Consider the following 66,748-nt stretch of genomic DNA (forward strand, 5'->3'; position numbering starts at 1 on the left):
TATCCAAATTATACAAAAGACATCAATGTCTAATAACAACATTCATGATGTTTTATGCCTTAAATACTGATGTATTTTGACTTCATTGCTCTCTAAAATGTCCTATAAAATGAATTAAACAATATTCGTATTTCACCAATTTAAAACTCCACAATACTACAGAGTCTTTCTAGAGTCTTATTTCTATTTCTACTCATTTAAGCATAAGTAAGATAGTTGACAGACCACAAATAACCATGAATACTAGGGGAACATACAACCAATCTGGTTTTTAAAATATAGATACCTTTTTATTTAAAATACATGTTTCCTTTATCTGTGATCTTCCCTCCAGTAGGAAAAACTATGTTCTTAGTGATTTGATTTGATATTTAGGTCTGCTCATTCTATGCGTGTCAGGTGTAAATGTTATGTCAGGTAGAGAAGGCATAAGGAAAAGCCAGTCGGGTCTGGGTTATGATGGCTAATAGTTTTGCTGTGATCAAGGAGTTTCTTTCTTAATAGCCTCTACCAGCTGTTCCTCTCTCCTAAAGACTGCCTTCCTGCCACTATTCAGCCTCATCTATATCAGATACTGGGAAGGAGCATTCTTAGGTAAAAGGGACCTTATTATATTTAATGAGCAATGAGCTTCCCCATCACATGCAAAATGTGATGCTTAATCAACAGAAGGGGAGCTGCGAAAAGGACAAACTGGTACAAAGCTATGTGTACAGAGACTGATAGCATGCTCAGAACTGCAGTGATATGGAGAGGTTGGAATGCTGCTGGTTCCCAGCTAATTACCTGATTTGGGGCTAACTTTAGTATCTTGCCCAACTCTGTTGAAACCAACAGTGTGTGACTAATAGATAAAAGCTTTTTGGAACTTATTAACTTAGCAGACCACTAGCTTCCACCTACTGAAAAGCTAAGAATATTGTCAGATAGTGTGTGAGGCCTAAGAAAAAGCATCCCCCCATCTTGTGATACCTGCCTCTCTGATGTATCTGTCAACGTATTTTTAACTTGCCTTGATTTATGTTGATCCTTTGTTTTGTAAAACTGGAAAACTCCACAAAACTGCTTCCATGTTGGAAAAGTTTTGTGGCTGGATTGGTTTTATGCTTCTCTTTTGGTAGCCTGCAGAATACCTTCCTATATCAAAAACATTAGAATGTAGGGGCAGGGGTTCTGTGTAGGTACTAACTTGACCTGTTCATGATCAATAAATTGTGTGGATGTTGTCTTCAGCAGTGGGCCTTGCTGTCAGTTTGCAGAGAGCAACTTACTGTCTTGGCAATAGCATGGGTTGTTTGAGGATTTCCACGGGTCTCCTTTGTCCAACAACCCAATTGGATATAACCCAGCCCCAGTACTGGAAGCTTCAGTTGGTGACAAGAGATGGCCAGTTGGGAGTCCATTTCCCTCATTTTTTGAGGTGTTATTAGAAAATCCTTTATATATTTCAGAAAGTTTCCACTGTGTTAGGTTTCCATACCATCCCTCAAATGTTCCTCAATTCTAGCTGTCTTTCCTCAATTCTCTCCTTCAATCTCATATCTCCTCCCACTTACCACCTGATTCTCACATTCCTTTTGCCGTGTCCCTAGTTCACCCATAAAATATATTTTATTTGCTCCTTCCAGTGAGATCCATGTGCCCCACAGTCCCTTACTCTACACCTAACCTCTGTGGTTCTATGGATTGCAGCTTGGTTATCATTTATTTAACAGCTAACATCTACATATAAACAAATATATAACATATTATCTTTCTGAGTCTGGGTTATCTCACTATGATTTTTTTCTAGTTCCATCCATTTGCAACAAATTTCATGTCATTTAAAAAAAAATAGTGGAGTAATATTCCATTGTGTAAACATTCCACATTTTCTTTATGGATCCTTGTGTTGAGAAACATCTAGGTTATTTCGAGTTCCTGACTATTGTGAATAAAGTTGCTATCAACATAGTTGAGCAAGTGTTCTTTGGTAGGATGGACCATCCTTTGGGTATATGCCCAGGAGTGATATAGTTGGATCTTGAGGTAGATCAAGTTCCATCTTTCTGTGGAGCAGCCATACAGATTCCCATAGTGGCTGTACAAGTTTACGCCCCGACTAGCAATGGAGGAATGTTCTGCTTGCTCCACATCCTCACCAGCATGGATTGTTATTTGTGTTATTGATCCTAGATATTCTGACCAGTGTAAGATGAAATCTCAAAGTAGTTTTGACTTGTATTTTCCTGATGGCTAAGGATGTCAAAAAATTTTTAAAAAAAAATGTTTCTCAGTCATTTGAGTTTCTTCTATTGGACTTCTCTGTTTAGACCTGTACATCATTTTTAATTGGGTTATTTGCTTTCTTAATGTCCAGTTTTTGGAATTCTGTTTATATTTGGTATATTGGCCCTCTATTGAATATGTAGTTGGTGAAAAGCTTCCTCCATTCTGTAGGCTGCCACTTTGTCTGAATGACAGGCTCCTTTGCCCTACAGAAGCTTTTCAGTTTCATGAGACTGAAATGGAAACTTAAGGGTTCTTTGGAAAATCAGTTGTGTTGGCTGGTGTTTTGGTGGGGCAAACACATGAAGGAACATTTCACTGAAATGGACACAGGTGAAAGGGTAAGGCAGACTCATGAAGAAATGTTTCGCTGAAGCAGACAAAGGTGAAAGGACACATGATGAAGGATTCTTTGCTAATGACACACATGCATTGGTCTGCCTTACATTGTGTAGTTGAGCTGCATTTGTTGGAATTCCACAGAAAGAAATGCAGCAAAAAACTTCAGGTGGTGTGTTGAGGACTTTGGCTGATTGGCAGAGTTATATCAGCTGGGACAGACTTGTGCCGAGGCAATACACGTGCTCAAGCAAGACCTGTGGAGGATACATGTTTGGAGGGAGTCTAAAAAGAACTCGAACGACAGTGAAGGAGGCTGAGCTAGGCTTGCTTACATAGCTAAATGCTTCTTGGTCTTGCTTCTTTGCTTTGCTGAGAGAGCCACAGCCTGGAACTTTTCCTGGTGTTCCTATTGGCCCTGGTCCCTCCTGCTGACTTGTGCCAAATTGACAGGGGCCTGGCTGTCTCTGCTAGGTAGTGCCACCAATGCTGATTCATGTTTGCTATCCTGACTCCATGGAACTGGACTGCTGATGTATCTGTAAAGTGTTTGCAAGAAGATAGAGCTGCCGCTGCTGACCTATGATCTGGACTGCCGATTTCCAGACAACACAGATGAGAGTTGCTCCAAAGAACCTTTCTGAACAGGTCCACTTTCTCCGTATCCTTTCTTTTCCACTGCCTCTGGTGGACGGTGGGCTAAAAGGGCAGTTAAAGCGTTTAAGAACCATCATTAAAAATAGGCTTTGAAAAAATTAAAAGTGAGGTCCCATTTATTAATTGTTAACTTTAGTACTTGCATTATCAGTGTTCTATTCAGAAAGTCTTATCCGACTGTGCCGATGAGTTTAAAGTCATTTCCCACTTCCTTTGATATCAGGTTCAGCGTTGAGGTTTTTGATCCATTTTGACTTGAGTTTTGTGCAAGATGATCAGTATGGATCTATTCGCATTCTTTTACAAGCAGGGCCCCAGCTAATGTGGAGTGAATGAGCCCTACATTGTTCAAAGTTTTCACAGCAACTCTTGGTCCAACCTGTTAAGCACCTGTACTTTTTAGTAGCAAGGTCTGAACTACCTGAACCTCTGATGTACTGAGGTTGCTGGCATTGCTAGTCTCACCCCAGGAAGGATGTGGGAATTGACCCTCAGCTTACCAAATCTTCCAGCTTTAAAACTTGAAGTTACCAGAATGAGAGTGAGGATACTGATACCATATCTAACATCTCCTGGGTGTTCTCAAGTCTGGCAGGGAAGCAAGATTGGTGAGGTTTCATGGTCTGGGTAGGTGTCCCCCTCAATTCCCACTTAGGTGCTTCCTATTGCAACCTAGAAAACAGTCTGACTTCATCTGAGGCTTTGTCTCTCATTCTAGCCCCTCATATTTTCAGCACCCTTAGGAAGAACTGATATTCGTCTCAACTAGCCCAAACTATGGTTGATCTCTGACTGCTGGGAGTAGTAAAATACATTTTTGTTGTTCCCATAGTCCTGGGTATCTTCACTCTGGCTCCTTGGCAGGAACGTAGAAACCTCCGACTGCTGATTCGAGGCAGTTCCCTTTAACCTTGACTTTCCAATTCCCTCAAATGCTATGCGAGGAACTATGAAATGAGTCTTGATGTAGCCAGTTCTTGCTGAGAAGAATGCCCTCATCTTAATCAGTGTTCTCACGTTGACTGTTAGCAAGTACTAAATCTTTCTTTGAAAACTGGAGCTTTATCCAACTAGTACACAATTTTTTGGGGGCGGGGGAATACGACCTCTACTTCAGGAAATGAGACGCTAACTTTATTCTAATTGCTTTTTCCCATGGTTTCCCAGAGCCTACAGCCAAGGTGGCCTCCTCTGGAGTGCTTGTTTTTACAGCTTCCTCATATAGAACTTTTACCTTCACATGTAACATGGGACTCCTCTCCATGTTGAACTGGGTCAGGAAGTCCTTAAACTAAGGCCTGTGTTATTAAATCCCTGAAGGCAGAGGTCAAGGAAGACTATCTGCTCTGTCCTCTCTATGGGAGGGGTTAGTATGGTGTTCTCTATTCGGGGCTACATGGGCTGCATTTCCTAATGCAGGATCTCTAACTTTGTATCTGAAGAGTCCTGGAGCTCTGCCTTTGGCTGAACTGCCCTTGCCTAAATATCTGGGGCTCTCAATCCTGCCAGGGCTTAAGTCCTCTTCCCTCTCTGAAACCTGGAGTCCCCTTATAACAAGTTTTGGATTCCTTAACTCTTCCAGATAGAAATCAGGATCATAATTCCATTAGGGATTGAACTAGAAGGCACAGGTGGTGGATGGAAGAGGCTCAAAGGACAGGTCTTTGAGGACAAGCACTAGTGGGGTTCTGTGTGAATGATCTGTTCACAATCACTGTCCCTACTTGACTAGTCTGGATGTTTTCCCCAAGGCTGGACCAACCAAGCTGTCTCTGATTGCATGTGGGTGATGAGTTCACGTCACAAAGTCAGTGAGTTTCAGAGATCCACTTGGCTCCATAGTCTTGCCAAGTGCTGGAGTAAGTACGTGTATCCCAGTCCCTGGATTTTTGAGTAGGTCTGGGGAATCCTAACTTAGCCCCTGACACTTGCAATTGAAACTCTTTGCTAACTGAATCATCTCCACATCCCAGGATCCACATGATTTTGTGAATCTTTGGTTCTTTTCAGGTGGCATTACACATGTAGATGATACTCTGGTCATCAAACTTCAGCTCTTTTCTATTCCCTACTTGTGCCTCTCATTTATTTTCTTATTCTTATTGCTCTGGCTACAGATTACAAACTGGTAGTATATTGTATAACCTGCAATCTGGTTTTGCAAATTGGACAGCTGCCTCTTACACACACTAACTTTATCCACTCATTTGTATCTCATTAACCTCCTCAAGACACTCAGTAGCCTGTACCATGGTAGATGGGAATTTTATTTTGGCATGGGAAAACGTTCACTGGTAAGGAGTAGTTGCTTGTTGGTTCTACTGTAAATTATAGATAAATACTAGTATTTGCCTAAAATGTAGAACTAATGAACTTGGCCTCTCTCTGTTTCACTTTGGCTACTTGTGTGCTAGGCTAAGTTGTGAGAAACTGACTAGACAAGAGTTCCAGAGAGGAAATGTTATGCTGTTCGCTAGTAGTTTAGGCACTGTAATAGACGCTGTGGATCTGATGGGGGGGGGTGTTAAAAAGAAGAGAAGATTTGTATCCCAAGTAGCTGTATTAGCCTCATGCAGGGATCAGCAAACTAAGGGGTTCAGGTCCCATCTTGATTTTGCAAATGCTAGCTTATGAGTCATAGGCACATTCAGCACGTTCATTTATTTTGATTTTATCTAAGGCTGCTTTCATTCTACAGTGGTACAGTTGAGTAGTCACTACAAAGGTTGTATGTCCTCTAATGCCTAACGTATTGATTATCTGGCTCTTTAGAGAAAATGTCTTCCAATCTTTGATCTAGTGGGAGAGAGCAGCACTCGAACAAGTCAACATAATTCAAAGCAAGAAATGCAATGCTGGAGCTTACAGATATTATATATAAACCAAATGAACCTAACAAATATTTACAGACCATTTCACCCAAATACAACAAATAACTTCTCTGCATCTCATAGAACTTTCTCAAAAATTGACCATGTACTTGGGTTCAAAGCAAGTCTCAACAAATATGAGAATATTTAAATAACTCCCTATACCCTATCTGGCCACTACATATTAAAGCTGGGTATCAACAACAGAAACAACAGGAAGCTCACAAAATCATGGAAACTCAACAAGTCTATACTAAATTTAAAAAAAATAAGTCAAGACAGAAACGAAAGATTTTGTAGAATTGAATGGAAATAAATATACAATATATTCAAACTTATGGAATGCAATGAAGGTTGCTCTAAGAGGCAAGTTCACAGCACTAAGTGGCTACATAAAAAATTAGAGGGGGTTGTGGAGGGGTAACTTGGAAGGGGATGTCATTTAAAATGTAAATGAATAAAATGATTAATAATGAAAAATTAGAATGATCTCATACTAGCAATGCAATAGCACACCTGAAAGCTCTAGAACAAAAGGAATAAATCACACCCAAAAGACATGGAGAAATTATGAAACTCAAGCCTGAAATCAATAATATAGAAACAAACAAAGAAGCAAGCAAGCAATACAAAGAGCCAATGAAACAGTTGGTTCTTTGGGAAAATCAATAACACTGACAAACCCTTATCCAAATTAACTAAAGGGCAGATAAAGAATATCCAAATTAACAAAATTCAAAATGAAAATGGGGGCATAACAACAGACACTGAGGAAATTCAGAAAATCTTAAGAACATAGTTTAAAAACTTGTACTGTACCAAATTAGAAAATATAAAAAATGCATAATTTTCTCTAAAAGTACTACTTACCAAAATTAAATCAAAACCAGATAAACAATTTAAATAGACCTATAACCCCTAGCAAAATAAAAGCAGTCATTAAAATCTCCCCAAAACGCACAGAGCCATATTGTTTTCATGGAGGATTCTACCAGACTTTTAAAGAAGAGGTAATGCCAATACTCTTAAAATTACTTCACAAAATAGAAACAGAAGGAACACTGCCCAATTCATTTTATGAGTGCACAGTTATTCTTACACTCAAACCATATACTCAAAAAAGAAAGAAAATTACATGCCAACTTCCCTTCAGAACATAGTTGCAAAAATACTCAATAAAATACTTGCAAACTGAATCCAAGAACACATCAAAAAGATCATCCACCATGATCAAGTAGATTCATCCCAGAGATGCAGGGGTGGTTCAATATATGAAAACCAATAAATGAAATCCACCATAGTAACAAACTCAAAGACCAAAACTATATGAAAATCTCTTTAGATGTAGAAAGGGCCTTTGACAAAATCCAACACCCCATAATAATAAAAGTCTTGGAGAAATCAGGAATGCAAGGGACATACATAAACACAGCAAAGGCAATTTACAGCAAGCCTCTAGCCAACATCAAATTAAATGAAGAGAAACTCAAGACAATTCTACTAAAATCAGGAACAATACAAGGTTGTCCAGTCTCTCCACATCTATTCAATATAGCTACTTGCTGTTTTACCTAGAGCAGTAAAACAATTGAAGGAGATCAAGATATCTGAACTGAAGGGATACATCTTTATTTGTAGATGATATACATAAGTGACCCTAAAAATCCCTCCAAAGAACACCCACAACTGATAAACACTTCTAGAAAAGTAGCTGAGTACAAGATAAACTCAGAAAAATCAGTAGCCCTCCTTTTATACAAATAACAAATGGACTAAGCAAGAAATCAGGAAGACAGTACCCTTCACAGTAGCCTCAAATAATGTAAAATATCTTGATGTAAATATAACCAAGCAAGTGAAAGACCTGTGTGATAAAAACTTCAAGTCTTTGAAAAAAGAATTTGAAGAAGATATCAGAATATGGAAAGGTTGCTCATGCTCGTGGATCAGTAAGAATAAGACAATAAAAACGGCCATCTTGCCAAAAGCAATCTACAGATTCAATGCAATGCCCATCAAAATTCAAACATGATTTTGTACAATCCTTGAAAGGACAATATTCAACTTCCTATGGAAAAACAAAAGCCCAGTATAGGTAAAACAATTCTGAACAATAAAAGGACTTCCGGAGGTCTTACCATTTCTGATTTCAAGTTGTACTACAGAGCTACAATAAGAACAAACACATGGTGTTGGCATAAAAACAGACAGGTTGATAAATGGAATTGAATTAAAGAGCCAGATATAAATCCACACATGTATGGACACCTGATTAAAAAAAAAAAAAGAAACCAGCAATACAAGCTGAAAAGAAAGATACCATCTTCAGCAAATAGTACTAGTCAAGTTTGATCTCTCCATGTAGAAGAATGCAAATAGATTTATACTGATCACCTTGCACAAAACTCAAGTTCAAGTGCATCAAAGTCCTCAGCATAAAACCAGATACATTGAACCTAATAGAAGAGGAAGTAAGGAATATCCTTGAACTAATTGGCACAAGAAATAATTTCCTGAACAGAACACCAACAGCTCAGGTACTAAGGACAGTTAATAAAACTGTAAAGCTTCTGCACAGCAAAAGACATGGTCAAAAGGACAGAACAGCAGCCTACAGAATGGGAAAATATTTTCATTGACTCTACATCTGACAGAGGACTAGTATCCAAAATGTAAAAAGAAACTAGATATAAAAAATAATCCAATCAAAAATAGTGTACATCTCTAAATAGATACTTAAAGAAATGTTCAACATCCTTAGCCATTAGGGAAATGCAAATCAAAATGACTTTGAGATTCCATCTTATACCTGTAGAATGGTTAAGATAAAATACACATGTGACAGCTCATGATGGCCAGGATGTGGAACAAGGGGAGCATTCTTCCATTGCTGGTGGGAGTGCAAACTTGTACAGCCACTATGGAATCAATACAGGGGTTTCTCAGCAAGTTGGGAATTAGTTTACCTGAAGATCCAACTATATCACTTGTGATGGTTTGTATATGCTTGGGTCAGGGAGTGGCACTATTAGGAGGCGTGACCTTATTTGAGTAGGCATGTCACACTGGGTGTGGGCTATAATACCCTAGTCATAGCTGCCTGGAAGTGAGTCTTCAGCCAGCAGCATTCAGATGAAGACATAGAAAGCTCAGCTCCTCCTCCATCATGCCTGCCTGGATGCTGCCATGCTTTTTGCCTTGAGGATAATGGACTAAACCTCTGAATCTGTAAGCCAGCCCCAATTAAATGCTGTGCTTATAAGTGTTGCCTTGGTCATGGTGTTTGCTCACAGCAGTAAAACCTTAACTAAGACACCACTCTTGGGCATACCCAAAGGACACTCCATCCCACCACATAAACACGATATTCATAGCAATTTTATTCATAATATCCAGAAACTAGACATAGCCTAGACGTTTCTCAACAGAAGAATGGATAAAGAAAATGCAGTATACACACACACACATAATGGAGTACTATTCTACTATTTAAACAAAATGATGTCTTAAAATTTGTATGCAAATGGATGGAACTAGAAATAATCATACCGAGTTAGGTAACCTAGACCTGGATAGATATATATGCTATATATTTGCTTATAAGTAAATACTAGCCATTAAGTAAATGATAACCAAGCTACAATCCATAGGTTCAGAGAAGTCAGGTAAAAAGGAGGAGTCTAGAAGGAACACATGGACCTCCCTGGGAGAGAGAAATAGATCTTCGAGGGGACAGGAGCAACAGGGAGGGGATTAGGTAGTGAGGAGATGGGTGGAGGGAGAGCATGTGGGCAGAGATGGCTGGACTTAAGGGGTATTTAGAGGGTGGTGTGGAAACCAAGTACAGTGGACACTTCTTGGAATGTATGCAGGTGATCCAAATGAAGATTCCTAGTAATGTGGAATAGCGAATCTCAACAGGCCATATCTTGTCATGAAGTGAGGCTTCAAGTTTTATTCACCTGAGTTTCAAGAGGGCCACATGGAAGTTGTTGGCCAAGGGGGTCACATGGAAAATTTCAAACAACCCAGATTGTTGCTAAGAAAAAGGACTGCTCTCTGCAAATGAACAGTGGGGCCCCATTGGTGAGGATAGCATCCACAAAACTCACTGAGCTTGGAGAAGTCGAGCTGGTGCCTATTTGGAGCCCTTACCCCTATGTTCTAGTCTCTTTGGTGTAGATAGGTACTCTGCAGGCTATCAAAAGAGAAAAATGGACACAAAGCCAGCCATAAAATCTCTGACCTACAAAATGTCCTGCCTGCAATATATACTAGGGCAATGGTGGCACAGAACTTGTGGGAGTAGTCGATGAATGTCTTATTTGACTTAAGGCCAACTCCACAAGAGGTATCCCATGCCTGACACTGCTTGGATAGCCAAGAACCAAAGACTGGAATGCCCACAGACCTAGGGTAAACCCAACAACTACTGGTCTTAAAAATGATCAATAAAATGATTCTTGATGCTATTCTGCTGTACTCATAGTTCAGTACTTTATGCAGTAATCATCAGAGGGGAGATGGAGAGATCCACAGTGAGACATTATACAGAAAGAGTCAAAATGGGAGGCCTCCATTTAATCCCTCCCTTCAAACTCAAAGATTGCCACATAAGAGGAAGTAGAAAGAGTGTAAGAGCTGGAAGGGATGGATAACCCCAGGACAACAGGGCCCTCTGAATTAACTAAACAAGGTGCATATGTGCCCACAGAGACTGAAGCAGCAAGCACAAGGTCTACAGGAGTTGGCACCAGATCCTTTTTGTATATATAATAGCTATCAGGTTAGTATTTTTATAGGACTTCTGCCTATAAAAGTGAGTGGATCTCTGAATCTTGTGCCTTCTCTTGAGACCGTTCTCCTTTTGTTGGATTGCCATGTCCACCTTCAATATGAAAGGTTTTGCTCACCTTAATATATTTTATTTTGTTATGTTTAGATTTTATCTCTTAGAAGCCTGTTCTTTTCTAATGAGAGACAGAAAGGGAGTAGCAGATCCAGAGGAGATAGGAGATGAGGAGGAACTGGGAGGAGTAGAGAAAGGGGAAACTATAATCAGGATATACTTTATTGTAAAGGAATTTTAATCTTTACATGGCTGCTCTGGCAAGGGATCACATCCAAAGAACTTCTAGGTTTATGTGATCTGACTAGAATGACACACATTTAATTCCTCTGGCTGGAATAAAGACATGCCCTTAGTACATACCTTTAATCCCAAACAATGTAGGTAACATTAGTTTGTAGAAGGAAGAAATCATGTTTGAAGTGTAACTGAGGGAGATACAAAGTGACAATCAGAGAAAGATTTGACAGAATGAGTCAAAGATAGGATACACCCAACTCTCACAAGAACAGACAGGAAAGAGTCTACTTAAGAGCAGTACATGGCCTTTTGGCTGGGGCAGACACCTAGCTGGTCTGCTCTTGTGAAGACATGGTATCCTGAGCCATTCTAGAAGAACCACTACACTCAGAGCGGTGGGTAAGAACCCTCTCCCGATACCCTACATCCCAGAGCTATAACTGGGAGCCTGAGGCACTCAGGACCCATCAGCCACCCAAATCCCGTCCCTCCAGAATACCACTCCCTCAGTGATGAACTGTTATATGGAAGTGAAAGATAAAGCAATTTGAGGTAGAAGTTTATTTTAAGGATGCTGACAATGTGAGTAGGCAGATTTAAAAGTAGGAAGAAAAATGGTAATAACCTAGGCATGGCACAAGAACAGTCCACCAGAAGAACCTTCACTATCCAGTTTAGCCTAGACCTCTGCTCTGGAGGCCCAGCCTTTTACTTTCTGCATGATGAACAAATAGAAATACAGGGTCCTAGAGAAGCTGAGGCTATAGAGAACTCTTGGACCTTTGAACCAACATCTCATTGTTGAATGTAGACCTTGGGGAGCCCTTGGCTTTCTGTTTGACACCTTTCAGAAGGATATTTGTAGACCTTTGGACTGGTTGATGTGAGTGATCAAAGTGGAAGGAATCAGAAATTATGATAAACTCCAGAGGTTTGGGACTGAGGACATCTTGACAGCCTTTAGAAGGCAAAGCACAGAAAAAAAAGCAGTGAAGGATCTTAAGGGACAGTGATACTGATTTTGAACATAATGAGGTTGGGCATCAGTATGGGACTGAATTTTATTATTGGGTACCTGCAAAATTGAGAGAAACTTTCATGTTTTCTTAAAATATGTAACAAGGAAGATGTTTTAAGACACCATGACACCTAGAGATCATTAAGGGACTTGTTGCCTTTGTTCTCTTGACAGAATTCAGATAGGATCCAACTGGCTTAAGTTCTTGGCTTGTGAGATAGTTCCCTCTTTTATGTGTCAAAGCAGAATAGTATCTTCACACTTTAAGGACACAGCAAAGAGAGATTTAGTAGAGCTATTTCCTCTGAGCCTGGCAGTAACATTGGCTATTGTGGAACTAAAATTCCTATGCTTATCTACAGAATACCTTGGTCCAGCAGTAGCTAGCTATATGGTAATAGTAATGGTATTCTTAGTACTCCTGCATAGGAAAAAAGAAGACAATCACAAGGTCCTCTCCTGAGATTCCATTTACCAATTTACCACTTGTTTCTGTTTCCCAGAAACATACTGTCTTCAAGGGATACTAGAGAATATAGGAGGTGAAAAGTTGACTTGAGGGTGAGACTTCATTTAAGCAGATTTGAGAGGTTGTCACTCATGCTGGAACAAGACTTTTTAATGGTATAGCTGATCTTGAGTCACTCAAACTCCTGTAAGTAATCTCAATAAATTCATTGGTTCATGAGCATGAGCTTGGATGAAATTCTTATAAAGGAAAACATTTAATTGGGGCTGGCTTAGAGTTTCAGAAATCTAGCCCATTATCATTATGGTGGAAAGCACGGCAGCATGCAGGCAGACTTGGTGCTGGAGGAGTTGAGAGTTCTACATCTTGATCTGCGAGCAACAGAAGTGGACTGGGTAGCACACTGGTATACCCCAGACATGCATGATCTCAAAGTCCTACCTCCACAGTGACACACTTCCTCAATAAGGCCACACCTCCTAATAATGCCACTCCCTATGGGCCAAACATTCACATACATGAGTCTATGGCAGCTGTTCCTATTCAAACTACCATAATTGCTATTAGAGAAAACTGGATTTTGAGAGCAAAATGTGACTTGAGCTCAGTAGACAATAACCATTGTACACTGATCTTATTTACATACCACAGGAAAGAAAAGTATTGATAATAGGCACCAGATGCATAATGTTCAACATATATTTCTTCATGGTAAATGATGTTCTTGGCTAGTGACCATGAGTTTAATATACATAGAAACTTGTAACTTACATTATATTGGTATAAAGTCATGTGCTATTTGAAATCACCAAGAAGCTTGCACTTGAAGTGAGGTTGCCACCCTTCATTTCAAACCCATGTATGTTTGTTTCAAAGTGTCCTCCAAAGTCCCTTGCCAAGGGATGGACTGCTTCTTCCTAACACTGTGACAGGGAGAAGAGAACAATAATAGAGGCCCAACTGTGTCCTTGAGAAAAGCCAGAAGGTGAAGCATCTCCAACAGAGGCCACTATTATTTTATCCCATGATATAATAGTGCCTATCATGGAACTAAGAAAGTAGAAGCCCATCAATGGGAAGCTCATTCATAGAGACACTAATCTGTTGGAAGATCCATCTGACTCCCTCAGCTCCCTTTCTTGGTTTCTTCTGGGTTTTGCCAGTGACTGGTTCGATGATGTTATCTCTAAGTGGTCCTATTCTTTCACTTGGAAACCTCACTTGAGGGGGACATTTTGTTCTGCCTGAGACTCTATTGGGAACTCCAGCTGACTGTCTCAACGGGGCTTCTCCTGTATTTCTACTGGACATTTGCAATCCTTTATTTGGTGGTATTACTTTTTGTTTGCTCTCTTATTTGGTCTACTCCAGTTGTCTCTCCTGAATGTTTGTTGTTGGTTTGGTTTTTGTTTTTGAGACAGGGTCTCTCTATGTAACTTTGGCTGTCTTGGAACTCTCTGTAAACCAGGTAGCCTTGAAATCTTAAAGATTTTCCTGCCACTGCTTCTCAAGTGCTGGGATTAAAGGCATTCACCACCATGGCCCAGTTTCTACTGGATGTTTTACATATCCATTTGATGATGTTTTGCCAGCTATCTGTTGCTTGCTATTTATTCTTTTATTTTTGCATGTTATATACTACATAAACTCACTCATTCCAAACTTAAAATATAGCTATCCTAGATCATTTCCTGGAACCACAAAGAATGAAATTGATTAAAGGTTTATTAAAAGGCTAATTTGGATTCAGTAGCTCAGAGGTAGGGTGTGCATTTTAACTAGTTCCTAGGTGATGGTTCCTAAACCATACATCAGCTTCCACTGTCCAGAGTGAACACCCAAAAGTAGACTAACCCCAGTAAAGATAGAGAGCACTGGTTAGAACTATGGCAGCCCCCTTGAAAAGCCTAGAAAGTCTTGGAAAAGTTAAAGTTGGCCTGGCTTCAATTCTACTAAGGGGTTGTATTTTCAGAAATTCATTTTTTGTAATAGAAGTCACAATTCAGTCCATATGCAAAGGATAGGAGTTATACTTTTATGTTATTTCCTTTAGAAATCATCCCATCTTTCTTGTAGTAGAAACCATGGCTTATCACTGTTGAGCCTAATGAATAAGCTTGGTGTGTTACAATGTAGTCCTGTACAGATTTGCCTTTCTCCAGCAAAAAGGGACTGATGAAACTCTGCACACTTCATCTACAGCATCTCCAAGCCCATTAGTTTTCATTTTCCCAAACCCCAATGACTAAGTGAAGCATAAATTGTGACACTTTCCTTTATCTTCTTCATTTATAAAATTAGGGGCTATAGATGGCATTCTCTAAGGTGTGTTCCAATGCGAATACTCCATGCTCCTGAGAGAGTATTACCCTCTCTATATTACAATCTTTGGATTAGTAAAATTTTCTTTTCTGACATGGTAGTAGAATGCTTATAGAGTTCAGAGTTTCTTTTTTCTTTTCATTTGTAATGTATTCTTCTCTCATATATTATATCCCAACTATAGTTTCCCCTCCCTCCCATCCCCCAATCTCTCCCCTTCACCTCTGCTTCCCCCTACCCATTCACCCCTTTCATGTCCCTTCAGAAAAGAGCAGACCTTCCAGTGATCAGCAAAACCTGGCATAACAAACTGTAATAAGACCAGGCATGTATTCTCACTTCAAGGCTGGATGAGGCAACCCAGTAGGAGGAAAAGGGTCCTAAAGACAGGCAAAAGAGCCAGAGATTGCCCCTGTCCCCACTGTTAGGGATCCCACAAGAACACTGAGCTACACAACCATAGCTTATATATAGAAATCAGACCCATACAGGCTCCCTGATCTCTGTGAGCCCTCATGAGTTCCCTTCAGTGGATTCTGTGGGCCATGTTTTCATGGTGTCCCTGACCACTCTGGTTCTTGAAATCCTTCCTCCCCTCCTCTGCAGGACTCCCTGAGCTCCACCTAGTATTTAACTGTGGGATTCTGCATCTGCTCCCATCAGTTGCTGGATGAAGTCTCTCTGGTGGCTATTATGTTAAGCTCTGGTCCCAACACATCCTGCTGGCATGAAAAACTGTAGGTCAGAGATTTTGTGGATGGATTGGTGTCCCAATCCTTCCACTTGAGGCCTTGCCTGGATACAAAGGGTGGCCAGTTCAGGCTCCCTGTCCCCCATTACTAGGAATCTTCGCTAGTGTCAGCTCATCAAGTTTCCATTGCTTTGGATGAAGCTCTGAGTGGTTAAAGTGGAACAATCTTACTTTCAGTTAACATTGCATTGCCCAGATATCCCAAAAGATTTTAGCTGGGCTACCTTCTCATATAACCCATGGAACCAGAGACTCAAGCCCTCCTTTAGGTAGTTATGATATGGAAATATTGACACTTCCATAAAGCATTTACAATTTAATTGTGGACTGTACACACTACATATCAAGGTGGGGTGCATGGCATGGAATGTGGGAGATGAAGGAACCTCCCTTCAAATGAATTCAAAGGCCCATGTTCTGGAAGCTCCTTAGCATGGTGACCAGTGTGCCCATCAAGACATTTGCTTACTACCTCTGATAGGCAATCCCTAGAATGACCCCTTTTCGTGAAGGCACGGGGCTTGGGTGGGCCATATTTACACCCACTGTGACTGCCATTGTTCTGCAGTCAACTTCCTTGCATTAGCCATTTTCTGTTACCAAGAACACAGATTTATTCCATCTGTGGAGGGCCAAGATCAAGGAGCCAGGGCTGGTGATCATCTTTTTTTTTCTTGTTTGTTTGCTTATGCTTATTTTGTTTGTTTTGAGACATAATCACACTCTGTGGTCCTGACTGACCTGGAACTTGTTAAGTAGCCAAGACTGACCTCAAACTTTAAATTAGCTTCTTCTCTCTGACTTTCAAGTGCTGACATTACAGGCATTCATCTGCCACCAAGGCCAGATGGCTTTTTTTATGTCAGTGCCGGACATTACATGTGAAGAGACAGGTGCAGTGTATGCGTGTGTGTGTGTGTGTGTGTGTGTGTGTGTGTGTGTGTAGGGTATGTATGTATGTATGTGTGTGTGTTCTTTTTAGTTTCAGTTTTAAATTTTATTTTATTTTTAAATATTCCTATAGCTTTATATTATACACAAAGCATACTGCTTCCAATCATGCCCTCCATTTTCTCCCCCTCCCTCTTCTGTTTTGTTCCCCTTGTATCACTTCTATGTTCATTTACATATACAACACAGTTTTGTATATGACTTAAAACCCAGAAACTGCAAATGAGAGAAAAATATATGATATTTTGCTTTCTGATTTCTTTCCCTCTTTTTATAAAGCCATCGGGATTTAATCATGGGGGTCTTATTTAATCCTCATCATTGGAAGAGCCCCCCTCTAAATACCATAGTTGGATTAGACTTGATCCTCTTGTTACCTCACAGCAGGGACTGCAGCTCAAGAATGAAGCCCTGGGTGATAATCAAACCATATCCAGCTGTAGCTATTGTTGACTACTTTAAATATTTCAAAAGACTTTATCGCTGTGGAAGCCATTGTAGACACACATCTCACATAAGTGAGATAGTGACAAAGGATGAAAGAATTAGGTTTTTGATTATTGGCTCTCTAGAAATGAATGAACTATTTCATGAACTGAATGTTAGATAGCCTCATTATCTTTGGCAATACCACCTTATCTGTTCATTTTTCTTCACAACCAGCCATTGGCTAGATGGAAAAAAGAAGAGTGAAACCCAGGAGGGCAATGTGCTAACTATGTTGGATCTTTAGCTAGATTTCCTCACTTTGATTCATAAGGATCCCCTCGCCCGTACAAACACCTAAATCATAGTCTCTTGCATAATTTTATATATTCATTGTGCAAAATAATAGGAAATATCCTCATTCACACTCATCTTTTCTTTTTCATGTAGGTTTTAAAAAATTATTTAAGAATGTCACATAGCAAATTTTGACTACTTTTATTCTTCCTCTCTTAACTTTCCCAAGATCTGGCCCCCAAGACAAGTTTGTGTCCTTTTAAAAATAAAACCCATAAAGTCCAGTTTATGCTGGCCAAATATTTCTTAGACGTGTGGTCTTCCACTGGACCATAGTGGAATTACCAGGGGCTACACTCATAGAGAAAACTGGCTCTCCTTCCAGCAGCTAATGATTGCCAGTATCTCCTTGGCTAGGGGTGGGAATTCATGGCCACTTCCATTCTCCATGCTTTGGTCTGGTTTAAGCCATAAATTTTAAGAGTTCTTCCATTCCATATTATCTAGGATAATTCTGGAAAGCAAGGATCCTTAAAACTGAGCATCCAAGTCTTAAAGAGAATTTGGAATAATTGTCACAAATATAAAGGCACTCTTTGTTTCTGCAAACAAAAATAATTCTAGATTTTTTCATACATAAACACTTGTATATGCAGGAAGTTACAAATATGTTTGTTATTTATCATGTCATTGCTGATGATTGCAAAATATTGCTCAAGTGAGACCGGGTAAACAAATATGGCTGTGCTATGTAGGTGTAGTTAAAGGATGAGAAACCATTTTAAGCACTGGTGGAGAAAGAACTTCAAGCTATGTTGCGTCACATGTAAACAAGTGGGCATAGCAACCAATAGACTACCATTTCTGTAAACTGAGGACGAAATATTTAAAAATGTTTTATTTCTCTGTATATGTGTGTAAACACTGCAGAAAACATAAAGAAACTAGTAACAGCTCAACAATGATCACCAACTGCAGGGTTTGGGAGATAGATGTTGAGCATTGTGAGGAAAAAGTACTTTGATAGTTAATTAACTTTGCACTGGATACCATATTCCATGCCTTTAGAGTTCTGAACCATGAAACAGTTATTGAGGTGCATCAGAGCAAACCAATGTCCTCTGGACACGAGAGGACCACTGTACTCACAGCAGTGAGTGGTTGCCAGACAAGATCTATATAAGACCAAGAGAGTCAACATTCTAGCATGGAGGGGGAAGAAGTTCACAAACTCCCACCCTTAACTGAAGAGCTATGAACACTTGATGGTTTCTGGGGGAGGAAGAATTAATTTTCTTTAAGGCTGTAATTCCTGGTAGGTCAATCATGTTCTACCAGATGGTCAGGAGTATATGGACAGCACAATTAAAACTCAAGGAGTTATTTAAATGAAGAAAGAAGAGAAGAAAGAAGATGGAAGAGAAGGAGAAGGAGAAGAAGGAGGAGGAGGAGGAGGAGGAGGAGGAGGAGGAGGAGAAGGAGAAGGAGAAGGAGAAGGAGAAGGAGAAGGAGAAGGAGAAGAAGAAGAAGAGGAAAACTATATGGAGTTGTGGGTGCATAGGGAGGTCAGAGTGGGTCTGTGAAGAGTTACGGGATGGGTAAAGGAAGAATAAGGTCAAAATACATTTGTGAAATTCTCAAAGAATTAATAAAATATGTTTTAAAAATGCTAAGTATATAAGTAAAAATGATATAAAACTCTAATAATGAGGAATTACCTGGAATGTTTATTTTTCAATGCAGTGTTCAATCTCAATAAAATATTAGAAACTCTGTATTTTGGAACAAATCATCCTAATTGATTCTGATGTAAGTTGGAGGAGCCAGTGATCTACAGGATAGGGCTGGTGAGATGGTTCAGCAGGTAAAATGTGCGTGCTACTATGCCTTAGAACTGAATTTGATCACCAAGACCCACATGGCAGAAGAAGGAACTCACTCCCATGAATTGTTGTTTGGTCTCCTGGATGCATGCCCTGATGTACATGCTCCCCTAAATTAGTAATAATAATAATAACAACATGTATTAGTAATAATAAAAGGAACTCAGAGCCACAGAGTGCAGTCATGCAACAACTATTTTTATTGAACATTGGATACATGCATTTGTCCAGTTCATAAATTGTGCTTTTTATGTCACAAAATAAGAGTAACAATTTATCTTCTACCACTTTGAATGTTCAGTTTTTCTACAGTGGAGTCGAGCTACTATCACAGAGAGCACATATGATGGGCGAGTAGCACTGGAAAAGTTTCTTGAAAAAGCCAAATCAATCACAGAGCATACTTTCTACCTAGTGAGCTTCACCCGGCCACACAGTTACACACATGACAAAGTTAAAAGGATCTGAGTCTGTTGCGTTCTTCTTCTACATAATTCATTAATCCAAAGAGTCCAGACAAAACCAAACCATGACATTATTTACATTAAGTCCCATACCTGGAACTCATTCTGAGTTATTTAACCCAGAGTGTATTTTTGAAAGCAATAAATATTTATGCTAATATTAACAAGTACAATTATAATTTATATAACATGTGCCTAGTATTTAAAACAAAACATAAAATAACACTAAAGAAGTTTGTGCCATGTAGTTTCACAAGTCACTGGACTGTGTCATCTCAAACCCTGTATGTCATTGTCATGAGCATATCAATGTCAATAGCTAGGGCCAACGTAAAGAAAACTTTGAATTCTACAGTGTGTCTTCAATATTGAGGTCCTGAGTTAAACTGAGAAAAAATTCAAGCTTGTCTGGGAGTTAATGTAGTCTTGAATATATGAAGTTTTATCATCCATTAAAACAATTATCTTAAGAAACCATAAAGTTATGAAAGTCTCCCTATATTCTATATTATTCTAGGAGTTAATTTTGAATTTGTGGGAATATAAATCTTATCTCCTAGAAATGTGGGGCTCAGAGAGAGCAGAGAGACAGTGGAATCTGGGATTCCAGCAGGGGATCTAGAGCTAGGCATCTCTATTACTGATTCATATTTGGGTTCCTGGCCAAATCCCTTAGTCCACAAAGTATTTTTCTATTAGAGGCCATTCATATAGCCTATTTCCCCAGGCTCCTAGAAATCAACCATGGCCATATTGTATTCATTTAGTGAGGAAGATGGAGAGTGAGTGAGTGGCTCTGCCTCTTTCCTGATCCCCCTTCTCCAGTGAATCCTGACATCAAAGAAGGCTAGATACGTGGATCCTCTTCTCTGACTTTATCCGTTGTTGAATTATTTGTTGTTGAGTTAGGTTTTGTTGCTATTTTGAGACAAAGCCTCAAAATTCTGGCTGGCCCAGAACTTAGAGCAATTCTTGTGCCCCGACCTCTTTAGTGCTGGGATTATAACCATGGGATTTAGTTGGTGTTTGCAACTGAAGTATATCTTTGGGATGAGGCTGTAAGCTCAGGGACTTCCCTGCTCCACCAGTTTGAACTGCATCTCAGCTTTGGCCTTCAGTGAGTCCTTTACCTATATGTTTTGATCCTCTTCGAGTCTATCACTAGTTCAGGCCTTTGGACAATATCTAGAGTAGCAAGAGAGCTTTGTATTAAGTCCTGTGAGCTTCATTTCTCACACAGCCAGGATCTGGGAAGTAATACTGGGTGGAAGAAAAATTCTGACCTATATGTGTATTCTGTCATTTGACTCTTTCATGTACCCTTAGGATTGTTAAGCAATGCTCTTGAACCAGGACAGCAGTTCATATATGGATGCTTGGTGACATTACGTTCCTTGCCTTCTAGCACATTCAAAGCCACAGGACTTCATTCAGATTCTGGATAAATGTTACATGTTTCATAACCATCATTTTCCCCAAAGCATCTTGTCCTATGTCTCTGCCTTTCACTTCCTTATAACATGGGAAGTTATTCACACTTCTATTCACCGTACTACCTCCTTTGTACCAAGGTAAGTAGACTCTGTCCTGGAAACCATGGAAGCAGTGATTGTCATATTCACAGAATAAGCCATAAAGACTAAAGCATAGTTAATTCAGATTAGAGCAAACAGAAATCAGATTAAATTGCAGTGTGGATGAAACAGCTTTCTCATAGCTCAAATGTGGTCTGATTTTGACAGCTCATGTTTCAGTCCCATGGTTCCATGGGTATTTTAATTCAGTGCTAGATGGTCACAAGCAAGTGAATTTAATACTTCTAAATTCCCATAGTGAAGGATGTAAATGGGCTCTTTGGCCAGTGGGAAAACCTTCAGTTTAATGAGGTAATGAGTGTGAGAATATTTTATAGACCATGAACATGAGGTAAATGCAATATTCTTTTGAATTAATCACAGATCGTAATAGTATAACCCAAGGTTCCTAAATTGAACACATGTGCAACCTTGAAACTTTATGAAGATATTTGAACTCCATCCAGTGCATTTCTAACATAAGAGGAAACTTTGTTCTTTGTGTGCTGTTTGTTGACTGCTCTAGATAGATATTCTTCTGGAGCGTACACATGATCCTCCTTTATCTAATAAAGGATATCTTTGAAAGCCCAAATGATAATATTGCAAAACTTCTTTTTATTATCTTTGTATCTCTGTGTGTGTGCACACCCGTGGGGTGTGTGTATGTGCGTGTGTTTGTATCTCTGTGTGTGTGTTGGACAGGGTGGTTATGTGTGGGGCAGACATGTGCCATGGAACATGTGTGGAGGAGGTCAGAAGATAACTTGCAGGATAGTTCTCGACTTTTACCACATGGGTTCTTCAGGTGGAACCCAGCTTGTCTGACTTGGTGGAAAGTGCCTTTACCAGTTGAACTATCTTACGGATCTTGAAGGCCAAAGTTATAGCAAGAATGGAGCAGTGTTAAATACATTGTGTCTACTATATGCTGTGGTAGAGGGGTGGCTGGGAGAAATAGCAATCTAGACACAGAAGAAAGCAGAACCTAAGGTACTTAAGTTTTCTTGAATAGCATGTGTGTGCATGCACACCGAGTGGGAGAAAGAGAGAGAGAGAGAGAGAGAGAGAGAGAGAGAGAGAGAGAGAGAGAGAGAGAGAGGAGAGAGAGGAGAGAGTGAGAGAGATTGGTCCCATAAAAGTAAAGAATGTCTGCTTCCTTTCAGCTGTTAGTTCAAACCATGAAAATGGGGTCACAGGTAGATGAATTTTGTAAAATATTCTCTGTTCTTCCCAGGACACCAGGGCTAATTCTAATCCATTCTCTCACAACAGCTTCCTCTTAGTATGGATGGGAAGAGGGAAGATGGCAAGAAAGCATGTATCTCTCCCATTTTACCAAGATTCAAGGTACACTATTCATTCAGTTCTCATACAGTCAGGTCCTCAGGGCAACTGTTTCTATCTGGCTTCTGGGGAAAGTGACTTAGCCACCTTTTAGCCAATGGATTAGGGTGCCATTCAACATATCATTCTCCAAACAAAGATAATCTCTTTTCCTAGAAGCCATCTGACACATGATGGGGCTTGGAAACCAATAACTAACTGTTCCTTTTGGCAGAAATGAGAACTTTATAACCCAAGTTCTCCCGTGTCCTAGAGTCAAGCTCACTTATTTCTGTTCAGTGTACACTTTCATAACAAGATGAGGTTGCTTCATCTGTAGCAGCTTTTGAACAGTTTCCCTATGGGCTATCTATCCTCCAAGCTGAAGAACCAAATTATTAGTGGGGCAAAGAGGCCTTGCTAATGAGGCAGAAAGCTAGATTCAATGAGAAAGTGAGAGCAGCCAGAAGAACTGGGTTTAGCCATCCACATTTATGGGGAATCATAAAATCATCAGTAGGGAGGGGCTTTGTCTGCAGTACGCATCGAGGATCATCTTGCTGTAGAATATCACTCCCAATGGCAGCTGGACCTTCTCTGCCAGCAGCAGTCCTTCCTTGGTGGGGAGACTGTTTTGTTTATTGCTTAATCTATCACTGTTGAGCTGCCTGCCTCAGGGAGTCTCAATTTAAGATAGATTGAAAGGTAGTATCTGTCAATTGAATAAACACAGATGGTTTTCCACAGCAAAAATTGATTTTTTTCCTTCGCCAAAGACATAAGTGCTAAACGTGATTATCTTTGGAAGCCAGGCATGAAATGTCTTGGTTCCAGCCCCTGTGTGTTCTGCCCTGGCAAAGAAGGAACACCACATGGGTCTCAGGTTTCTCATCTGATTTTAGGTTCTTGATTTTAAAATAAAATAAAACTTCTGCTTCCTTAAAGAAGAGATGGGCCAGTTACGTTTTTCCTAATGAGAAGGTCTAGCTCAACACATTATTTAATCCACTATATGTTTTATCAGTTTTGGTCACTGGCTAGCAAAACTCCCTCCAACTCTTTCATTTACAACTCACGAGGAAGTTACAAGATTTGCCTTAGGGCACACAGCAATATCCAGACCTTGATCTTCTCACTGTTTGTCTAGTAGCTAGTAAAGAGACACACTGTCTGTGCCCTGATGTTGACTGAAGGCGACAGGAAGCTGTGTCCTGTCCCTAAATAGCCTCTAGATGCAGGTATAGCAGAGATGCTAAAACTACTCTAAGTTCCATATGCCAGAATTTTTGACATCCAGAACGCTGTCTATGTTGGCAGCTATCTAGGCAATAAGCCATTTGTGTTCAACGGTATTAAAGGTTTGAGGCAAAAGAGCAAAGGTGGGACACAGTTATTTCAAGAGAGCAGGCATGTGAAAGCTGAAGAAGAGTGAAGACCAAGAATTCCCTTTGACTACTGAGAAGACGAGGCCACGCATTTTCTTATGTATCCTTCAGCTCTAATTATAAACCACTGCAAGCTCATGGACCTTTTATTAATGTGAATGATGGCTAGGAGTCCCTAAGCAGCACAACAACCTAGCTTCTTTCATTCTGCTATGTGTACAGGAACATGGAAGAATGGTTGAGGGGGTTCTCCAAAAATTTACGGTTGTAAGAGAAGCAGAAGTGTGTTAACTGTTGAGGAGGTGGGCCACACACATACTCTCAAGACAGAACTGGAGGAAATGAGGAGACTCAGAGAATCTTAGCAAGAGAGGGACTTAGCTCTCTCTTCTCATTCATGGAAAAAGGAACCTAGACGGGGAAGCCAGATAGCCAAAGTCATATGGCTAAAAATGGGATATTAAAACATCTTGGTTTTTGACCTCCACTTTCTGTCTTTTCAAAAAGTGAAGTGTAGGTTGGGAATACCAGGAAAACTAGTGTTTATAATACATAAGAGCCCAGAGAAAGCAGGAGTGGAGAGGTTTTGCTCCAAGATCCTTTGTAACCACAGATCCTTACACTGCCTTGGTCCTAATGCCTAAAGCTCCACAGCCAGCCAGTACTCCTCCACATCAAGCAACAGAAGGCTTTCTTATACGTGCTATGTGCTTGCTGTTTATAGCCCATCCAGGCAGAGAAAGCTTGAACTAAAATTGTTTTAGGATTTAAGGGATACATACTAGGAGACACTCGTACAACTTGGATTTAGATTCAAGTGGGTCCTCATATTCACAGTGTCAGGATTGGCCCATATTTGAGTCCAGAAACAGTGAAAGCAAGATTTCTCGAATAAAACAGTCACAACTGTACTACAGAGCCATTTCTATGACTTTACAAAGTGATGGATCTATTAGTCCAGTCTTTTTTACTGCATGTGGGCTACTTCACACACATTTTTAAGTGGAAACAAATATCTACTGTCTTTTAGTCAGTTCAACAATTTAAGATTTCTGTGTCTTTTTTTTTTACACATGTTCAGACACAAGGTCACATTAGTAAAATTACATTAATTTTCTTTGCACACTTTAGGGGAACTATACACTCAATATAAACATGATTTTATTTCTGCATAGAAAAAATTATCTTTCTTGTATTGAATCTACTGCTTTACTACATCAAGGACAGTTAACTCTAAGCAAATACACTTGATTCAAAACATGTACATCAAGAATAAATGCCGTACTTTATACATCTGTAATAGTTACTACTTTGGCAAAGTGAGCATTTTTCCCACAAAAAGATCTATCTTCTATGGTAGGATGACACTATAATGAGCAAAACTGGGTTAACAAGAATCAGAATTTCTATGAAATGAGAAATCTGAGCATAAGCCATTGCTCCATAGCTGTGTGTGGATCTACGGTTGGTTGTATTTCGCCTTAACATTTTCTATTGAGTGTTTCTTCTGTGTCCTCAGCAACATCTTTGAAAAAGTCAATATTTAGCGGTTTGTTTTATATTACACTGGCTTCTAATGTTATAAATGGAGTCCATTCCTTACACATGGGACTCTTTTTTAGAGTTGGCTTTTCATTTTAGGAATGTAAATAAAAGTTGTCCCTTGGTTTACATATTATAGATATTTCTGGGGAAAAAAAGAGCTAAGCCATGTTTTGAAAGCAATCAGCTTCTGTTTAAAGAAAATAACTCACAGAGCAGATACCCAATGCATGGTTTCTCTGCTCTCTTTGTTCGTATAATTTCTAAGACTTAATTGACCATACTTGCCTAGCAGGGCTTGGTGCTTTGAATAATAATTTCCAATGTGTTCCTTGCTTTTTTTTTTTTTAAAGGAAGATTTGATCTCCATCAGAAGAAGCCTTCAAAACTGAGATGGAAAATGAAGCCTGCTGGCTTTCTTTGAGATATAATGGTGATTGATGCATTTGGACATCTCTCCCACCGGTCTGTATCATTCATCCTCCTGGAGAGTCGGACAACAATCATTCCAGGGCTCCTGGACATCCATAGAACAATACCAGGAGTTCCTTAAGAGGAAAGGTTGAAGGTTAGTCTAGACATACCCCTCATGACAGATATTTCCATTGATGAGGCTGAAGGTAGCTGAGGGGTTGGTGCTCTTGAAGGAGGTCATGCAGGTGGTACTTCTGCCTGTGCTGTGGGACCTGTTCATCAGGCCAGGCTGGCAGCAGAGGAGTTGAGTGTTAAACTGCTTTCTGAAGCTCTTGCTCAGGAGATAAAGGGCAAAGGGGTTCACACAGGAGTTGGTGAAGGCCAGGAGGCGCGCACAGATGCTAGTGATGAAGTGGAGCATGGAGGTGTCCACCTCAGAGTAGTGGTAGGAACGGTACAGGTAGATGACATGATTGGGGAGCCAGCAGAAGGCAAAGAGGCCCACAAACACCAGTACTGTCTTGGCAAGCCGCTTCCTGGATTCGATCTGAGTAGGAAGAGAAGCAGAAACGGGGCATTGTTAAAGGTATGAAGACAGAGACAGAAATGGGTGAGGGAGCAGTGCCACGGAAAGAGTGTAATTGGAGATGATGATAATGGGGGAGGAGAGACAAAGACAGAGAGATAGACACACAGACACACACACAGACACACACACACACACACACACACACACATACACACACACACATAGAGAAGGGGAAGGAAGCAAAAAAGAATCAGAAATACACAGATTGACAAGGTGGGAAGCAGAAACCTGTGAGGCAAAATAGTTACAACATGCTGCGGAGAACAGATCTTTAAACAAAGCTGATTACATGCTTGAATGGATGACACAATGAAATTCTAGTAAGTACCCTCTTTTTCCTCCAGAGAGCATTGGGGCAGTTTATCAGCCATTCTCCTTCATGCCTTTCTTTGCTCTACAGTTAATTATTTCTTATCCCCTCTGATGCTCAAAACAGCAGCCAGCTTTATTCTTCCTCATTGGCCAAGCTGAGATAAGTCTATATTATTATTTTTTAATCTCTAGCCATTTCTGGACGACACAGTGAGGAAGGTGATTGCACAAAGTGGAGTGAGTATCCCTTTTGCATTTCACTTTTTTGACTTCAGTGGGGAATTCTTTCTCATTAAACAATTTGGGGTACAGTGGATATTTGCTTACTAAAAGGCTTTTCAAATAGGCAGTCAACTGCCATTTCTACTTGGTAGGAAAAGAACTTTGAAAAAGGAGCCCTTTAAATGGGGTCAGCTATTCATTTCCATGGAGTTTGAGTTCTTCTTGTTCTACCATCAAATATATCAGAGATCTATATGTAGGCTAAAAGGGGAGGCAATAAGAACTGCCCGCAGTTGGAGAGATGGCTTTCAGAGGGCCTGAGTTCAGTTCCCATCACCCATGTGGGTGTAAGGCTAGTCTCATGAGATTTGGTGCCCTCTTCTGACTTCTGTGGGTACCAGTCATGTTGGTGGTATACATAAAATTAAAATACATAAATCTTTTAAAAATCAAAATACTGATAAGGAAGGAAAGCCAGAGCCCTTAGTTTCTATTCTTTGTCCCTCTAGGATAAAATTGCAAAGGTTTATGGAAGATAGAGGGAAGAGTAACATATTGGGGTATCCTGCATGCTGTGACATACTCTTATAATTTTTCAATAACATTACAAAATAGAAGCTATCACTGGTATAACAATGATAAGAAAATTAAGGCCTCAAGAGGAGAAATCAAATCTGGATTTGAGCTATCACCTGTAAACCTTTCTTTTTTTCCCATTGATACACATTCATCATACATAAAGATGGGTTTTGTGAAGATACTGTTCTTCAAGCATGCCATGTCTTTTGATCTTAGTTGCTCCTCTATACCTCCCTCCAGCATGAGCCTTTCCTAATTAGAGTCTTTCTTTTCTTTCACCTCGTCTCATTTTTCTACTCCTTCTGTTTATCTGTGTGCTAACTCTCTTCCTGGACAAACAATGTGTTTAGATTAAAAGAAGTATCTAGCCGGGCGGTGGTGGCGCACGCCTTTAATCCCAGCACTTGGGAGGCAGAGACAGGCGGATTTCTGAGTTCGAGGCCAGCCTGGTCTACAGAGTGAGTTCCAGGACAGCCAGGGCTACACAGAGAAACCCTGTCTCGAAAAAAAAAAAAAAAGAAAGAAAGAAAAAGAAAAGAAAGAAGGAAAATTAAAAAAAAAAAGAAGTATCTATAGAAAGCATTGGAGTCCCTCAAATTATTTTCCTTTTCACAGATCTGGGGAACTGAACCCAGGGCCTTGTGTATGCTAGGCAAGTGCCCTATCACTGAAGGAAACCTTAATGAAGACGTATCACTCACTTCTTAGAATGTAAAGTCAAGTGATGTGGTCACTTCTCCACCATACTTGTCACTACGATTCAAACTTAATGCAAGGGGTCAAGTGCCTAAGGAGGAAAATAAATCCGTAGGAAGCACCCACCTGCTTCTTGACATGTATGTTGCCTTCCACGGGAAGATTGTAGGCGCTCTGAATCAGATTGCGGGCAATGAAGTAGTAGTACACAGAGATGATCACCAGTGGGATAACATAGAAAACCAGAAAGGAAGCCATGGAGTGGATTTTAGGGTGCAGCTCGTTGGAATGTGGGTAGGGGGCACAACTAATGAAGGTTTGGTTGGTATCCTTTACATGGAAGGGGTGGAGGTCAGAAAACACAGCCTCTGGGATGGCCAACAGCATAGAGACGATCCAGATCAAGGCAGCTTTGAGACAGATCTTCATCAGGGCATGGGATGCCTGGATATCCATTGGCCGGACAATGGCTTTGTACCTGGGGCAGGAAAAAGGACAATGATTCTTTGTAAGTTGTTAGAGGTCATTATGGATGATAGCACAGCTGGGACCAAGGTGTGGCAAGTTAGAGTGCTGAGGTGTAAAATTTAAAGATGTACTCACTCTTAAGTTCATGAAAATGTTTGCTCTGAATTCTCCAGACTCTCAAAGTTAATGCCTTCTGAAATTCGGCACCCTGGGCGTGTCCCTTGCCTCGTTCTGATTGCTCTATAATGGATGCTTTAAGAAGTAAGTCTGTTCTTTTTCTTTCCCCCCCTTTGTCTCTCCTTTCTCTCTCTTTTTAGTTTAGAGGTTTAAACCATTTTGTGTACATTTCCCCTAGTTTCTTTGTTTAAATTATTAGATAATGCAATTTATATCATTTTCTTTCCTCCCTTCCCTCTTTCCATGTACCTCCTCTCTCACATGCATGCATGCATGCACGTGCCCACACACATACACACACTCACACGTTTAAACATATAAAAGAGTATGCTCATACCATTTAGTGTTTCTTGTATGTATATAACTTGAGAGCTGACCACTTGGCATTGAATAAGCAATTAGGTGAAGTCTTCCCTGGGGTCGTCTACCCTCCTCCCAGCATTCCTTAGATGCTTGGAGTTCTTTGTCTATGTGTGGGCTCCCATGAGATTTCCTCTTTAAAATTATACATATTTATTTATTGCATACAATATTATATTTCAAAATATGTATACACTATACAAAGGCTAGATTGAGTAATTAGCATATGCATTATCTCACATAGTTATCTGGTTTTGTTTCTGTGAAGCCAATTAAAACTGACTCAGTGATTTTCAAGCAAATGATACATTGTTAACAACTGCAGTCACTGTGCAGCACAATTCACCCTGTCTCTTGATTTTAGGAGTTCTTCTCAGAAAAGCTGATGTTCCTTTCATTTTTCTTAATAAATTGCAGAGACGAATAACAAAGCAAATTGCTACCTAAAGAGAGATATGGCGACAAGGAGCTTGTTTTTATTTTGTAAAATCTTCATTTTGAATATTCACATCCAATTCTAGGAATCTGAAGTCATTGGATATTTTCAATATTTCTCTTCTTTCTTCCGAAGAATGGGAATGAATAGGCCATTGAGAGTGCTACACCCAGAAGGAGACCAGTAATTAACAAACTAATCTTTGCTTCTCTTTTTTACTCTTCCTTCTGTCCTAGACCCCTACTGCTTTGTGAGGTGCCTGGACCTCTATTGCCTTGGGTTACTCTGGAAAACAGACACAGGCCTGATGTTAAAGGTACAAAGGTTTATTGGGGGTGGATACCCGAGCTAAACCAGCTGATGTACTATTTACTCAAGTACTAAAGAGTTTCTTTTTCTCTCAAACATTTATCCAGAAAATATAGCTAGTTAATGATTGATGATGAAAAGAAAAGGTTTTACTGTCAAAGAAATGATCAGAACAGCTGTGCTTGAACTCTGAAAAAGATAAACAGAGTAGACGGACTGGAAGGAAAAGGCAATGAAGCAGACGGGGCAGAAACAGAGATGATGTGGTCCTATGTCATGGAGGGTCCTTGTGTTCTGATCTGTGAACTACTTTTGAACAGTCAGTCTCATGTTATAATCTGGAATATTCTCTCATCGCCTTTTCTTTTGAGTTACTTTGCATGGCTTCCATTCTTCGTGAAGAAAAGAGCCTTATATAAGACAGTCGACTACAATAGTCATTTGAAGTTGTCAACATATTTATTTCCAGGATTGTTTCCCATATGTCACTCCCAAACCCTTAAAAGAGTAAGCTTGCCTCTTTAAATTGTATTCTAGGGATAGGTACCCAAGTGCTTACGTCTCTATTGCATCTCTGTTTCTTTCTTTTTCTTCAGGCTCTATCCTACACGCTCCATACATGTGAACCCAATCCTTCTATAGCCCAGCTTAAGGGGCATCTTGAAGATTTTGCAGACTAATCAATGCCTTAAACACTCCCATTATTTCTTCCAATCTAGCTAAATTTTTGATAGGATTATCAGCTCTTATCATTTTATAGTGACTATGCACTGTCTTTAGATAATTATCTAAGATCTGTGGAACTGAGGATTAACCTAAGACCTTACTCATGTAAGCTACACAGGTTCTGTATAAAGCCCCAGACTTCTTTTTACTTTTCATTTTGAGACAGTCTGGATAAATTTCCTAGTTTTGTCTTGAACATTCTATGTAACCCCAGTAGGCTTTGAATTTTGCAACTCTCTTGCCTCCGCCTTCTGAGTAACTTGGATCATGGGCTGCAACCACCCAACCAGACTTGAATTTATTGCTTGATAATTTTTTATTAGTATGACTTTTCTACTTGATTTTTTTTTATCAGTTTCCTGAGGTCTGAGGATTCTGGCTCCTTCCCTCAATTTCTTTCTGTATCATGTAGAATGTCTCAAGTCCCCCTTTTACACATGTTTAAGGAGGAGCTCAGCAAACATTTGCTATTGGTTGTCAAAATGTAACTTGAAAAAGACTCTCTTATTCCCACATCCTCACAAGTGTGTGTGTGTGTGTGTGGCTTCACTGTTACACACATTGTAAGACTCATTCTTCTATAGATGGGCAAATTTACTTTGCTGATAGTACGAGGCACAAGACAATTCTTTCCACTTCTAGAAACCCCTGGGCTTCATTTTTCTAGTGTCAACATTGGAATGGGTGAAGGATGCTCTTCACAAAATTAATGTGTCAAAGACACAAACTGATTTGCTCCTGTGTCCAAGATTGGAAAGCTTTGTCCACAGCAAGGCATGGCATTTATTGAAATTGTCTTTTGTTCCATTATTTTATTCAAATAGTTCAGGCATTGCTTGTCTATAATTACCTGCTCTGGTCAGTAGGAATTGTTAAATATCAGCCCTTTAAAACTTCCAATACAAACCAAATGTTCATTCTACAGGGAAGATTGGTCTAGAAGAAAACAAAATGAACAAACTAGTCTCTGAGCTAACTGACACACTGCATGCATTTAAATAAGAATCCTACCAGTGAACTTTGACAAAACTCCAAAAAGCTGGATCTATTTTCCCTTGAGAATAGCACCTATAATCCCCTTGAAGAAATGTGAGACTGTCATTAACTGACTTATAAAATGCCTGTAACCCAGAACACAGAGCAGTGGAATCTTTAAAAATGTTTTTTTTTCCATGGGATATATTCTGATAATGCATTTCCTTCCCCCAAAATCCTCCCAGATCCTCTTCGCATCTCCCTCTGAGACATTTCTCAGCAAACAGCTTGGTGGTCCTTTTAGCAGATCCAACTCTTCTGTTTTGAATATGTGATATATTATAGTCATCCTTTCCTAATTTTTTTCCAGGTCAGTTGTTTGGTACTCCTTTTCATTCCATCTTAATATACTCTAGTTTCTTCTGACTTATAACATAGACTTGTGATCAAAGCAGAATCCCCAGGGACATGGATGGATGGAGGGAAGAGTTGAGGAAAAAAAGGACACAAAGAAGCAAATTGGAGAAGACTAGAGAAGAAATCAGGAAATAGGAGGAAATGTTGGGTAACTGGAGATGAAAAAAGGAATGAAGAGAAAGAACTAAACCTTAGTCTGACTTTTTAATATGACTCTATTGTTACTTCATGCCCTTGCCAATGTATTCACCTGGTCATTGTCAATGTGCCTTGCTGTCCCTAAGGAAGCTAGCGTCAGAGCAGTAAGTTAATTGAAGGGTAATTGTATACTTAGGGAAAAAGTACCCGTGTCCTTTTTCCAAGAATTTTTAAAGAATGAGTAAGGCTGTCACTCAGAAAGTAATAACTCTCAGTGAAACACAACACCACCATGTGAAATGCATACCTTCCAAACATGCAATAGGCACTAGGAGCACATGGCTGAAAATCCTGAACACTTGCAGAGTTGATACAATTGTGCACCTTGTTTCCCTATCTAAGGCTTGGTGGAAGTGATATGAACAAAGAAAAGTTGAACATAGTGTTGAGGTCAGTTTTTCTTCCCTATTGTAGAAGTACCAAAGAAGATTTTTCATTCACATTAAATAAAAGGTGATAAAGGAAATGACACAAGGAGCTACTCAGCATCAAATACACAGTAAAGCCATTCCCCATTGTGCTAGTTGGGAACACTAAATACAGCAAAATAGGAACATGCACTTGTGTAGTTTTATTTATAAATAACATACATATACAGTAAGAAAACATGTACATTTGTACCCACTTTAAAACAGAAGCTCTTGAGGAAATGGTTAATTGTACATCTGAAGTAGAAAATATGTAACATGAACCTCAAATACATTATGATGCCAGACAGAAAGGAAATGTTGAAGAATAAGAGATTTGTATGTATGGACATAGAAAGCATATTGAAGAGTCTTCCTAGGACAATTTTAGCAAAAAAAAATAGAGCAGTGGTGATGCATAATTCATTGAATTTAAAGCTATTCATAAATCTATACCATTTTTATTATTTTATGTGTATGTGTGTGCATGTGCATGAGTTTATGTGCCCCATGTGCATTTGAGAGCCTGTAGAGACCAGAAGATGGTGTCAGAGTTCCCAGAGCTGCAATTTACAGGCAGCTAGGAGCTACCAGACGTGAGACCCAACTCAGATTCCCTGTAAAAAGCATTGCCTGAATGAACCATCTTTCCAGCCTTTCTTTTAAAATTAATTAACAAAAGGAAAAAGGCCAGGTAATAAAGCAGAAATGTGCCTAAGATAATGCTCATTTGTTATCATTTGTAATCATTGATTTAGGTGAAAGCAATAAAGCCATTGGGTTAGAGGTTTGGGAGTGATAAGATATTCATACAATGTGCTCACCAAGTTACAAAGGGGAATTTTGTTTTTCCTTTTTGATAGATGAACCTGGAAGTTAACCCGTAAACATATCAAATGCAAAGGTAATTTTTTCTTTAAATAGGGAAGGCACATGATCCAATGCTTAAGACACTCTCAGAGGTCCAGAAAAATGCTTTAATTGTATTTAAATGTTTGAAAATACAACTGATGTAATTTTATCTTTACACCAACGCACTCATGAAACTAAACCTTTGATTTGCAATCCTCCTGTCTCAGCCCCTGAAGTAGCTGGTATTATAGTCCTGAGTCATCAAATTGGCTACATATATGATGAGTATTCTTGGCCAAAAAACATTTAACCAGAGTCTGAATGTGGTTGGGGGAGACAGATTAATATTCTGGCACATTTTAGAAGATAATGTTCATTACTACTGTAACTAGATGGTAAGAACCTACTGCTAAAGAGACCACATACTTTGGTTGCAGAACATAGAAAGATAAAGCTTGAAATTTCCTCTATACTGCCTAGTTTTCTAGTGCCAGAGGTGACAATAAAGGCCACTTGGGTGGAGTGGGGTGGGGGCAAAGGCATTAGTATAATTACCCAGCATTGAACCCTGTAGCCACAGTATTAACCTGGCAAGCAAGATGCCTCCACCTGTGTAATAATGGAATGACTCTTACAGAGTTAACCAACCCTTTTATGATTGGGTTTGAGGATTGCTCCACAGAAAGGATGCATGCCTGCCTGGTACTATAAACCTGGTCAAAAGTTGATGGTTGGGAAGATCATGAACCCCAGAGAATGTACTACTGTTTTAAATAGATGGGTTAATCTACCTTCTAAAAAATGTTTGGGCCTGGAAAGATGGCTCTGCAGCTAAGAGCACTCACTGCCTTTGCAAAGGACCAGGCTTGTTTTCTAGCACTCATATGTCAGCTTACAACTGTCTGTAACTCTAGGTCCAGGAGATCCAGTTCCATGGATACTCTGCACACATGCAGTGTACATGAAGACAAAACACTCATACACATAAAATAAAAATAAATAAATCATTAACCACATACTTATGTTTATATCCATAGATCGGTGCTATTCTCAGCCTTGGTCAGAGAACCTTCTTTTTTTTCAGTGAGTTGCACCCCATGCAGACTTGTAACTGATAAAAGTGTTCAGAATAACTGTTGGATGTTTAGCTCTAAATGGGTCATCTATATTAACCTCCATGTCCAAGTCTCAGGGGACATCTCAGAACAGAAGGTCAAAATAATATAGGAACCAGATGATGGTAGAGAGTGCCATGAAATGCTGACTTCTGGATATGAGATGGCTGTTGCACTCATCAACTCATAGTAGCTGTGGTGCTCAGTGTAAGATGAAGCCAGTCAAAATTGCAGAATGGTTGTTGGAGATCATAAAGCCCCACCGCTAGCTGTGGAACTATTGGCTATTGTATTGGTGGCTGCTCGAAGAGGATGGTGGGGACTGGTAGGTTTCTCATTCTCTAGTAGAGAGTCATAGGCTCAGGCATACATGGGAAGTTGGGTTAATTTTTTAAAAAGAAAACAAGACATGAAGTGGGAGGGAGATGTTTTGGGAGGGGCCCAAAGGGAGTTAGGGGGAAATCTGAGATGGATACAGTCAAGATGCACTGTATGCATGTATAAAATTGCCAAACAACAAATTTGAAATATTCTTAAAATATTGTTACTAAAGAAATGGAGACTAAAGAAAATGGAGAGTTCTACCTTGAATACAATGAGGTATAAGACATGTAATGCATAAGTATTTATTTGATCTGTAATTATTAAAAAGATGCTATAAAAGACTTTTAAGGGACAATAGGGAAATTTTAATCGTAGGTTAAGTAATAGATGTTATTAAAGGACTATCTTTAATTTTGTTCAATATGATGAGATTGAGTATATAAAAGATTGTCCTTGTTCTGAGGAAAAACAATGAAATCCATAGGAATAAAAGTTCAAGTTACTTTTCAAAGCTCAACAAAACAGACTGCAGCAAACAAATATAAGTACACATGCTCATATTCATACATACTACATGGTAAAGGCAAAATCAAGGAAATAGTTAGTATTAAATGTAATCGAGTATTTTAAAATATAAATTTTTAAAATTTATCTAACAGTAGAGAAAAGAGGTAAAATAATGTGTGGTCGTTTGAATGAGGATGGCCCCCATAGGCTCCCATATTTCAATGGTTGTTCTACACTTGGAAGAACTGTTTGGGAAGGATTAGGGGGTGTGGCCTTTTGGAAGGAGGTGTGTCACTGGGAGCAAACTTTGAAGTTTCAAAAGCCCGCACCATTCCCAATTACCCTTCCACTTTTTTTTCTCATGGTTATTGTCTTAACATGTTAGTTCTCAGCTATTGCTTCAACACCATGCCTGCCTGCCTGCCTGCTGCCATACACCCTGACATGATGATTAAGAACTCATCCTCTGAAACTATAAACCTAATGACTCTTTCTATTATAAGTTGCCTTGTCCATGATGTTTCTTTACAATAATAGAAAAGTAGCTAAGGCATAATTTCATATATTTTACTTTATGTCATTAAAGGAAAAAGCCTTTGCCACATGCACAACATTATTAAATTATAATTGAAACATGATTGAATGTATCGTATCTGCTCGGCACCTACACAAAGAGCAAAGAATAGTCACATTGTTCTCTCGGGTTTGTGACTTTAATATCATCTACAACCTGTGAGGTTTTGTTGTGTGCTGTTTTTGTTTCATCAGGACTATTTTTAAGCCACTTGTTCATTTGGGGAGGCTAGTTTAATTAAAACTAGATTATATAAAATACACATCAGTTTATAGTGGCTGTATATGAGATGAGCGATCAGGAAAGTGTACAGCTGCCATTGTGGATGAGGGCACTGTTTCTGATGCCTGAAGGACACCTAGTAAGGGATACTGGGATAGAGCAAACAGGGAGTGAACCTCAGTTTGGACACTAATGTTCAATTCATCCTTCCATTTAAATAGAAGCCAATATAAATAGACAATTTGCTACTTTCCTCCCTTTCTCACCAGGCAGGTCTCAACTCCCTCTCCAGGTGACTGATCTCCACTTTGGCATCCATTGTCTCATATGAAAGTTTCCAGAAGATGTAGTTAAGATTTTAATGGACTTCATAGGAGTCTTCAGCAGAGATCTTCCCATTTTGGGAAGAAGAAAGTTTTAAACCTAGGCTAAGGGAGTGGGTCACACTCTATATTGTGAAATGTAATTGAACTTTTGATTTTCCTCTAAGAGACCAAGAAACAAATTGTTTGTGGGCAGAACCCTAGTATATCCTGTATAATTCTAAAGTTGTCTATCTGGGGGCTGCAATTTCTCCATCATATCCTCTCCCAGTACTGTAGGAGGAGCTAAGGTGGCAGGAGTTAGGAGAGGAAGAGGAAGAGGAGGAGTAAGGAGGAGATGAGGAAAAGGAAGAGGAGGAGCTAGGAGAGGAGGAGATGGGGAGAGACAGGAGATGGAGACAGATGTTCACGTGTCTGTAGCAGTCAAAGGTAGTTGGTATATCTAGGTGGGTATTGGGTTATACTTCTGATTGTATGGGTATCTTGTTACTGATCATTACCAAATATATAAGCCTTTGATTAATCTTTAAGCATTAGAGTCTCATCTTTCTGGCCTGCGTGGATGGCGGGACGGTCTGGGCAATGCCTAACCTTGCGGAGACAGCATGGAAGACTGGGAGAGCCATCTCCCACACTGGCATCTCGTGGGTGGCAGGGCTGGTGTTGCTGGCTGGCCGGTTCTAGCTGCTGCACGCACATGGCCTCTGGCCATGGAACATGGCGGCTGAGCTAGGCAGCTTAGATAGTCGGCTTGATCTGAGGCCGTTTTTTAAATAATTACAACAACACAGTATATACCCAGTATATCCTGGAGAGCATAGCTGGCTTTGGGGTTGGGGATGCCTCTTATTTGCTCCATCGAACAATGGAAGTCAGTGTGTTCACTGTCTGCTATGGGAAGAAGGGTGTTTCTCAACAAACAACTTTTTAAATTCTTCCATTATTTGGGGACAAAGGGCTTTAGGTAGCCATATCTCTACATATTTACTTTCTGCTTCAAAGTTTTTGTTTGCATCCACCATATGGGAATATTTTTAAAAATGTATTTCTGTATTTGTGTAAATGTGTGTATATGTACATCTGTGTATAAACCATGTGGAGGCCAGAGACACATGTCCATGTCTCCCTTAGTAGCTTTCCACTGTATTTCTTGAGACAGAATCTCTCACTAAATCTGGAGCTTACTAATTGAGCTAGACTGGCTGACTAGAAAGCCCAGGGGATCCCATCTCTGTTTCCCTAATTGTTACCCATGCTTGGGGTCTCTCTCTCAATCACACACACACACACACATACACACACACACACACACACACACACACACACACACACAGAGAGAGAGAGAGAGAGAGAGAGAGAGAGAGAGAGAGAGAGAGAGAGAGAGAGATGCAGAGAGAGACAGAGAGAGAGGGAGGAGGGAGGGAGGGAAGGACAGAGGGAGGGAGGGAGGCAGAGAGAGAGAGAGAGAGAGAGAGAGAGAGAGAGAGAGAGAGAGACAGACAGACATATGGCCTGAGGCTTAGAGTGAACACTGAGATCTCTTCTATATTTAGAAGGCCCAGGGCCCAAAAGGGTCATCTGAGTGAGAGCTTGGAGTGAGGTTTAAAAAGAAAAGGCATTGGCATCAGTGAAGAACCAGAAGCCTACAAGCTAGAATGCAGCTGGGATGATACCAGGAATATTTCAGACAGAAGGATATTGATTCTGAGAGATAAGGCTGAGCATGTTGCTCAGTTGTGAAGCACCTGCCTAGCACATACAAGGCCTTGAGCTCAATTCTCAAAAATACAAAACAACAGTAACATAGCCCTCTGATTCTAGGATGTGAGAGCTGTAAAATCATAGGAATACAGTGGAAAGAGAGAAGCTATCAGTTATCAGACATCCTATAATGCTTTCTCATAAGGAATTAGGCACCAATTGAATCTTGGGCCAAAAATGAGTTTCATCAAGATGATCTAATTCCAGAGTTCAATGCTAATCTTATAAGGGAGCCTGTCAGAAGGGGTATAAGCAGGCTGAAATATTGCCCTTGCCCTTGGTTACGTTTAAAATGACAAAAGAAAGCAGTTATCCAGTTAAACTTCAATAGGTTTGCATGCATCTTGGCACAAGCTGTTCATGGATCATTTTTCAAAAACTTTATGGAGGGATGAACATATATTTAGATCTTGTTACACTTCTCAACAGTTTATGAGCCCCAAACTTGGAAGAACATTTCCAGATTCCATTTGCACATTGAAGTTGGGCATAGTGAAATCACTACCTTGTAGCCTAGAAAATACACAGAACAAGATAAACCCCGAAGACAAAGTTTACCTGTATTCTAGGGTAGAATAGATCACTAATTCTGGGTCATAGATTGTCTTCAAAACTAGTCATTCACCCCCAAACAGATTCAGAGGGCAAGATTTGGATTAAGTAAAGAGAGAGTCACCAGAAAGGCCAGGAGAGAAAGAAGGGGAAGAACAAGGGACCCCTTGAAAGCATCAAACATGTTTGCAGAACTGTGCCAGCCAAGAACAAAGTGACAGCACTTAATCACCGGTCCCTAATCCTCTTTGGGCCCTCTTTGGCTGAGAATTGCACAGGTTGCTCATTCTTGGATGGCCACAGCCTGTCCCACAACTTCCCTTAGACTCGGTGATTGCCTTTACTCTGAGAAAAGAAGCCCAAGTCTCCCAGGGAATACCAGGGGACATAGCCACCATCTATAGTATAAATTCTTCTTCTGGTCGATTTAGTTTATCAAATATATATTTAAACATTGAAATGTCAGAGACACTGTTTAGTTTTAAATATATTTCACATTACTGGGGCTACAAATAGAATTTCTATATTACCTTAATAAAGTGTCTTACAACTCATTCCCAAAACAAGATGCATTGAAGGTCAAAAATACCACCATGGCATATGACTCATTGTGTCTAATAAAAGTTTAACAGCAATATATTTAGATACACTTTGATGAGAAGTTTGAAAAGAAGTAAGAGAGTGATTGAGGTTTGTGACTTCTTAGATTGGCATTAGCAGTGTTGGGGAGGTCTTATTGTGTAAGGAAGAAGCCTAAGGCAAGGACAGAGGCAGGATGAGGCGTGGGAACCCTAGACTCTACTTTCTTTATTAGCAATTTATTTTGTTGTTGTTGGGTTTCTTTTTGACTGTTTTGTTATTCAATGAAAACCCACATTGCACATACTATGTGTGTGCCACAGTTCTCAATTGGTTTCAAGAATTAACTCAAAAAAGAAACGCTCGATTGACACTAAATGATAAAACGGTCCCTAATTCAAGTTTTACAATGTAAGAGATGGATAGTCTTGAAACGTTTTCTGTCATTAAAATCTAAATCTAACTTTAATGCAGTTATGCCTGTATCTATTAGTGTCCTCAGTCAAATGACTTTGGATTTCATGCTTGAAGAAAAAAAGAGCATAATATTCTATGAAATACTTTTCAATAGTTACTCTTACCTTTAAAAAAGTCCTTATTACAATAGAAGGCTGTAAGTACTATTTAGCAATTCGCTCTCCCTTCACCTCTTTCTCTCTGTCTCTGTCTGTCTGTCCATCTGTCTGTCTGTCTCTCAATGTTTCTCTATGTGTCTCTCTCTTTGTGTCTCTGTCTCTCTCCGTTTCTCTCTCTGTCTCTGTCTCTCTCTCTCCCACTCTCCTCTCTCTCCTCACTCCTCTTTTTCTCTCTCACAACTCCTACAAATGAAAGAACTGACAGAGTGGCTACATTAACAAATGGCAGAGCTAGAATCTGAGTAGAGACCATCTGGCTCCTGAGACCAGGCTCAGATCTGAAGATTTTAGAGGCTCCATTTTCTTCATTGGGTTCCATCCTCAGTCCTCCCAATGACCCTCCCACCCCACTCCCACATATAGACCAAGAACCAATTGATATAGTTGGCTTGAGTCAGTAAAGAGATCAACAAGGAAGGTGGTTGAGAAGCAGTAAGCTAATTTGAAGGACTTCTCACTTAAAAGAACACAGTTCAAGAGTCATAAGAGCTAAGCATAAAACAATCAACAATTAGAGAGTGAAGAATCCTATAAATGAAACAAGAATCACACAGCAGTCTTATACATGATGTTTTGATATAATTCTTCCCAACGTCTTCTCCTTCTCCTCCTTCTCCTCCTCCTCCTCCTCCTCCTCCTCCTCCTCCTCCTCCTCCTCCTTCTTTTTGGTCTTCTTTTACAGGATTAAAAGTCGATGTTTTGTATCTTTTAACATCAGTATGTCATGTAAACATTTCGTGATATCACACAGATGCCCCTCCAAACATCAGGTTGTACTCTACAGATGATTCTAGCAAGCCTCTGGCCAGTGTGGGGGGTTTTGTTTGTTTGTTTGTTTGTTTGTTTTGAGTTTGGGTTTTTGTTTTTTAGTTTTTTTTTTTTCAAGAAAGTCTGGTGATCTCTAGGGATCTCTACTTATTCATGTGCCTCCAGCAATTAGCTCAAATGAAGCAAAACACTCCCAACTACCCAGAAAGCAGCGTGTCTGGTAACACACAAGCATATATTAAGTATCTACTTTTACAGGATCCTATACTAGAAATGAGTTAATGCAAATGGATCCATAAACCTAGACACTAAGCGACTTTTTTCATACTCCATTCTGGAAATTAAGGATGATGATTCAGGCTGGCGAGATGGTTCAGTGGTTAAGAACACGAGCTGCTCTTCCAGAGAACATGAGTTCAATTCCCAGCACTCAAGTTAGGGAGCTCATAGCCATCTATAACTCCAGCTCCAGGAGATTCAATGCCTCTGGCCTCCTTGAGTATCTGCATTCATGTGCACATACTCACATGCAGGTACACACACCTACATATACTTACAAAATAATAAGAATTTTAAAAGAAGGTCAATTCATTCTGGGTCATTAGAAAATGAGGTATTTCAAAAATTGAGATTATAACATAATTACATCATTCATCTCCTTTTTTTCTTCCATTTAAACTTTCATTACTCTCTTTCAAATTCATGACCTCTCTTTTCATTATTGTTATATGCATATATGTTTACATACATACATACATCATACATACATACTGCACACACACACACACACGCACAACTACACAACTGAAATACAACCTTCTCAGCCTATACAATGTTACGTGTATGTATCTTTCCAGGGTTGATCATTGGTATTGGATAACCAACTGGTGTGCTCTTCCCTAGGGAAGATTATTTTTCCCACTCTTAGCATTCCTTAGCTGCCTGTAGTTCTTTGGGTAGGATTGAAAGCCCCGAGAGTTTTCCCCTGCCTGTGATAGCATGTCTATTGGTGTTAGGACTGGAGTCTATATCTTGCTCATTTTTATGCTTGCCTCATTTACAGAATAAACTTAAAACTGGGAATTCTTCATTCCATTTGCCTGCCATTCCATGGGCTTTAGACTAGGAATCAGGTTTGAGATGTTCAAAGTGACCCATTCTTCTCCTACCATACACTTAGCTAAACCATCCTCTCAAGGACTTACAACACATTGCTCTGAACATCTTACACAGTCCAGATGTGTCCTATTTCTCTGACCATTTCAAGACTTCAAAATTTATTAGGGATAACTAAGGAAGCGATCTAGTCAGGCCCAGTTCCCTCCCCATTTATTTTTTACAACTTACTAAATCTGTTCCATGAGTTGGATGGAAAGACTTTGGAGGAAGCAGCACCATACACAATGGTGACACACAAAGGGAGAGGCGAGAAGCATGGTGTGTGCTGGAATCCAGCTAAGCCTTGTCTTCAAAAGCCTTTCCTTTTCTCTAGTTAAACTGTTCACATCACAGACAACCAAGAGCATGCAGGAGGATATAGCTAGCTGAAAGACCTTGGCTTTGCTCTCAGTTTTACTGTTCTCTGATCATGTGCTGTAGAATACCACATTACCATTTAAAAGGATAGACGATAGTGGTTCTTAATCTGAAAAGCTCAAGTATGCTATGGCCAAGCCTCAAAACATTACAATACTACAGAGATGTGGAACTCTGTGTGCCTGTGTGTTCACATGTGTGCCATGATGCCAAAATACAATGTTGGGAGTTCCTCCTCAACTGTAGTCCACTTTGCTTTCTGAGACAGCATCTCACACTGACCTGGTCATCATGTAGGCTGGGCCAGCTGGCTAGTGAGTCACACAGTCATGCTTGTCTCTGACCCCCTAGAGCTGGTATTACAACTGCTTTACCACCATGGACAACTTTTCATATGTGTTCTAGGGATCAAACTCATGGCTCTCAAGGCAAGCACTTGACCAATTGTATTATACATGCCCTCCCCTCTAGATTTAGAGATTTTATATACAATATTCCCTAGGACCTCTTTCCTGGGTAATTGGAAAAGAAGCATGGATTTTCCTAGGCACACTCCATTTAAACAAGAAACTCTCACTGTTAAATGGCCGTTGCAGAAAGTGTGCACACAAGTCTTTATCATGGACAGGAAACTATATAGGACTCATTGATCAAATCCGGTCTTCTATCTCTTTTGGTATGGCCATGAACTACTAATGTTTTCTTACATTTAAATGGTTGGGAAAAAAATCCAAAAAAGACTAATATTTATGGGATGTGTGAAAATTACACAGCATTCAAAGTTCAGCTTTCATGAATAAAGTTTTACTGGCACATGGCCATGCCCATATGTTTACACATTATCTATAGCTGTTTTCATGCTACAAAGCAGAATTTAGTGCTTGCACTGGAGACCCTATGGCCCTCCAATCCTCAAATGTTTATCATCTGGCCATTACAGAAATGTTTGCCAAGCTGTGGCCTCTGCGCACTGAATATAGGAACACCGCTAATGTTCCTGTGTTCTTTGCTTGTCCCCATCAAAGCTGTTCATTCCATCTTTAAATAGAAGTAAGCCCGCCTTCCATCACACAACACTGCTTATTAGCCTTATTACTTTGTAATAATAAAGACAATAGGGCACTGAGCCCTGCCATCAGGCTTCTAGGACCAAGCTATCACTGCTCAGCACGCTTAGTCAATTTAGCAGCACACTAAAGTACTAAGTTGGTTTTTCAGGCACTGCTTCGCACTATGAATGTAAAAAGTTCCTGGCCAATGAGAATTTAAAATCTAACTAGAGAGGAAAAATATGCCCAAAAAAGCCCTTAATGAACATGGCAATGATTTCTGCACAGATCTCTGTGAAGAGCTCTTAGAGTTGATAGCAGTAGATCAATATGTGACATGATGCTACCACAATACAGACAAATGCATGCACCCTTCTAATTACAACTCTCTCTTCTATGCAACTATAGACCTGAAAGCAAGTAGTCATCAAGTATAATTTCTTTCACTTGAAGAAGACACCAAAGTCAAGAGAAGTGCCATAGTCACTTAGCTGAATCTCCCAGAGCCTAAGGCTCTGAATACCCAATCAGTGATGATTTCCTATGACTGACCATTGTTTTGTTTTTGAGATTATAATATAATTAGATTTCTCCCTTGCCTTTTCTCCTTCTAAATCCTCTTATATAACCCTCCACCCTTCTTCAAATTCATGGCCTTTTTCATTAATTTTTATTTCATACACATATATTTTTAATATTGGATAAGATATATATTGGATAGGAATATATAATATAATATCTAAAGTATAACCTGTTCAGTCCATATAATGTTCCTGGGATACAAACTTCTATACATGTTGTTTTTAAGGCTGACCATTTAGCACTGGACAACCAATTGGTGTACTCTTCCTTCCCTGGGGTAGACTACTTCTCTAACTTCTACATTTCCTCAGCTGCCTAAAGTCCTTTGTGTAGGGTTGAAGCCTCAAATCTTTCCTCTTTCCACTTTGACATGTCCACTCGTGTCCTCCTTGCTCAGCTCATGTGTAGGCAGTCATGTTGGGAAGACTTTATGGGTATAGCTTCTGATATTACTAGGAGATACAATTCCATGGCAAACTTCCTGATCCTCTGGTTCTTAAAATCATTCTTCCCCCTCTTCCACAATGTTCCTTGAGCCTTAGGTGGTGTGAGTGTTTGGTATAAAATCTGCAGTTAAGGACAAATGCTTATAGATTGTTGGTAAGGATTAGGCTAGTGTAGTAAATTAGTGATTCTCCTAAAACCATGATTCAGTAGCACTGAGTAGTTAGCTAGTTTCCAGTATCAGGCATGGTTTCCCTCTTGTTAAGTGAGTCTTAATTCCAATTTGAGAGTTGTTGGTTATTGCCAAGGTATATATGTCACTACTGCACCTTCAGTGGCAATGTGCTATGATAGTTGTTGAGATGGTTCATAGGCATCATACCTGAGTAGAACTTTTGGGTGCCTACTTCCTCTAGATGCTAGCATGGTGCCTTCTAATATCATGATAGCCACTACCCAGAGGAGGGACAAAGGCATTTCTCTTCCTTTAAAGCACAAGTAAAAGATGCTTAAACACTGACTCTGTTTATATGCATCCTGTGATACATGCCTCCTTCAAACTATCATTTCAATGTTCAATTCTACTATTGTTGACCATCTTGGAAAAAAATTGGGCTCTAATTCTTCCATAATGTGTTTGATCATCTAATGTAATAATAGGCAATATCTAATTAGATAATCACCCAATAATGAGATTCCTTTAAAAATTAGTTTGGATACCTGTAGGAGGAGCTAAGGTGGGAGGAGTAAGGAGAGGAAGAGGAGGAGTTGGGAGAGGAAGAGAAAAAAGGAAGAGGAGGAGAGAGGGCAGAGATGTAGGAGGATGGAGAACCACACAGGTGTGGAGAGCACTCATGGGGAACAACTTATAAACTTATAATTAGGTTAGCTAATTGGGATACAACTCTCTTTGCATGGGCATCTTGTTATTAATTATTATCAAACATATAAAGCCTTTGATTAATCTATAAGAATTAGAGTCTCATTCTCCTAATGGGCCCACATGGATGGCAGAATGGTCTGGGAAATGCCCTGCCTTGTGGAGACAGCGTAGAAGATTGGCAGAGCCATCTCTCACGCTGGCATCTAGTGGGTGGCAGGGCTGGTGTTTCTGGCCGGTTCTAGCTGCAGCACACACGTGGCTTCAGGCCAAGAAACATGGCGGCTGGGCTAGGCAGAGCTGCTGCAGCTTAGTCGGATGAACCAGAGGCCAGTTTTAATTAATTACTACAACAGCTATCATATTTTAGAAAGTATTCCTAAGGGCTAAAGAGATGGCTCAGTGATTAAGTGTTTGTGTTGCTCTTGTAGAAAACCTGGCTTCAATTTCCGGTACGTACACAGTGTATCAGAACCATCTGTAACTACAATTTGAGTGGATACAACACCATATCTGGTATCTGAAGCCACCAGCCATGTAAGTGGTACATGAACATATGTACAGACAAAACATCCATATACATAAAAAAGAATTTAAAAAAACTATTCTGTATATATTTTCATGGAGAAAACTACTGTTGCTTGATTGTAACATAATTTTTTATTGTTCTAAAAATTATGTTTAAAGTACTTTTCATAGCAGACATTTGACCCAAATATGACATATCCTAACACAAAAGAACAGAAGAGAATAAAACAAGATTATCAAAGGGAAAAAGGAAACTTTGAAAAACTTCAACATGACCTATAGTTCTATTTATATGTAAACAGTGTAAAGAAACAAGTGAGTCACATAAAGATGCTATTATTACAGCAAGTCCTTCTGATTGAAGACAAATGTCATTATGTACAAAAATTTTGCATTCCCTCCTTTTCTTTAACATAATCTTCAGTAGTTTTCATGGCCCAATTAGCCTGAGTAGAATGCAAGAGACTGACAGAGGTGATAAAAACAGATACGGATAGAAAAAGAGGAAGACAAGGAAGAGAGGAAAATAATAAAGAAATAAAACTAAAAATAGATTTTCCACAGAACCCAGCTATGCCACTCCTAGGTGTTTACCCAAAGAACTCTAAGCTAATATATCACAGAGCTATTTGCACATCAGTGTTTATTGCAGCACTATTCGGAATAACTAAGTGAGAGCACTAACTCAAGTGGCTCAAAGGAAGAGGTGTGTGTGTGTGTGTGTGTGTGTGTGTGTGTGTTACGAGTCTTCAGTCATAGAGAAAGAGTAAAGTCATAGCCTTTTCAGGAAAATAGGTCTTAGTTTCTTTTCCTGTTGCTATAATAAAATACTCAGGCAAAAACTACTTAAAGGGGAAGAGTTTATTTTGTCTTACAGTTCTAGGTGGAAAAGTCACAGTAATAAGAGCTTGAAGTAACTGATCACATTACGTCCACAGTCAGAAGAAACCAGTGAATACATGTGTGCTGCTCTTCAGCTCCCTTTCTTTCTTTTTTTTCAACTTTTCTTTTTTTTTCTTTTTTTTAATTGGATGTTTTATTTACATTTCATATGTTGTCCCCTAACCCCATCCCCCACCCACCCAGGAACCCCCTATACCCTCACCCCTCCTCCTTCTTCTCTGTGGATGTAACCCCTACCTGCCCCCCCACTCCCACCTCCCCACCCTCAAATTCCCACCCCCTGGGGCGTCCAGCCTTCATGAGGTCAAGGATCTCTTCTTTCACCTATGCCCAGGAGGGCCCTCCGCTCTTACATATACAGCTGAACAGCTCGGGATCCCCTGGCACTACCCATAGTGGGCAGGCCTTCCCACTTCAATTAATGTCGTAAGATAATCCTTCCCAGACCTTCCCAGAGGTCCTCCTCCAAGCTCATTCAAGATTGTGTTGACAATTCAAACCAACAATCATACATACTAAGCAAATTAAGCCAGTGTTGCAAAGGTACCATGTGCTTTCTCTTATATGTGGTTCCTAGATTTTTATTAGAGGTAACATAAAATCATGCATGTATATATAATATGAAAGAAGAAGGGAAACAAAGAGGACTATGAGAAGAAATGGGAGGGGAGATGAAGAAAGGAGTTGAGTGGTGTAGGGAATTTGCTCAGCGTACAGTATATATTTGTATGAAGCCATCTTAATGTAACCCGCTACTGTGTACACAAAGGATACACAATGGTTTTAAAAATCAAACTCAGACTGGGTAAAATGTAGAGAATAAGTGTTCAAATGGTGACCAGTTGTTGGTACATCTACAACTCAACTCCATATGCACCTCAGACTCAAGGAACATTTTGGAAGAGGAGGTGGAAACATTGCAAGATCCAGAGGACCAAGAAACCACTATGAGACAGTGCCTTCTAAACATGAGGAACAGCTGAGAGAAAGAATTCGTTTTCTCCAGGGACAAGCTCCTGAACTGTTATCCTATCCCAAGTGGTGAGCCTTAAACACGTGTACATATGGGCAATACTAATTCAACTCAGTAAGATAATGTAGATTATATATCTGTGTATATATCATATGTGTGCATGCACATGTATGTGAAAATAATAATTATAGAAAAAGAGGTCATAAATTTGAGAGGGAGTAGGGGGCCACAGGAAAAACTAGAGGAGAGAGAGGGAAAGCTTGACATGATATAAATATAATACTCGTGTATGAAATTCTCAAAAATATTAAATAATAAAATTTAAAGAAGCATATATTAGGACCATTCTGGATCTTTTCTTCCCATGGACTTCCAACTGTTATAAACTCATTGTGTAGCTAAATATCAGCTCCAAGCCCTGCTCACTGGCCAAGAGTCCTGGTCAAGTCTCAGGATCCCTGAGGCTTTGATGAGCCTGCACCCTCAGCAGTAGGCACTCCCGAAGACCTCTGCTGAGATTTCTGACTTTCTCATTTTGAATGAGCCAGAACTCAGTTCTCTAATGCTAAGTTGCTGAGACTCTGAATGCTGACCTAACAGGCCCAACTAGATGGCTGGAAACTCCTTGTTAGCAGTGCTGGGCTGATTGCCCCTTCAAGGGCAGCAGAGAAGGTCTTTCAGAGAGGTGGTGGAGGATTTTCCACTCCTGATCAGGCCAAACTAGCTTGTGGCCTGGCAGAGCTTCAGATACTAAATGTTAGAAAAGTCTCTTTGAAAAAACGTCAGAGGCATACCAAGGAGATAACAATGTGAGACGCTCAAATCCTGGAGAGAAATGAAGTGCAGACAGGAGGCTGGCATTCAGCTTCATATTTTCCCCTTGAGTCCTTTACAAATTTCAAGCAGCTTTAGGGTGAAGATAAATAATAAGTAGAGTCCACAGAGGTTAAGTTGAGATGCCCAGAAAGGTAAACTTCAGCAGAAGAGAAAAACTGGAAACAGACCAAGTTATATCTTGGATATGAAGTGTCCCCAAACACAGACTAACTCTCACAGATGCCAAAGCTCAGCTTCCAATATGCTCACTTTCCAGATAAGTCTGATACAATACTACCTTCCACTTGCAAGCAAGAGCAAAGGCTAGTATTTTCTGGAAGGTAATATCATCCAAAGCCTCAACTTACCTATGGTTTGTCATACAAAAAAAATTTAGGCATTCAAAGAAAAACTTACTTAGTCTGGTAGGAAACAAAATAAATGGTCATAAAATAAAGAGGGAAATTTCCAATAGAAATAGATTGACAGGCATTCCAGAGGTTAGAGTTTGCCACACATATTTTTTTTAAAAGATTCATTTGCTTATTACTTATGTGTAGCTTGCATGAGTTCATGTGCATGCATGTGGGTGCAGAAGCACCAGGAAGTCAGAAGAGGGTGTCAGATTCCCTGGAACTGAAGTTGTAAACAGTCATGAGCCATCTTGTGGGTTCTATGACCTGAAGCTGGGTCTTCTTCAACAGCAACCAGTGCTCTTAACCACCAAGCCATCTCACCAGCCCCCACAGAAAGTTTAAAAAATATATTGTGAATCTATTTGTGACTCAAATAGAAATTCTAGAATTGCAATACAGAAATGGGAAAGCAGATCTATAAGTCATGACAAAGTTGTGGCATTAAAATGTATTTTAAACAGTTTTTATCTTTAGCACCCCCAAATAAATGAAAAAAAAGCAATATAAATAAAGAAATGGCATTTCCTTTAGTAACAGAGCTGTTATGAAATTGCTAGCCTTAGGAACAGTGAAAGGGGCAGATTTTAAAAATGCAAAGTTGGCTTGTGTTATTCTGTACATAAGTAGAAAGATAAGAGAGAAAGGAAAGGAATTTATGTTTAAAGTTGTAATGATTATAAAGCTCCCTAAGCTGACTAAAACCTTCAGGCCACACATTGAAGAAACACTGTGGACCCTCAGCATGGGAAAGAAGGAAGGAAAGAAAGGAAGGAAGGATGAAAGAGAGAAAGAAAGAGGTCTATAAACAACACAGTAATATGATTCAAAGTCAAGGGGAAAGATAAAAACATGTTGAATCATATACACAAATAACAACAACAACAACAACATAATGTTGTTAAAGGAACTATAAGAAAACCATGACTTTACAGAAGAGTTCAGAGGATGATGAATGGCAGCTGCAAAGTGCCAAAAGATAGAAATCCTCCTCCTAGGATTCTAAAAGTATTTTCCAAAATAAGACAGTGTCAAATAGAAACGGAGAGGAATAGTCGCTATTGGATTTACTGATAAATGGAAGACTATAGGGAATTCTTTGGACAGGAGGAAAATGGTCTTTGGTGAAAAGCCACAGAGATGCAGACAGGAATGAAGAATACAGGAAAGACAAATGAGATAAATTGAAATCTAGACTTAAATCTTAGATAAGTATGTGAGCAAATATAATGTACAAACAACACAAATGGTGTGGTGTGGGTTATAGAAACACAGAGAGAATTAAATTATAGAACAGACAGGGGCCAGCAAGATGTCTCACTAGATAAAAGAGCTTGCAGCCAAGCCTGGTGACCAGGGTTCAATCCTTGAAACTCACATAAAGGTGTAAGATGAGAACCACATATGCACCATGGCACACAATAGCCCTCCCACTTCCCCAGATAGAATAAAAAGTAAAGGAGAAGGAGGAATTTTAAATGAAGTTCAAGTGTCCTCACAGGTCTATATTGTGAGGAAATTCTAATTTTTAATGGAGTCTAATAAGTCAAGGACACACATTGTAAACTTTAGGGATGTACCTAAATGAGTTTTGAGAAGGATTTCTCTATTAATACATTCATGGGAGAGTGAAATTGAATAACTAAAATATTAAATTAACTTAAAGTTTGTCTTAGGGTTACTATTGCTGTGATAAAACATCATGACCAACATAGAACTTGGGGAAGAAAGAATTTATTTTATTCATGGTTACACATAGTAGTTAATCATTGAATTAAGTCAGGACAGGAACTCAAGCAGGGCAGGAACCTGGAGGCAGGAGCTGATGCAGAGACCATGAAGGGATGATGCTTACTGGCTTCCTCCTCATAGCTTGCTCGGTCAGTTTTCTGGTTTTCTTATAGAACCTGAAACCACCAGCCCAGGGATGACACCACCCACAAATGGACTGGGTCCTCTCCCATTAGTCACCAATTAAGAAAATGCCCTCCAGGCCTGCTACAGCCCAATCTTATAAAAGCATTATTGATGTTCCCGCCTCTCAGATTACTCTAGCTTATGTCAAGTGGACATAAAAACTAGACAGCACAGGCAATAAGAAAAGAGTAAATTATAGATCAGGTGAGACCAATTAAAAAAAATCTAGTAATAGGGTAAGATATTTGCTTTAGATATAGAAGTAGAACTGAATTTACCAATGTGTTTGCAAATTGGCCTGTGACCAAATTACAAATATCAATTCACTTGTGTTATACATAATCGCAAAAGACTAAGGCTGGTGAAGATAGCAAAGGGATCATAGTAGGTACCGCCATTCATCAAAAGTGTACTTAAAGCCGGGCGGTGGTGGCACACGCCCTTAATCCCAGCACTTGGGAGGCAGAGGCAGGCAGATTTCTGAGTTCGAGGCCAGCCTGGTCTACAGAGTGAGTTCCAGGACAGCCAGGGCTACACAGAGAAACCCTGTCTCGAAAAAAACAAACAAACAAACAACCAAACCAAACAAACAAAAAAATAAAAGTGTACTTAAGATTACCCAAGACACAAGAAAATAGAACTACTGTCAATTATAGCTGCCTACATGGGAAACAAATTTTGGTAGTGGTTGTAGCAGTTTGACTGTCTGCCTAAAATACTCATGAAATTTGGTTGTCATTCAAACAGCATAGTGTCAAATGGTAGGACCTTCGGAGGGTGATCAGATTATGAGGTCTCTGCCCTTAGGAATAGATTAATGCCATTATTACAGAAACACATTAGTTACATCAGTAGTGAATGGCTATTTTCTTACCTTTTATTTGTTGAATTTAGTTTTATATTTATTATGAGGTTTTGGGTGTATGTATCATTAATGTTTTGCTCATATTCACCCCTCTGCTATCCCTTCCTTTGTTTTCCCCTCCCTAATAGTTCTCCTTCTGGTTTCATGTCATATGTATAAAACAAACAAGGAAATTCTCAAGAAGATAATTGCAGATTGTGTATACTCAGGAGAATAGAAGACCTATATCCGTACTAAAACTGTAAATGAGCATGTTTGCCAGATTTGTTCATCACCATCCCAAACAGAAAGCACTCCTACTGATCATGAACTGGAGGACAGAAAAATAAACCATAGCACATCAGTGCTGTGAATACTACACAACAAAATAGGAGTGGGCTATTTACACACACAATACAGTGTGTTAAAAGGAACCAGACTGTATGCTATCATTCATGGGACATCCTAGAAAAGATCGAGGTTTCTAGGAACTAAGGTGGAGGTTGAAGGTTCATAACACTACAAAGGGATAGGAAAGAACTTTGGGAAGTAAAGAATAATTATCTGTCATGTATGTATGTATGTATGTATGTATGTATGTATGTATGTATGTATGTAAATGTGTGTGTGTATCTATCTGTAATCTTTTTAACATCTATCATCTATTCTCTTTGAACATCTATCTATCTATCTATCTATCTATCTATCTGTCTGTCTGTCTGTCTGTCTGTCTGTCTGTCTGTCTATCTATCTGTCTGTCTGTCTGTCTGTCTGTCTGTCTGTCTGTCTATCTATCTATCTATCTATCTTTCTAACATGAGACCCAGTGTGATACTTTGTATTTCTCCCCTCCCCTCCCCTCCCCTCCCCTCTTCTGCCCCACTACCCTATCGGGTTCCCCTTCTCAGTAAATTGTGATAAAATTTCAGGTTGCTGAGTGTCTCACGCACATTTTATTTCCTTCATACCATTGTCACTGTGCAGCAGTGGGACCCTCAGCACTTTCTGGTATTTCTTGGATGCCACAGCCTTCAGAATAATGAGCTAAATACATTTCTATCTTTATAATTTATTCAGTCTGTTGTATTCTATTGTAACAAGAGAAAAACAAGACAAAGCCAATAGTTTTCAAAAACTTTATAATTCTAAATATTTATGTACAACAGGCTCAATAATGGGCTGTGAAATTGAATGGAAACTTTTTTTTAGCAGTTTTTATTCAGTTTACATCCTATTTGCTGTTCACCCTCCTGGCTCCCCATTCCCCAAATCCCTCCCTCTTCTCCCCTCCCCTTCTTCTCTGAGAGGGTGGAGGCCTCCTCTGGATATTCTCTTCCCTGGCACATCAAGTCTCTGAAGGATTTGGCACATCCTCTCCCACTGAAGGCCAGACAAGGCAGCTCAATTGGGGAATGTATTCCAGTCAGGCTACAGCTTCAGGGACAGCCCCCACTCCAGTTGGTCAGGACCCACATGGAGACCAAGCTGCACATCTGCTATATGTGCAGGAGGCCTAGGTTCAGCCCTTGTATGCTCTTTTGTTGGTGGCTCAATCTCTAAGAGCCCCCAAGGATTCAGGTTAGTTGAGCCTCTTGGTCTTCCTGTATAGTTCCTATCCTCTCCCAGGCCTGATGAACAAACTTTTCTAACCTCTAGCAAAGAACTGGATTTTAATTAACCAAAACTCATCTGTATCCTTCTAATTTCTTTTAAAAAAAAAAAAACCTTTCCCCTCGTTTTAATGCCAATTTTTCATTTTTCAGGGAAATGGTAAGCCATGGATGGTATCCTTTTATTTTTTGAGAATTTCACATGTCAGTGCTGTATTTACATCATTTCCATCCCTCCATCTCCCCCTCCAACTTTTCCCCCAATTCTTTTCAGATCCATGACCTCTTCTAGAGATATAATTTACACACACTATGCATATTATCTATAGAAATACAGCCTGTGGAGTCCATTTGTTGCTCTTGTACATTGGTTTAACACTGACCACTTGAGAATGGATAAGCCACCAGGGAACTCATCCTTGGGGAAGACTGATTCTAATTTCTTAGAAAAATGACTTATCAGTCTGGGAGTGTGGGTCATCTGTAGAGTGTATGTTTAGCATGCATGCATAATACCTTCAGTTCAGTCTCCAGAACTTTAAGAAAAAAAAGCAAAGGAAAGGAAATACATATGTCTAAATGATGGATAATTTAAGAGGAGACAGATGAGGATGGAGCCAAAATATTAAAACAAGCATGGTAAAGGAAAGTCAGGAAGCTAGTTCATAGATATTATGGCACTTTCCTGAATTTTTATGATGACTATGGAATTTATTAGATCCATTTAATTTGTAACTCATTTGATTACCAACTCCACTATATAAGTTTTAAGTGATTTTAAATATTTGCTTATCTGCCTTCTGTTCAAACTTTTCATTTGGTTTCTCTTTTTAAAAGCACTTGTTGGTTTCCACAGAATCTAGCTCTTGTCATCTGTGGCTGGAACCATTATTGTGCTAGTGTTACTCTGTGAATCATCAGAGGAAATGAACATGATTTGTAGTTCATAATCAAGTATTCTAGGTTCATCCGGTATGAGCCATCTGAATGCATTCACTCCTTTATTCTTTCTTTCATGCATATTTCATTTCATCTGTTCAGCAAGGGTATCTTGAGCACTCAGTACAGGCAATGAACTGGTCTAGTATCAGAGAATATGTTAATGAAACTGAGATAGATTCCAATTTTGTAGATGTGTGTGCATATGTGAGCAGAGGCCAGCAGTTGACATCAATGGCTCTTTATCTTATATTTTGAAACGAGGTCTCTCACTGAACTCAGAAGTTGACAACTGAGGTCGAATGGCTAGCTATCAAGCCCCTGATAATCTTCTACCTCTGTATTGCTTCCTCTGTGCTGGGATTACAGGCATGTTCTGGGGGTGAAACTCAGGTTCTCAGGCTAGGAAGACAGACACTTTGCCAACTGAGTCATCTCTCCAAGACCCTAGACTCCTGTGTGTCTTATACAGTATGGCATAACAAAACAAATGAACAGGGAAACTCTTGAGAAAATAATCATAGATTGCATGTACCCATGAGAACTGAAGACATATCCATTCTAAAACCGTAAATGAGAATTTATGCTAGATTTGTTAATCATCATCCCAAGTGGAAAACAGTCCTACTGATCATGAACTGGAGGACAGATAAACAAACCAGGACACACCAATGCTGGGAATACTACACAGCAAAATAGGAGTGAGTTACATAAGCTTACCATGCAATGCAGTGTGCTAAACGGAACCAGGCTGCATGTTACATATTCATGGGACATCCTGGAAAAGATCAAGGTCTCCAGAAGCTGAGGTGGAGGGGAGGGGTACACTAAAAAAGGACCAGAAAGAATTCTGGGGGATGATAGAAGTGAAGGTGATGTGGTGGGGGTGGGAGTGTCAAAGTTTATAGATGCATCTCCCTAAGATAGTCCCCTTACTATATACAACTTGCATTCCAATCAACCTAAAAAAAGAAGGAAACTGGTTGATAGGATCCCATTGCCCATCTTCTTAGACTGAGTGGCCAAACGAGGTCTCTTAGAGAAGGTGACTACTGTGCAAAAGAAACCTCTTGGATGTCCCTTTTTGCTTTTACTTGGAGGTGAAAAAGAGGAAACTTTCCGTTTTATTCTGAAAGCATGTGTTTTAATTAAAGGAGAATTTATGCAACCGCACACACCAGGAAGATTTATAAGTGCAAGAATGTAAATTTAGTCTATTTTTAAAGGATGTTATTGACAGGCACAGTTCAAAAGACCTCACCAGGGAGCCCTTCGTGAGACACTGCGTGTTTCATGGGGAATCTTGTGCTTCTTTTTCCCTTCATGCATATTAAGTTGCCAGAATGATACTTAATTAATCACATAAAAGGCTGACACTTGAAAAAAAAATAATGTGTGAGAGACATGGAAGTTCTTTGTTACCCTCCTCTTGTCTGCCACTGCATTCCAGTTGAGAGAGCCTGCCTGGGAAAGCCCACTTCCACAACACCTGGCCTCTGCTCATTCCCAGAAGCTGTGGGCAGCACTTCTGGGTCACTGTGGCTGTGGGCAGACACAAGGTGAATTTCCATCCAGGGTGGCAGCATATGCCTCTGAAAAACAAAACTAGATAGAACTTAGGATCTGGCAGCCCACCCAACCTCCTCTAACTGAGGGGTTTTATGGGAGGATGCTCTATAAGGAACTAAATTGAGTCTTCTTTTGTGAGAAAGAGATCATTCTCTTCAGAATCCAGAAAGCTAGGCATTGTAGCCTAAGAACCACTGAAGTGACCAGGGAAGGACTTCTTCCAAATTCATTGCTTTGGGTCACTCAGCCGCCATCATTTAAAACAGCTCCAGGGGGCTGGAGCTCCCTGTCACGAGAAGGAAAATGGAATCAGATTGTATTTTGAATGGGGCCATGTAATCGCATGTGTGAGGACAGGCGTGTGCGTGTGCGTGTGCGTGTGCGTGTGCGTGTGCGTGTGCGTGTGCGTGTGCGTGTGCGTGTGCGTGTGCGTGTGCGTGTGCGTGTGTGTGTACAGAGAGTGCAAGTAAAGAGAGAAGACAGGGACTAAGATTGAAGGTACTTGAATGTGAACCTGAAATTGGTAAACCGTGGTAATCCCATGGTTCCATTTGAAATCCTTAAAATCTCCCTTTTGGGATGGTGACAGTGTTATAAAGTTTTCTAGAAAAACTGTTCTTTTCTTAGCAACAAAGACTCAACCTTACCTGTGGATACAGGGGGCTGCAGAAGGGTGACTGAGATGGACTCTGGCTTTGCTAAAAACTTACACTGGGTGGGCATGTATGATTGGTGTTTTGACCCCCATTCACATGTTGGAAACCTTGTTGAAGTAGCTTATGGTGGGGCCTAGGCTTCTGTTTTAAAGTCCCCTTTTAGTTTTGATAGTCATCCACACTGAACAGTTTGATTTTCCCTTTTACCAAGTTACAAAATATACAGGCTCACTCGAAAACTGGCAAGAGGTACTAAATATATGCACTAATAACTTAAGCATTTCAGATTTGAACATACACCTAAAAGAAAGGAATTCTTATGTCAGCCAAGAGATGCAAAGTCACAGCCATAACCAAGAAGCTCTCTGTCGCTGCTGAGAAAAGGGAAAACCAGTTTTCTTCAATTGAGTGACATTTGGTATCAACCACACTCCAGGGCAGGACTCATGCTCAGTAACACTTGTCCAATACAAAATGGACCCCACGCTATCTTTTTTATTTTTTTGTGTGCTTTTGCTTTTTGTTTGTCCATTATTTTAAAAGAGAAGAACGTAGTGGGTAGGGTGAGATAGGATCAGGGAGGAGTTGAGGATGAGTAAAGAATCTCATCAAAATATATTGTATGAAATTTTAAGCAAACCAACAATATACAGAAAAGGCTCTCTGCCCCAAGTCAGAAATACATCAGTGTTTTTCAGGATAACCAGAAGTCTTTCTCTCCAATGGGACCCTGTACACAATCAAAAAATCACTGCTAAATGTGCCAACATGGATGAAAACCACAGAAATACACCAAGCATAAAAAGGCAAACACAAAGCTGTATTCGCTGTATGTGTCATTTATATACTCAAGAATTGCCATAAGTAACGTCGGGTGAATGAAATCACAGTAACAGTTGCCTTTCTTTAGAAATATTAACTAGAAATGGGTAAGGTACTGGGACTCCTTAATATCCTTAATATTATAGTTACACAGTTACATAGACATCATGTAAAAATGATGAGTTATTAACTTCCTCTTTTACTATGTACATAGATGTCACATTGTTGAAAAGTATAGAATTCACATTTATATTGCCAAGCCTATAAAGCTGTTGTAAGAATCTTGTAGCTTCCAAACATAAGATAAATAGAAAAGTACAGTTTTATGTTATTGAACTGGCCGGGCATCTATTCTCGTTGAAGTTAGTGTGATGCACCACCTGTCATTCCAGTGATCCATCAGCCTTTGCAAGGCAAGGCCAATTACAAAAAGTTAGTGAGGATACACTGCAGCTGCGGTGGCATTGAACTCAGCTTTGAAAAGAGCTGTCCCTGACTGCTGATGGCGAGCTCAGTCTGGTTTGAAACTCCAGGAAGAGGGTCCCTGCAGCTGCAGTTTTCCATTCCATGCCCTCCCTTTCCACGCTGCTCGCCTCCCTGAGGAGACAGTAAACACCATCTGGACCACTGCATTCACCAGCCCGGAAACCCAAATCTCTTCTTCCTATCAAGAAAATTATGCTCAGCCTGACGTGCCCTCCACCAGTGGGAACCAGCCATAGAGCTTCTGCCAGCTCTGAAGTTTGCTGGCCCTGAACGAACACAGAAAGTACCCGTGGTCATTATTGGAAGGCAAATAGGCAGGGTACAAGCAAGATGAGGGTGTGTGGAGAAACACTATCTGGTCCATAGAATACCCTCATTTCTGGACCATTACTTTTCAGTCTCTGAGTATATCATCTGTGCTGAGCAGTGTACTTTAAGTATCTTAGGATAAACACATGGCCACAAATATTGATAACACTATCTTTATTTGCCCATTACTTATGAAGGCCACATCACCTGAGAGGACGGTTTGTTCTTTTATAGCAAGAGACTCAAGCACAAGTAGTAAAATGTAGGCCCTTTTCTTCAGATTCTAAACTTTAAAGAATTGCAGCTATCCTTTTTCCAGCATACACTCTGATCCTATGTATCTTTAACATATACCATATAGTTCACTTAAGATCACAATTTATAAGCTCTGGTCCACTAGACCTGTTTTTCTTAATTTAGCCATTTAGCATAGGTTGTATCTGATAGTCTAATCATTTCTCTGTTCAATTTTCAGAACATAAAATACAATCAGCAACGTGTGTGAATATCCTTCAAATATATCTTTACTTGCTTGTTCAAGCATGAGTTTTCTTTTTCAACATGGTAGATATTTGATAATTATGGGCTTAAGATTATATCAATATAAGTCATTACACACACACACACACATGTATTTTCCAGATGTGCATTTTTCAGAACAGGGGACACTCAGCCTCACCAAACTACAAAGACATTGTACATAGGACATTAATAAAGCTATTAAAATTAGAAGACAATCTTGAACTTGCTTAGTTGAGCCAAAGGAAGCAATCATGTTTAAAGTCATTGAAGGGAGACTTAGAAAAATCAGCACACAACTGTTCTGTTCAGTCACACCCAAAAATGAGCTGTAAGAAAAGTTAAGACTGTCCGAGGAAGACAAAGTTCAGAAAACGAGCCTATTTTTTTTCTTTCTCAAAGGAGATTTTACAGAGGATCAGTAGGAACTCCTCTGTTTTCTGAAAGATTCTGAATTGCTTCTAAGAAACATTAGCCTGAGGTTGAAACTATGGAGTAGGATTGTCCTTCTCATTGTTCAATTAATTTTTCAGAGAAAGAGAAGACAGGGAGAGGCAATGATTTTTCTTCAGAAAAAAATGCCCCTCGGTCTCAGGCTTAGAGATTTAATTCTCATTTGTCTCCTCGGGTCTCCATCATTCACTCATTTTTCTTTTCTTAAACTAATATGCCAAACTCCAGAAGTAATTTCCAGAACAAAACCATGCCTGGAAGGGAACGTGAGTTTGAGTAAAACTTCCCTTTCGGGCCGACAGCTCTCCTGTGTCATTCACTGAGTGGTCCACCACCCCAATAGAGGATATAACTTCCAATGAGTACTTACCTGTCAGCTGACAGTGCCGTAAGTGTGAAGACAGACACCCCCACTGAAGTAAGCTGTATAAAGGGAATCAGTTTGCAGCCAATCCTGCCAAATAGCCACCTGTCAGCCAGGTACTTGCTGGCATCCACAGGGGCGCATGTTACCAGCAGCAGCAGGTCTCCCAAAGCCAGGCTAGAGATGAACAAGTTTGGTACATTTCGCATGGACTTGACGGTACAAAAGATCTTGATCAGCGTGATGTTTCCAATGAGGCCTATCACGATGATAAGCCCATAAACTGCAGGAATGACATAGATGATTCCCGGGTGAAACCAGTTGTCCATCTTGGGGGGATTCAGACTTTGATTGAAGGTGTCGTTGCAGGACAGGAAAGGATCCACTTCCAAGTTCAGTTGGGAACAATTATTTGGAGCCATCTCAAGACTTCTCTCTTCAAATGTGCCTTCAAGATGCTGCTTTGTAACTTCTGGTTTTTCAGTTAGATGATGAAGGTAAGATCTGTGCGAGGCTCTTGATCTCCCTTAAAATCACTCTGAATTCATACACACACACACACACACACACACTCCCACACTGGTATTCCAAACTCTAGTTCAGTATGTTGATCTTGATTCTGTCCCAGCCTTCACACCACCAGTAAGCAATACATCTGTAAATTCACTAAGTTAACAAGCAACAGAAACTCAGCCTGAAGAAAAGCTTAGATTTAAGCCCACTCTGTCTCAGCTCTTCCTACCTCCATCCTAGACTGAGTCTCTCTGGCTGTAGTTTACTAAGAACTTTTGGATTGCTATTTTCACACAGCATTTCCCGTCTTCCCTGATTTGTAGAACCTGAAGGTTTAAAGTGGTAGAAAAAAACTGCACCAAGAAAGCCTCCAATCCTATAGGCAGGATGCTTTGGACGTCACTGGCTTCCCCAGCAAACGGCAGCTCTCCTGGAGCTGCCGCTCTGAAGAGGAGCCAGGACCACGTATAGACAGCGAATGCCAGCCCCCTGCTGGACGCTTCAATCACTGCCCAGCTGCCTGCTTTCTCCAAATGAGAATCAGGCAGCAGATCGCAGCTCCTAAGTGGCTTAACAGATACCTTTGCCTTTTCATTTAAGCTGGCAGCACCTATAGTCGGCATTTAATAAATGCTGTTCACTGCAAAGTCTGGGGATATCTCTGATACTTATCTCCATGAGTTCTATTGTGACTCATGAGCCTCCTGTTTCTAATCTTTACTAATGTATTAAAACGGCACATCTGGGTCTGTGGGTGAGCTGTCCCAATTAGTTCCTTTGGAATAGGGACTGCTACAAAGAATTGCATGCACGAGATTCACACCTTAAACCTACAGGAACAGACTTCAGGAAAAACAGAAGCCTGGTGCACACGTTCTCTTTCTTGCAAACTTCCCAGGCCCCTGTCTGTGTTCCTTAACCATGGAGCCAGCTGCCAGCTCAGCACACATAGATCAATGATCTTTTACAGACAAAAAAAAAAAGCACTATTTTCTTCTGATCTAAAAATCATAGAAGCTGTTTTTTTGGTGTAGCTTTTGCATTTTTTGGCAACCTTTCAGTTTCCTCTGAAGTATACAACAGTTGTAGTTTCTCCCAAGAAATGGGAAATGGGAGACTGCGGAGAGGGGGAGATGGGGGGGGGGAACTGGTGAAAGAAATGAGTTATGGTCAAAAGAGTGCTGAGAAAAGACTCTATTAAAAATACTATCAGAACAAGGATTGACCTTTGGCTAGCACTAATAAATACATCTTAAGGCTATACCTTTATGATGTCTATTGAGCTGGCCTTTTTAGATACGTGTCAGAAAGTTGGTTAATAACAGACAGTGCTAGTGAAAGGCTCGTGCTTCAGGACCCATAAGAAATAAAGAAATGTGTGTTTGCTACCATGTCAGAACCACCAAGAAAGCTTCCAAAGGTGTTGCCATGGACGTTTGCAGCATTTGATGCCTAGGTGGCTGTGGTATCCTTTTTGTAATATGAAAGGTTCCTTGTAGGCAGCTGTCAGAAGACTGATGCTACATGCTTGCAGGTAGAAGGGTTGCTTAGTGGAGTCCAGCACTGCTAGGACTGAGTCAATAAACATGAATTTAGCGGTGTCAATCAGTTGCTAGAAGTACAACTTATTGATGCAGGACATGAGCTTCTGTCCTTACTGACCCTCCCATTAATTACCTTGGCACATTGCTTGGGCAAGCTACTTACGGATCTTCAGGTTCAAGTTCTTTCTTTTTAGAGCAGGGATAATTTATGAAGTTCAATAAAAAAAATACCTGGTTAGACTGTATAGTATTTATTCCATTGATAAATTTTAGCTACTTATCACTATTGCCATGATTGCCATTTGGGGATTGAAGGGAAAAGATTTGCTTTGGAACAGCTCAGAAGACTGATTGATCTCCAATCGATAGACAGGAGATACACACACACACCAGTGAATCATCAACTCGTCTGTTTACTTAAGAGAGATGTACAGCTGCCACGTACTACATATGTAAGAAGCTAGAGAGTGGCACTGATCGAGGTGATCACTTGTTAGACCCATTCATTACCTTTCTAGAATGGAGTAACCACCTTTTTTACCCCAGAAAATGTGACACTTGACGTTAGAGATTTCCTAGGTGTGTGCTAGGCCCTTTGAACAGAGAAAAAGAAGGACATGCTTCCTGGCACAAAGAAAGCAGGGTAGCATTGAGCAAGAGAACCACTATAAGCCCCTTTATAGAGGCCACTCAAATTAGCAGAAACAGGGTGAGGAGAGTACAACATGAAACCCAGCTGGAGGCAAGTTGGAAGAGACGGAATCCTTTGTTGTTGCTATGAAATTTTGCCTGTAGAGTCTGGGTACACAAAGAGGACTTGTAGGCATTATTTCTCCCCATCCTTTTGTCAGTGTGCTGAGTCAGTCTCACTTAAGTCCAATTAGGCTACTAGTGTTTCTTCCCATGTAAGTTAAGCAGATGTGGACAGGTGTTGATTTCTCAAAGCTGCCGTTAGTATTGTGCCTTCCACAACCATATACAAATGTTCTAATGGTAGTTTAAGAGTGACTGTATATTGAGGCTTGACACCTACTATTTGCTAGATTAAAATACACACACACACACACACACACACACACACATATATATATATATATATATCAGATGAATTAGTTATAGTCACCGTGTCCAGAACAAAGCAAGATAGGGAGAGGGAGGGGGAGGAGAAGAGAGGGAAAGGGAGAGAGAGGAGGGAGATACAGAAACAGAGACAGAGAGAGACCAAAATAGAATAAAGGACATTGGATCCATTGGCGAAGACTTTTTATATAAGGTTTCAGGTTGACATTAGCATATAAGATACAAGTCTTTACAAACAAACAAAAAAAAGTGGTCCTAGAAAGATGGCTCAGAGGTTAAGAATGTATACTACTCTTCAAGAGGACCTGGTTTCAGTTCCCAGCATCCACATCCTACTAACTCCAGTTCTAGGGGGAATCCATGTCTCTGACTTCTGCAAGTATCAGCACTGACAAACATGTACCCACACAGAGATACATACATAAACATAATTGACAAAAAATATGTTCTTAAATAAGCAAGATTGTCAGGGACGATTCATAAAAATACAACTTCTGAGGTACTACCCTATACCACTAAGTTTAAATCTTCAATGAAAGAACCCAATAATGATTTTTTTCATTAGCTCCCTAGGGGGTTCTAGTGCTTTGTTACTCTGGGGGCTAACGAGGCAGACAGCATAGGCTATAGGGATCATGTCAGCGTGACGAGGGAGGAAGGAAGGGAACATATATAAAAATTTAGATTGCTGCTATGTGTTCTTGCTACCCAAGAGTAAATCTTTAAGCCAGCAGCATGACCTCAGGGTTTACTAGAAATTTAGAGTCATGGGCACGTGGTATTGCTCAACCTGTAGAGGCATTTGCTTAGGCCTAGCAACCTGAGTTCAATCCTTGAACCCCACAAGGTGGCAGGAGAGAACTGACTCCAGAGAGTTGTCCTCTGACCTCCATATTGTGTGGCATGTACATGCCTGTGCATGCTCATACACATACAAAATTAAATAAATAAATAAATGAATGAATAAATGCAATTTCAGAAATGCAGAGTCCTAGGCACTACTCTAGTCCTCCTAGCAAATTCCATTTAAATAAATAACCTTCATTGCAACAAGATGCCCAGGAAATTCATATGCAGGTTAAAGTCTATGATACAGGGATGTAGGCATCAAGAATATCTGGGAAAAATGGTTTTTAAAAAACAGAATAGGAACAGGAAACTAGGCTCACTGGGGTAGGGGAGATCAGAGACTCACACTCAGCATGAAACCAGCAACTGAACCACCTCAAATTTAACTAAGAACTCCTGCAGCCCTGCAGCTCAGTGTGGTCATGTGGGCCTGTAATCCTAATACATAGGAGTCTGAGGTAGGAGGATCAAGAGTTTCAGACTACAACACAATTAGAAAAAAAGTACAATACTGCACCAGGGCTTCTTCATATCCCTGATAAAGGCTGAGAGTTGGTCCAGTGTCTTAGGCTACATCACTACACCCAGGGTCAAGACTTCAATCACAGAGATCCACCTGCCTCTGCCTTCTGAGTTTTGAGAATCATGGTATGTGCCAATTCACCCATAGGATGGTGATTTCTTGCTTTTCTTTTAGGGATATCACTCTGAGAATAAAAAACCAAGGATAAGATGGAAGTCACTCCAGAGGGAAATTCTGAGCCTGCTGAATTCAGTGCAAACTGAATTCACTATAGCAACAGGAATCACTGGAAATGAGAGATGAAGACAGAGAGGTAAATAATGAAGAGAACTGAGAACCACAATGCTGAATGCCAAATAGTCCAAACATAGGATGAAAGACTCAAGAGTAGATTGACATTCAGCTTTGATGACAAGGTGATACGCTGAGGGTTTGTGGGCACTGGACATGGTTTCCATGTGAGAGCTGTGACAGCAGAAGGGCGGAGCTGGGTAGAGGACTGCAGCAACTCTTGCTTGAAAAGAATCAGAGATGTCAAATTTTAGTGCTGCAGCAGGAACAGACAAGGCAGATGAGTCTCTCCAGATCCTACAATGCTGGGATTGTTTTAAGTTCCCTTTTTTATTATTCTCAATACTCTTGACTTTTCATGGGCTGGGAAACTTCCGTGAAAGATGAAGGGAGTGTTCACAAATTGGTTTGAGCCCCACAAAGATGCAGAAACAGATGTCGATGGTCAGAGAAAGCCTGAAGAAGACCACATTCTTAACCCACCTCAAAGTTCAAGGAATGTCCAGTGTTGTGGCTTTTAAGTCCACCTGTTCTTGATATGTGTGATGAATGACCTTGATTGTCGACGTGATGGGCTTAGTATCACCTTGGAAACAAATCTCTGAGCGTATCTATGAAGGATTTTGGTGACTGGGTTCATTGAGATGGGAAGACCCACCCTAAATGTGGGCAGTTTTAGTCTATGGGTGGGGTCCTGAAATGAATATAAAGAAGGTGAGGTAATCACAATAATTCATGGCTCTAGAGGGCCCTTACTGATAGGCCTACTTGATGAAGAGCTGATGTAGCTGTGTGTCATTTTAGGAGTAGGACCATCTAGAGCAGTGCTTCTCAACCCTCCAAATGTTGTGATAACCCTTTAATTCCATTCCTTATTTTGTGGTGACCCCCAACCAAAAAGTTATTTTCATTGCTATCTCATAACTATAATTTTACTACTGTTATGAGTCATAATGTAAGTAGCTGGTAAACCAATGGTCTTCAGTGACCCCTGGAAAAAGTCCTTCAACCCCCAAAGGGGTCATAACCCACAGGTTGAGAAACACTGATCTAGAGCCAAAGCTTTGTCAGATCCATGACTGCAGCTTCATGACAGACCCTGACTCAGGACCACCCCACCCAGACTACTTCCAAATTCCTGACCACCAGAGACTGTGAGTTAATAATTGTTTGTTATTGTTAAACCACTGGTTGACAGTAATTTGTCACACAACACTGGAATACACTTCGTCAGTACAGTGGATGGACAAGAGGAAGAAAGACAAATCATTAAAAATAGAAAAAAGAAACAAAAGACCATAAGAGGCAAGTGTTGTAAACCTAAATTGAATCTTGAGCATTTAGACAGGATGTTCCTTGATGTAAAAATCTGCTCCTCCAGTCTGGAGAAGTTATGCAGACTGTAATCCATTTGTCATCCAAGAACACCAAAGTTTCTTATCTGCATGAGATATATGTGTTTTGAAAATGATATAAATGAGTTGAACTTAGTTGCTCAGCCACCATATATCTGGAAATTAGACAATTTATATGTCATCTCTATATCTGCTCAGTGAGCTTGGGCGAGTCAAATCAGTTCAATGAGCATTATTTGTTACTGAAGTATTCTGTGCTGTGGTTTTCCATCTGTGAAATACAGGGACATTTTCTCCTTGCCTTTGCCCCAGTACAACATGAGGCATCAGTCCCAACCAGTAACAGTTACAGCATACAAGAGAGGCACCATTTTAAGATCAGCCATTTCTTCCCAGTCTTTTTCTCCTCCTCCCTGAAGAATGCTAAATGCCCTGAAAGGCATCATTGAGTTATTTCTGCCTATCCATAAATAGATGTTTGGAATAACTTTAGGTTTACAGAAAAGTTGCAAAGACAGGGCAAAGATTGCAAATGTATCCATCATCCAACTCATCATAGTGTTAACATCTTACAAAACTAAGAGATTCACACTGGTACAATGTTATTGCACAGACTATAGACTTTAGCCAGACTTCTGGTCCTTCTACTGTCATCTTCAATTTTAGGGTTCAATCCAAGATGCTCTGTGGTAGTAAATCACTATGATTCTTTAGGCCAGTGCTCTATCTGCATCTGCTGTATCTGTGACAGTTTCTCAGACTTCCATTGTTCTCTCTTCTCCTCCCCTCCTCTCTCTCTGTGTGTTTGTGTGTGTGTGTGTGTGTGTGTGTGTGTGTGTGTGTGTGTGTGTGT

General features: G+C 40.0%; 1 protein-coding gene across 1 annotated transcript; it reads right to left on the reverse strand.

The window, feature by feature from the left end:
* Positions 1 to 25,234: 25,234 nt before the first annotated feature.
* On the reverse strand, positions 25,235 to 60,576 carry Grpr (gastrin releasing peptide receptor). Its single transcript, XM_028762170.1, has 3 exons — positions 59,747 to 60,576; positions 28,570 to 28,921; positions 25,235 to 26,592 (listed from the first exon to the last, which is right to left on the reverse strand). The coding sequence occupies exons 1-3, from the start codon at positions 60,160 to 60,162 to the stop codon at positions 26,206 to 26,208; spliced, it is 1,155 nt and encodes a 384-aa protein (XP_028618003.1). The 5' UTR covers positions 60,163 to 60,576; the 3' UTR covers positions 25,235 to 26,205.
* Positions 60,577 to 66,748: the final 6,172 nt, after the last annotated feature.

This window comes from Grammomys surdaster, unplaced genomic scaffold, assembly GCF_004785775.1.
Source record: "Grammomys surdaster isolate TR1022 unplaced genomic scaffold, NIH_TR_1.0 131, whole genome shotgun sequence".
In the NCBI taxonomy this organism is placed as follows: Eukaryota; Metazoa; Chordata; class Mammalia; order Rodentia; family Muridae; genus Grammomys; species Grammomys surdaster.

What these genes read in the sequence shown, in the direction of transcription:
- Grpr (XM_028762170.1), bottom strand. Translation starts at nt 60,162, where the DNA reads ATGGCTCCAAATAATTGTTCCCAACTGAACTTGGAAGTGGATCCTTTC. An exon ending in ACGGCACTGTCAGCTGACAG is followed by an intron (nt 28,922 to 59,746) that starts GTAAGTACTCAT and finishes TTCCTGCCCCAG; the next exon opens with GTACAAAGCCATTGTCCGGC. An exon ending in ACATACATGTCAAGAAGCAG is followed by an intron (nt 26,593 to 28,569) that starts GTGGGTGCTTCC and finishes CTTCCTACTCAG; the next exon opens with ATCGAATCCAGGAAGCGGCT.